The following is a 72089-nucleotide window of genomic DNA, read 5'->3' as shown; positions in this document are numbered from 1 at the left end:
CCGGATTAGAGCGTTTTTCGTGTACGTCTTCCATCGGTAATATAAACGGAAAATCAGGAACATTTTAGTTAATTCTAATGAAAACACATTGATTTTTATCATTTTTATTGGAAACAACATTGCCATATGTCTTTTCTTGGATCTAAATAATACAAATTCTCGCTCTATGATTTGAAGTTTAAATCCACATATATGATAAAATAGTGACTTTTTTCACATTTTTCATCTAGTGTGAATTTACGTAAATATATTCGTTTTTACCAATATTTCGATACTATTTCTTGTAGTATCACGATATGTGATTTTGCCTTCAATTCTCAGAATTTCGCATAATATTGCATTTTAAGCAAGTTTTCTTGCATTTTGTTTCGTACGAAAAATCATCGAATTTAGCACTATTTTCACGCTCATCATCCCCTTTTCCTTTATGTGATTTAAACAAAATATCATCGAATTAGGCAATATTTTGCCGTTTTCCCACGTATTTGTGAATTTTCTGTTTATTGTTATTAATTCATTATATATACGATAAAAATGATGCAAAAACATTATTGATTATATAATAACCTAAATACTTCATTTTCAATCATCTATTTGTTTCTCGTTAAAATACTGAGTAAGATATTGAAAATTGGAGAAGTTCGGTTTTTATTGCATATATCGACGTTTCAGCCGGATTAGAGCGGTTTTACGTGTACATCTTCCATCGGTTATATAAACGGAAAATCAAGAACATTTTAGTTAATTCTAATGAAAACACATTGATTTTTATCATTTTTATTGGAAACAACATTGTCATATGTCTTTTCTTGGATCTAAATAATACAAAACCTCACTCTATGATTTGAAGATTAAATCCTCATATATGGTAAAATAGTGACTTTTTTCACGTTTTTCATGTAGTTTGATATTACGTAAATATATTCATTTTTACCAATATTTCAAAACTATTTCATGTAGTATCACGCTATGTGATTTGGCCTTCAAATCTCAGAATTCCGTATAATATTGCATTTTTAGGAATGTTTTTGTAAATTTTCAGTTTATTGGTATTAATTCATAATATATACGATAAAAATGATGCAAACGCATAATTGATTAATAATAACCTTAAATACTTCATTATCAATCAACTATTTGTTTCTCGTTAAAATACTGAGTAAGATATTGAAAAGGGCAGAAGTTCGGTTTTTATTGCATATATGGACGTTTCAGCCGAAATTGAGCGGTTTTCGTGTACATCTTCCATCGGTAATATAAACGGAAAATCAGGAACATTTTAGTTAATTCTAATGAAAACACATTGATTTTTATCATTTGTATTGGAAACAACATTGTCATATGTCTTTTCTTGGATCTAAATAATACAAACCTCGCTCTATAATTTTAAGTTAAAATCCTCAAATATGGTAAAATAGTGACTTTTTCACGTTAATCATGTAGTTTGATATTACATAAATATATTCATTTTTACCAATATTTCGATACTATTTCATGTAGTATCACGATGTGATTTGGCCTTCAAATCTCAGAATGTCGCATAATATAGCATTTTAAGCAAGTTTTCTTGCATTTTGTTTCGTACGAAAAATCATCGAATTTAGCAATATTTTGACGTTTATCATCTCCTTTTCCTCTATGTGATTTAAGCAAAATATCATCGAATTATACAATATTTTGCCGTTTTTCCACGTTTTTATGAATTTTCAGTTTATGGGTATTAATTCATTATATATACGATAAAAATGATGCAAACACATAATTGATTAGATAATAACCTTAAATACTTCATTTTCAATCAACTATTTGTTTCTCGTTAAAATACTGAGTAAGATATTGAAAATTGGAGAAGTTCGGTTTTTATTGCATATATCGACGTTTCAGCCGGATTAGAGCGGTTTTACGTGTACATCTTCCATCGGTTATATAAACGGAAAATCAAGAACATTTTAGTTAATTCTAATGAAAACACATTGTTTCTTATAATTTGTATTGGAAACACCATTCTCATATGTCTTTTCTTGGATCTAAATAATACGAAACCTCGCTCTATGATTTGAAGTTAAAATCCTCAAATATGGTAAAATAGTGACTTTTTCACGTTAATCATTTAGTTTGATATTACGTAAATATATTCATTTTTACCAATATTTCGATACTATTTCATGTAGTATCACAATATGTGATTTGGCCTTCAAATCTCAGAATGTCGCATAATATTCCATTTTAAGCAAGTTTTCTTGCATTTTGTTTCGTACGAAAAATCATCGAATTTAGCAATATTTTGCCGTTTTTCCACGTTTTTGTGAATTTTCAGTTTATTGTTAATAATTCATTAAATATATGATATAAATGATGCAAACACATAAATAATTAGATAATAACCTTAAATACTTCATTTTCAATCATCTATTTGTTTCTCGTTAAAATACTGAGTAAGATATTGAAAATTGGAGAAGTTCTGTTTTTATTGCATATATCGACGTTTCAGCCGGATTAGAGCGGTTTTACGTGTACATCTTCTATCGGTAATATAAACGGAAAATCAGGAACATTTTAGTTAATTCTAATGAAAACACATTGATTTTTATCATTTTTATTGGAAACAACATTGTCATATGTCTTTTCTTGGATCTAAATAATACAAAACCTCACTCTATGATTTGAAGATTAAATCCTCATATATGGTAAAATAGTGACTTTTTTCACGTTTTTCATGTAGTGATTTTACGTAAATATATTCGTTTCTACCAATATTTCGATACTATTTCTTGTAGTATCACGATATGTGATTTTGCCTTCAATTCTCAGAATTTCGCATAATATTGCATTTTAAGCAAGTTTTCTTGCATTTTGTTTCGTACGAAAAATCATCGAATTTAGCAATATTTTCACGTTCATCATCCCCTTTTCCTTTATGTGATTTAAACAAAATATCATCGAATTAGGCAATATTTTGCCGTTTTTCCACGTTTTTGTGAATTTTCAGTTTATTGGTATTAATTCATTAAATATACGATAAAAATGATGCAAACACATAATTGATTAGAAACTAACCTTAAATACTTTATTTTTTTATTTTCCAATAACCATTTGTTTCTCGTTAAAATACTGAGTAGGATATTGAAAGGGGGAGAAGTTCGGTTTTTATTGCATATATCGACGTTTCAGCCGGATTAGAGCGGTTTTACGTGAACATCTTCCATCGTTAATATAAACGGAAAATCAGGAACATTTTAGTTAATTCTAATGAAAACACATTGGTTTTTATCATTTGTATTGGAAACCACATTGTCATATGTCTTTTCTTGGATCAAAATAATACGGAACCTCGCTCTATGATTTGAAGTTAAATCCTCAAATATGGTTAAATAGTGACTTTTTTCACGTTTTTCATGTAGTTTGATATTACGTAAATATATTCATTTTTACCAATATTTCAAAACTATTTCATGTAGTATCACGCTATGTGATTTGGCCTTCAAATCTCAGAATTCCGTATAATATTGCATTTTTAGGAATGTTTTTGTAAATTTTCAGTTTATTGGTATTAATTCATAATATATACGATAAAAATGATGCAAACGCATAATTGATTAATAATAACCTTAAATACTTCATTATCAATCAACTATTTGTTTCTCGTTAAAATACTGAGTAAGATATTGAAAAGGGAAGGAGTTCGGTTTTTATTGCATATATGGACGTTTCAGCCGAAATTGAGCGGTTTTCGTGTACATCTTCCATCGGTAATATAAACGGAAAATCAGGAACATTTTAGTTAATTCTAATGAAAACACATTGATTTTTATCATTTGTATTGGAAACAACATTGTCATATGTCTTTTCTTGGATCTAAATAATACAAACCTCGCTCTATAATTTTAAGTTAAAATCCTCAAATATGGTAAAATAGTGACTTTTTCACGTTAATCATGTAGTTTGATATTACGTAAATATATTCATTTTTACCAATATTTCGATACTATTTCATGTAGTATCACGATGTGATTTGGCCTTCAAATCTCAGAATGTCGCATAATATAGCATTTTAAGCAAGTTTTCTTGCATTTTGTTTCGTACGAAAAATCATCGAATTTAGCAATATTTTGACGTTTATCATCTCCTTTTCCTCTATGTGATTTAAGCAAAATATCATCGAATTATACAATATTTTGCCGTTTTTCCACGTTTTTATGAATTTTCAGTTTATGGGTATTAATTCATTATATATACGATAAAAATGATGCAAACACATAATTGATTAGATAATAACCTTAAATACTTCATTTTCAATCAACTATTTGTTTCTCGTTAAAATACTGAGTAAGATATTGGAAAGGGGAGAAGTTCTGTTTTTTCTGCATATATCGACGTTTAAGCCGGATTAGAGCGTTTTTCGTGTACATCTTCCATCGGTAATATAAACGGAAAATCAGGAACATTTTAGTTAATTCTAATGAAAACACATTGGTTTTTATCATTTGTATTGGAAACCACATTGTCATATGTCTTTTCTTGGATCAAACTAATACGAAACCTCGCTCTGTGATTTGAAGTTAAAATCCTCAAATAGGGTAAAATAGTGACTTTTTTCACGTTTTTCATGTAGTTTGATATTACGTAAATATATTCATTTTTACCAATATTTCGATACTATTTCTTGTAGTATCACAATATGTGATTTGGCCTTCAAATCTCAGAATGTCGCATAATATTGCATTTTAAGCAAGTTTTCTTGCATTTTGTTTCGTACGAAAAATCATCGAATTTAGCAATATTTTGACGTTTATCATCTCCTCTCCCTTTATGTGATTTAAACAAAATATCAACGAATTAGGCAATATTTTGCCGTTTTTCAACGTTTTTGTGAATTTTCAGTTTATTGTTATTAATTCATTAAATATACGATAAAAATGATGCAAACACATAATTTATTAGAAATTAACCTTAAATACTTTATTTTCAATCAACCATTTGCTTCTCGTTAAAATACTGAGTAGGATATTGAAAAGGGGAGAAGTTCGGTTTTTATTGCATATATCGACGTTTCAGCCGGATTAGAGCGGTTTTACGTGTACATCTTCCATCGGTAATATAAACGGAAAATCAGGAACATTTTAGTTAATTCTAATGAAATCACTCTGGTTTTTATCATTTGTATTGGAAACAATATTGTCATATATCTTTTCTTGGATCTACACCACCACCTAGGTGGTGGTGGTGTATGTGAACACCACCTAGGGTAGTGAAGACCACGCCAAGGGTAGTGAACACCACGCCAAGGGTAGTAAACACCACGCTAAGGGTAGTGAACACCATGCCAAGGGTAGTGAACACCATGCCAATGGTAGTGAACACCAAGCCAAGAGTAGTGACCACCAAGCCAAGGGTAGTGAACACCACGCAAATTGTAGTCAACGTGACGGTAAGGGTAGTGAACACCACGGCTGGGGTCGTGAACACCACCCCAAGGGTAGTGAACACCATGCCAAGGGTAGTGAACACCTTGTCAATGTTAGTGAACACCACGCCAAGGGAAGTGAAGACCACGCCAAGGGTAGTGACCACCGCGCCAAGGGTAGTGAACACCACGCTAAGGGTAGTGAACACCATGCCATGGGTAGTGAATACCATGCTAATGGTAGTGAACACCAAACCAAGGGTAGTGAACACCAAGCCAAGGGTAGTGAACACCATGCCATGGGTAGTGAATACCATGCTAATGGTAGTGAACACCAAACCAAGGGTAGTGAACACCAAGCCAAGGGTAGTGAACACCACGCTAAGGGTAGTCAACATGACGCCTAGGGTAGTGAACACCACGCCAAGGGTAGTGAACACCAGGCTATTGGTAGTGAACACCATGCAATGGGAAGTGAACACCACGCCAAGGGTAGTGAACATGATGTCAAGGGTAGTGAACACCACGTTAAGGGTAGTGAACACCACGTCAGGGGTAGTGAACATCACGCCAAGGGTAGTGAACACCATACCAAGGGTAGTGAACACCATGTGAATGGTGGTGAACACCAAGCCAAAGGTAGTGAACACCACGCCAATGGTGGTGAACACCACGCCAGAGGTAGTGAACACCACGACAAGGGTAGTGAAGACCACGCCAAGGGTAGTGACCATCACGACAAGGGTACTGAATATCAAGCCAATTGTATTGAACACCAAGCCAAAGGTACTTAACACCACGTCAAGTGTAGTGAACATAACGCCAAGGATAGTCAACACCACGCCAATTGTAGTGAACACCACGCCTTGGGTAGAGAACACAATACTATTGGTAGTGAACACCACGCCAAGGGTAGTGAACACCACGTCAAGGTTAGTGAAAACCGTCCTAAGGGTAGCGAACACCAAGCCAAGCGATGTGAACATTATGCCAAGGGTAGTGAACACCATACTATTGGTAGTGAACACTACGCCAAGGGTAGTGAACACAACGCCAAGGGTAGTGATCACCACGCTAAGGGTAGTTAACACTACGCCAGAGTAGTGAACACCACACTAAGGGTAGTGAACACAACGTTAGGGGTAGTGAACACCACGCCAAGGGTAGTGAACAACACACGAAGGGTAGTGAACACAACGCTAAGAGTAGTGAACACCACACAAAGGGAAGTGAACACCACGCCAAGAGTAGTGAACATTACGTAAAGGGTAGTGAACACCTCGCAAAGGGCAGTGAGCGCCACACCAAGGGTAGTGAGAACCATGTCAAGGTTAGTGAACACCACGCCTAGTTCAGTGAACACCAAACCACGTTCAGTGAATACCACGCCAAAGGTAGTGAACACCACGCCAAGGGTAGTGAACACCACGCCCAGGGTAGTAAACATCACGTCAAGAGTAGTGAACACCATGCCAAGGGTAGTGAACACCTTGCCAATGTATGTGAACACCACCTAGGGTAGTGAAGACCACGCCAAGGGTAGTGAACACCACGCCAAGGGTAGTAAACACCACGCTAAGGGTAGTGAACACCATGCCAAGGGCAGTGAACACCATGCCAATGGTAGTGAACACCAAGCCAAGGGTAGTGACCACCAAGCCAAGGGTAGTGAACACCACGCCAATTGTAGTCAGCATGACGGTAAGGGTATTGAACACCACGCCAAGGGTAGTGAACACCAGGCCACTGGTAGTGAACACAATGCCATGCTAAGTGAACACCACGCCAAGGGTAGTGAACATGACGTCAAGGGTAGTGAACACCACGTTAAGGATAGTTAACACCACACCAAGGGTAGTGAAGACCACGCCAGGGGTAGTGAACATCACGCCAAGGGTAGTGAATATCAAGACAATTGTATTGAACACCAAGCCAAAGGTAGTGAATACCACGCCAAGGGTAGTGAACATAACGCCATGGATAGTGAACACCACGCCAAGGGTAGTGAACACCACGCTATGAGTAGTGAACACCATACCATTGGTAATGTACACCATGCCAAGAGTGGTGAACACCACGCCAGAGGTAGTGAACACCACGACAAGGGTAGTGAAGATCACGCCAAGGGTAGTAACCATCACGACAAGGGTATTGAATATCAAGCCAATTGTATTGAACACCAAGCCAAAGGTACTTAACACCACGCCTTGGGTAGTGAACACCATACTATTGGTAGTGAACACCACGCAAAGGGTAGTGAACACCACGTCAAGGTTAGTGAAAACCGTGCTAAGGGTAGCGAACACCAAGCCAAGGGATGTGAACATTATGCCAAGGGTATTGAACACCATACTATTGGTAGTGAACACTACGCCAAGGGTAGTGAACACAACGCCAAGGGTAGTGATCACCACGCTAAGGGTAGTTAACACTACGCCAGAGTAGTGAACACCACACTAAGGGTAGTGAACACAACGTTAGGGGTAGTGAACACCACGCCAACGGTAGTGAACAACACACGAAGGGTAGTGAACACAACGCTAAGAGTAGTGAACACCACACAAAGGGAAGTGAACACCACGCCAAGAGTAGTGAACATTACGTAAAGGGTAGTGAACACCTCGCAAAGGGCAGTGAGCGCCACACCAAGGGTAGTGAGAACCATGTCAAGGTTAGTGAACACCAAGCCAAGGGTAGTGACCACCAAGCCAAGGGTAGTGAACACCACGCCAAGGGTAGTAAACACCACGCTAAGGGTAGTGAACACCATGCCAAGGGTAGTGAACACCATGCCAATGGTAGTGAACACCAAGCCAAGGGTAGTGACCACCAAGCTAAGGGTAGTGAACACCACGCCAATTGTAGTCAACGTGACGGTAAGGGTAGTGAACACCACGCCAAGGGTAGTGAACACCAGGCCATTGGTAGTGAACACAATGCCATGCTAAGTGAACACCACGCCAAGGGTAGTGAACATAACGTCAAGGTTAGTGAACACCACGCCAAGGGTAGTGAACACCTCGCTATGAGTAGTGAACACCATACCATTGGTAGTGAACACCACGTCAAGGGTAGTGTACACCACGTCAAGGTTAGTGAAAACAAAGCTAAGGGTAGTGAACACCATGCCAAGGGATGTGAACACTATGCCAAGGGTAGTGAACACAATGCCAAGGGTAGTGAACACCTCGCCAGGGGTAGTGAACACCACGCCAAAGGTAGTGAACACGAAATGAAGGGTAGTGAACACCATGCCAAGGGTAGTGAACACCACGACAAGGTTAGTAAATTCCAAGCCAAGGGTAGTGAACACCATGCAAAGGGAAGTGAACACCATGTCAAGGGTAGTGAACACCACGCCAAGGGTAATGAACCCCATGCCAAGGGTAGTGAACACCACGTCAAGGTTAGTGAACACCATGCCAAGGGTAGTGAACACCAAGCCAAGGGATGTGAACATTATGCCAAGGGTATTGAACACCATACTATTGGTAGTGAACACTACGCCAAGGGTAGTGAACACAACGCCAAGGGTAGTGATCACCACGCTAAGGGTAGTTAACACTACGCCAGAGTAGTGAACACCACACTAAGGGTAGTGAACACAACGTTAGGGGTAGTGAACACCACGCCAACGGTAGTGAACAACACACGAAGGGTAGTGAACACAACGCTAAGAGTAGTGAACACCACACAAAGGGAAGTGAACACCACGCCAAGAGTAGTGAACATTACGTAAAGGGTAGTGAACACCTCGCAAAGGGCAGTGAGCGCCACACCAAGGGTAGTGAGAACCATGTCAAGGTTAGTGAACACCAAGCCAAGGGTAGTGACCACCAAGCCAAGGGTAGTGAACACCACGCCAAGGGTAGTAAACACCACGCTAAGGGTAGTGAACACCATGCCAAGGGTAGTGAACACCATGCCAATGGTAGTGAACACCAAGCCAAGGGTAGTGACCACCAAGCTAAGGGTAGTGAACACCACGCCAATTGTAGTCAACGTGACGGTAAGGGTAGTGAACACCACGCCAAGGGTAGTGAACACCAGGCCATTGGTAGTGAACACAATGCCATGCTAAGTGAACACCACGCCAAGGGTAGTGAACATAACGTCAAGGTTAGTGAACACCACGCCAAGGGTAGTGAACACCTCGCTATGAGTAGTGAACACCATACCATTGGTAGTGAACACCACGTCAAGGGTAGTGTACACCACGTCAAGGTTAGTGAAAACAAAGCTAAGGGTAGTGAACACCATGCCAAGGGATGTGAACACTATGCCAAGGGTAGTGAACACAATGCCAAGGGTAGTGAACACCTCGCCAGGGGTAGTGAACACCACGCCAAAGGTAGTGAACACGAAATGAAGGGTAGTGAACACCATGCCAAGGGTAGTGAACACCACGACAAGGTTAGTAAATTCCAAGCCAAGGGTAGTGAACACCATGCAAAGGGAAGTGAACACCATGTCAAGGGTAGTGAACACCACGCCAAGGGTAATGAACCCCATGCCAAGGGTAGTGAACACCACGTCAAGGTTAGTGAACACCATGCCAAGGGTAGTGAACACCAAGCCATTGGTAGTGAACACCAAGTCAAGGGTAGTGAACACCACGCCAAGGGTAGTGAGCATGACGCTAAGGGTAGTGAACACCACGCAAAGGGTAGTAAGCAGCACGCCATTGGTAGTGTACACCATGTAATGGGAAGTGATCACCACGCCAAGGGTAGTGAACTCCACGCCAAGGGTGGTGAACACCACGCCAAGGTTAGTGAATTCCATGCCATGGGTAGTGAACACCACGCCAAGGGTAATGAACATGACGTCGAGGGTAGTGAACACCACGTTAAGGGTAGTGAACACCACGCCAAGGGTAGTGAACACCACGCCAAGGGTAGTGAACACCATGCGAATGGTAGCGAACACCAAGCCAAAGGTAGTGAACACCACGCCAAGCGTGGTGAACACCACACCAGGGGTAGTGAACACCACGCAAAAGGTAGTGAAGACCACGCCAAGGGTAGTAAACATCACTCCAAAGGTAGTGAACATCAAGCCATTGGTATTGAACACCAAGCTAAAGATTGTGAACACCACGCCAAAGGTAATGAAAATAACGCCAAGGGTAGTAAACACCACGCCAAGGGTAGTGAACGTGACGCCATGGGTAGTGAACACAATGCCATGGGTAGTGAACACCACGCCAAGGGTAGTGAACACTATGCCATAGGTAGTGAAGACTATGCCAACGGTAGTGAACACCTCGTCGGGGGTAGTGAACACCACGCCAAGGGTAGTGAACACCATGCCAAGGGTAGTGAACACCATGCGATGGTAGTGAACACCAAGCCAAAGGTAGTGAACATCCCGCCAAGGGTGGTGAACACCACGCCAGGGGTAGTGAACACCACGCCTAGGGTAGTGAAGACCACGCCAAGGGTAGTGAACATCACGCCAAGGGTAGTGAATATCAAGCCAATTGTATTGAACACCAAGCCAAAGGTAGTGAATACCACGCCAAGGGTAGTGAACATAACGCCAAGGATAGTGAACACCACGCTAAGGGTAGTTAACACCACGCCAAGGGTTGTGAACACCACGCCAAGGTTAGTGAATTCCATGCCATGGGTAGTGAACACCACGCCAAGGGTAGTGAACATGACGTTAAGGGTAGTGAACATGACGTCAAGGGTAGTGAACACCACGCCAAGGGTAATGAACTTAACGCCAAGGGTAGTGAACACCACGCCAAGGGTAGAGAACGTGACGCCATGGGTAGTGAACACCATGCCATAGGTAGTAAACACCATGCCAAGGGTAGTGAACAATAAGTCAATGTTAGTGAAAACCATGCTAAGGGTAGTGAACACCATGCCAAGGGAAGTGAACACTATGACAAAGGTAGTGAACACTATGCCAAGGGTAGTGAACACCTCGCAGGGGGTAGTGTCACCACTCCAAGGGTAGTGAACACCATGCCAAGGGTAGTGAACACCATGCGATGGTAGTGAACACCAAACGAAAGGTAGTGAACACCACGCCAAGGGTGGTGAATACCACGCCAGGGGTAGTGATCACCACGTCTAGGGTAGTGAAGAATACGCCAAGGGTAGTGAACACCATGCCAAGGGTAGTGAACATTACTCCAAAGGTAGTGAACATAACGCCAAGGATAGTGAACACCACGCCAAGGGTAGTGAACACCACGCTATGAGTAGTGAACACCATACCATTGGTAGTGAACACCACGCCAAGGGTAGTGTACACCACGTCAACGTTAGTGAAAACAATGCTAAGGGTAGTGAACACCATGCCAAGGGATGTGAACACGACACCAAGGGTAGTGAATACCACGTCAAGGGTAGTGAACACCACGCCAAGGGAAGTGAACATGATGCCATGGGAAGTGAACACCATGCCATGGGTATTGAACACCACGCCAAGGGTAGTGAACACCACGTCAAGGTTAGTGAAAACCATGCTATGAGTAGTGAACACCATGCCAAGGGAAGTGAACACTATGTCAAAGGTAGTGAACACTATGCCAAGGGTAGTGAACACCTCGCCGGGGTTTGTGAACACCACGCCAAGGGTAGTGAACACCATGCCAAGGGTAATGAACACCACGCCAATGTTAGTAAATTCCAAGCCAAGGGTAGTGAACACCATGCAAAGGGTAGTGGACACCACCCCAAGGGTAGTTAACACAACGCCAAGGGTAGTGATCACCACGCTAAGGGTAGTGAACACCACGCTAAGGGTAGTAAGCACCACACTAAGGGTAGTAACCACCACGCTAGGGGTAGTGAACACCACGCCAAGGGAAATGAACACCACACAAAGGGTAGTGAACACCACACCAAGGGAAGTGAACACCATGCCAAGAGTAGCGAACAACACGCCAAGGGTAGTGAACACAACGCCAAGGTTAGTGATCAGCACGCTAAGGGTAGTGAACATCACGCCAAGCGTAGTGAACACCACACTAAGGGTAGTGAACACCACGACAAGAGTAGTGAACACCACGTGAAGGGTAGTGAACACCACGCCATATATAATGAACACTATGCCAAGGGTAGTGCACCCCACGCCTGGGGTAGTGAAAACCACGCAGAGGGTAGTGAAAATCACGCCAAGGGTAGTGAACACCACGTTAAGGGTAGTGAACACCACGCCAAGGGTAGTGAACACCACACCAAGGGTAGTGAACACCACGTCAAGAGTACTGAACACCACGTCATGAGTAGTAACACCACGTCAAGGGTATTGAGTACCACACCAAGGGTAGTGAAAAACATGCTAAGGGTAGTGAACACCACGCTAAGGATAGTGAACACCACGTTAAGGATAGTGAACACCACGCCAAGTTCAGTGAACACCAAACCATTGGTAGTGAACCCAACGCCAAGGGCAGTGAACACCACGCCAAGTTCAGTGAACACCACGCAACATTCAGTGAATACCACGCCAAGGGTAGTGAACACCACAATAAGGGTAGTGAACGCCACGCCAAGGGCAGTGAACACCACGCCTAGGGTAGTGAACACCACGCTAAGGGTAGGGAACACCACGCCAAGGGTAGTGAACACCACGCCAAGGGTAGTGAACACCACGCTAAGGGTAGTGAACACTATGCCAAGGGTAGTGAACACCATGATAAGGGTACTGAACACCACGCCCAGGGTAGTGAAAACCACGTGAAGGGTAGTGAACACCACTCCAAGGGTAGTGAACACCACGCCAATGGTAGTGAACACAACGCCTAGGTTAGTGATAACCACGCAAAGGGTAGTGAACACCACGCCAAGGGTAGTGAACACCACACTAAGGGTAGTGAACACCACGCCAAGAGTAGTGAACACCACGTCAAGGGTAGTGAACACCACGCCATGGGTAGTGAACACTATGCCAAGGGTAGTGAACACCCCGCCAGGGGTAGTGAACATGACGCCATGGGAAGTGAACACCATGCCATGGGTATTGAACACCACGCCAAGGGTAGTGAACACCACGTCAAGGTTAGTGAAAACCATGCTATGGGTAGTGAACACCATGCCAAGGGAAATGAACACTATGCCAAAGGTAGTGAACACTATGCCAAGGGTAGTGAACACCTCGCCGGGGTTAGTGAACACCACGCCAAGGGTAGTGAACACCAAATGAAGGGTAGTGAACACCATGCCAAGGGTAATGAACACCACGCCAAGGTTAGTAAATACCAAGCGAAGGGTAGTGAAAACCATGCAAAAGGAAGTGAACACCACACCAAGGGTAATGATCCCCACGACAAGGGTAGTGAACACCACGCCAAGGGTAGTGAACACTACGCCATGGGTAGTCAACACCATGCTAAGGGTAGGGAACACTACGCCAAGGGTAGTGAACACCACGTCAAGGTTAGTGAAAACCATGCTAAGTGTAGTGAACACCATGCCAAAAGAAGTGAACACTATGCCAAAGGTAGTGGGAACTATGCTAAGGGTAGTGAACACCTCGCCGGGGGTAGTGAACACCACGCCAAGGGTTGTGAACACCATGCCAAGGGTAATGAACACCACGCCAATGTTAGTAAATTCCAAGCCAAGGGTAGTGAACACCATGCAAAGGTTAGTGGACACCACCCCAAGGGTAGTTAACACAACGCCAAGGGTAGTGATCACCACGCTAAGGGTAGTGAACACCACGCTAAGGGTAGTGAGCACCACACTAAGGGTAGTAACCACCACGTTAGGGGTAGTGAACACCACGTCAAGGGAAATGAACACTACACGAAGGGTAGTGAACACCACACCAAGGGAAGTGAACACCATGCCAAGAGTGGCGAACAACACGCCAAGGGTAGTGAACACAACGCCAAGGTTAGTGATCACCACGCTAAGGGTAGTGAACACCACGCCATGGATAATGAACACTATGCCAAGGGTAGTGAACACCACGCCTGGGGTAGTGAAAACCACGCAGAGGGTAGTGAAAACCACGCCAAGGGTAGTGAACACCACGTTAACGGTAGTGAACACCACGCCAAAGGTAGTGAACACCACTCCAAGGGTAGTGAACACCACGTCAAGAGTAGTGAACACCACGTCATGAGTAGTAACACCACGTCAAGGGTATTGAGTACCACACCAAGGGTAGTGAAAAACATGCTAAGGGTAGTGAACACCACGCTAAGGATAGTGAACACCACGTTAAGGATAGTGAACACCACGCCAAGTTCAGTGAACACCAAACCATTGGTAGTGAACCCAACGCCAAGGGCAGTGAACACCACACCAAGTTCAGTGAACACCACGCAACGTTCAGTGAATACCACGCCAAGGGTAGTGAACACCACAATTAGGGTAGTGAACACCACGCCAAGTGCAGTGAACACCACGCCTAGGGTAGTGAACACCACGCTAAGGGTAGGGAACACCACGCCAAGGGTAGTGAACACCACGCCAAGGGTAGTGAACACCACGCTAAGGGTAGTGAACACTATGCCAAGGGTAGTGAACACCATGATAAGGGTACTGAACACCACGCCCAGGGTAGTGAAAACCACGTGAAGGGTAGTGAACACCACTCCAGGGGTAGTGAACACCACGCCAAGGTAGTGAACACCACGTCAAGATTAGTGAACACCACGTCAAGGGTAGTGAACACCACGCCAAGGGTAGTGAACACCACGCTAAAGGTAGTGAACACCATGCCAAGTGTGGTGAACACCACGCCAAGGTTAGTGAACTCCACGCCAAGGGTAGTGAACTCCACGCCAAGGGCGGTGAACATGACGTCATGGGTAGTGAACAGCACGTTAAGGGTAGTGAACACCACCCCAAGGGTAGTGAACAACACGTTAAGGGTAGTGAACACCACGCCAAGGGTAGTAAACATGACGGCAAAGGTAGTGAACACCACATCAAGGGTATTGAAGAACATGCCAAGGGCAGTGATCACCACGCCAAGGGTTGTGAACACCACGCGAAGGGTAGTGAACACCACGGCAAGGGTTGTGAACACCACGCCAAGTTCAGTGAACACCACTCCAAGTTCAGTGAACACCACGCCAAGTTCAGTGATCACCACGCAAAGGATAGTGAACACCACGCTAATGATAGTGAACACCACGCTAGGGGAAGTGAACACCACTCCAAGGAGAGTGAACACCTCGCCATGTATAGTAAACACCACACCAAGGATAGTGAACACCACGCTAAGGATAGTGAACAATACGCCTAGTTCAGTGAACACCACGCCAAGGATAGTGAACACCACGTCAAGGTTAGTGAAAACCATGCTATGAGTAGTGAACACCATGCCAAGGGAAGTGAACACTATGTCAAAGGTAGTGAACACTATGCCAAGGGTAGTGAACACCTCGCCGGGGTTAGTGAACACCACGCCAAGGGTAGTGAACACCATGCCAAGGGTAATGAACACCACGCCAATGTTAGTAAATTCCAAGCCAAGGGTAGTGAACACCATGCAAAGGGTAGTGGACACCACCCCAAGGGTAGTTAACACAACGCCAAGGGTAGTGATCACCACGCTAAGGGTAGTGAACACCACGCTAAGGGTAGTAAGCACCACACTAAGGGTAGTAACCACCACGCTAGGGGTAGTGAACACCACGCCAAGGGAAATGAACACCACACAAAGGGTAGTGAACACCACACCAAGGGAAGTGAACACCATGCCAAGAGTAGCGAACAACACGCCAAGGGTAGTGAACACAACGCCAAGGTTAGTGATCAGCACGCAAAGGGTAGTGAACATCACGCCAAGCGTAGTGAACACCACACTAAGGGTAGTGAACACCACGACAAGAGTAGTGAACACCACGTGAAGGGTAGTGAACACCACGCCATATATAATGAACACTATGCCAAGGGTAGTGCACCCCACGCCTGGGGTAGTGAAAACCACGCAGAGGGTAGTGAAAATCACGCCAAGGGTAGTGAACACCACGTTAAGGGTAGTGAACACCACGCCAAGGGTAGTGAACACCACACCAAGGGTAGTGAACACCACGTCAAGAGTACTGAACACCACGTCATGAGTAGTAACACCACGTCAAGGGTATTGAGTACCACACCAAGGGTAGTGAAAAACATGCTAAGGGTAGTGAACACCACGCTAAGGATAGTGAACACCACGTTAAGGATAGTGAACACCACGCCAAGTTCAGTGAACACCAAACCATTGGTAGTGAACCCAACGCCAAGGGCAGTGAACACCACGCCAAGTTCAGTGAACACCACGCAACATTCAGTGAATACCACGCCAAGGGTAGTGAACACCACAATAAGGGTAGTGAACGCCACGCCAAGGGCAGTGAACACCACGCCTAGGGTAGTGAACACCACGCTAAGGGTAGGGAACACCACGCCAAGGGTAGTGAACACCACGCCAAGGGTAGTGAACACCACGCTAAGGGTAGTGAACACTATGCCAAGGGTAGTGAACACCATGATAAGGGTACTGAACACCACGCCCAGGGTAGTGAAAACCACGTGAAGGGTAGTGAACACCACTCCAAGGGTAGTGAACACCACGCCAATGGTAGTGAACACAACGCCTAGGTTAGTGATAACCACGCAAAGGGTAGTGAACACCACGCCAAGGGTAGTGAACACCACACTAAGGGTAGTGAACACCACGCCAAGAGTAGTGAACACCACGTCAAGGGTAGTGAACACCACGCCATGGGTAGTGAACACTATGCCAAGGGTAGTGAACACCCCGCCAGGGGTAGTGAACATGACGCCATGGGAAGTGAACACCATGCCATGGGTATTGAACACCACGCCAAGGGTAGTGAACACCACGTCAAGGTTAGTGAAAACCATGCTATGGGTAGTGAACACCATGCCAAGGGAAATGAACACTATGCCAAAGGTAGTGAACACTATGCCAAGGGTAGTGAACACCTCGCCGGGGTTAGTGAACACCACGCCAAGGGTAGTGAACACCAAATGAAGGGTAGTGAACACCATGCCAAGGGTAATGAACACCACGCCAAGGTTAGTAAATACCAAGCGAAGGGTAGTGAAAACCATGCAAAAGGAAGTGAACACCACACCAAGGGTAATGATCCCCACGACAAGGGTAGTGAACACCACGCCAAGGGTAGTGAACACTACGCCATGGGTAGTCAACACCATGCTAAGGGTAGGGAACACTACGCCAAGGGTAGTGAACACCACGTCAAGGTTAGTGAAAACCATGCTAAGTGTAGTGAACACCATGCCAAAAGAAGTGAACACTATGCCAAAGGTAGTGGGAACTATGCTAAGGGTAGTGAACACCTCGCCGGGGGTAGTGAACACCACGCCAAGGGTTGTGAACACCATGCCAAGGGTAATGAACACCACGCCAATGTTAGTAAATTCCAAGCCAAGGGTAGTGAACACCATGCAAAGGTTAGTGGACACCACCCCAAGGGTAGTTAACACAACGCCAAGGGTAGTGATCACCACGCTAAGGGTAGTGAACACCACGCTAAGGGTAGTGAGCACCACACTAAGGGTAGTAACCACCACGTTAGGGGTAGTGAACACCACGTCAAGGGAAATGAACACTACACGAAGGGTAGTGAACACCAAACCAAGGGAAGTGAACACCATGCCAAGAGTGGCGAACAACACGCCAAGGGTAGTGAACACAACGCCAAGGTTAGTGATCACCACGCTAAGGGTAGTGAACACCACGCCATGGATAATGAACACTATGCCAAGGGTAGTGAACACCACGCCTGGGGTAGTGAAAACCACGCAGAGGGTAGTGAAAACCACGCCAAGGGTAGTGAACACCACGTTAAGGGTAGTGAACACCACGCCAAAGGTAGTGAACACCACTCCAAGGGTAGTGAACACCACGTCAAGAGTAGTGAACACCACGTCATGAGTAGTAACACCACGTCAAGGGTATTGAGTACCACACCAAGGGTAGTGAAAAACATGCTAAGGGTAGTGAACACCACGCTAAGGATAGTGAACACCACGTTAAGGATAGTGAACACCACGCCAAGTTCAGTGAACACCAAACCATTGGTAGTGAACCCAACGCCAAGGGCAGTGAACACCACACCAAGTTCAGTGAACACCACGCAACGTTCAGTGAATACCAAGCCAAGGGTAGTGAACACCACAATTAGGGTAGTGAACACCACGCCAAGTGCAGTGAACACCACGCCTAGGGTAGTGAACACCACGCTAAGGGTAGGGAACACCACGCCAAGGGTAGTGAACACCACGCCAAGGGTAGTGAACACCACGCTAAGGGTAGTGAACACTATGCCAAGGGTAGTGAACACCATGATAAGGGTACTGAACACCACGCCCAGGGTAGTGAAAACCACGTGAAGGGTAGTGAACACCACTCCAGGGGTAGTGAACACCACGCCAAGGTAGTGAACACCACGTCAAGATTAGTGAACACCACGTCAAGGGTAGTGAACACCACGCCAAGGGTAGTGAACACCACGCTAAAGGTAGTGAACACCATGCCAAGTGTGGTGAACACCACGCCAAGGTTAGTGAACTCCACGCCAAGGGTAGTGAACTCCACGCCAAGGGCGGTGAACATGACGTCATGGGTAGTGAACAGCACGTTAAGGGTAGTGAACACCACGCCAAGGGTAGTGAACAACACGTTAAGGGTAGTGAACACCACGCCAAGGGTAGTAAACATGACGGCAAAGGTAGTGAACACCACATCAAGGGTATTGAAGAACATGCCAAGGGCAGTGATCACCACGCCAAGGGTTGTGAACACCACGCGAAGGGTAGTGAACACCACGGCAAGGGTTGTGAACACCACGCCAAGTTCAGTGAACACCACTCCAAGTTCAGTGAACACCACGCCAAGTTCAGTGATCACCACGCAAAGGATAGTGAACACCACGCTAATGATAGTGAACACCACGCTAGGGGAAGTGAACACCACTCCAAGGAGAGTGAACACCTCGCCATGTATAGTAAACACCACACCAAGGATAGTGAACACCACGCTAAGGATAGTGAACCATACACCATTCATATGCCAATATTGGTACCATACAAATGCCTTTATAAGTAGCATACATATGCCCATATACGCATCATGCATAGTAGTCTCTAAATACATGAGGAATATTGATATAATGTTATTTTCATTATCCATTTATTATTTAGCTCATTTTGAGTATTATTACATTTTTTAAAACTCATTTTCCTTAGTAATTTGTTGAGAAAACACGATGATAGGTTTGATATTTGAGGTGGCTGTATCTCAGTAAATATGGCTGTATAGGGGTAATATTTAAAATTAGTAAAGAAAGACTTTATAGAAAAAAAGGTAAATTGCTGTGGTAAACACAATGGTACCATTTTCAAAACGATTCTATGGCTTGAACCATAGAATAAAAGTTGAATAAAAACTTGACCAGCGGACGAAGACAAAGATGGGGTACATACAGCCCACCGCCTGCAAAGAATCCGAGCCCTGGCGAAATCGTTATTTTTCACAACACTCAAAATCAAAACCAGCCATAGAATCGTTTTGAAAATGGTACCATTATGTTTACCACAGCAATTTACCTTTCTTTTTATAAAGTCTTTCTTTGCTAATTTTAAATATTAACGCCTATACAGCCATATTTACTGAGATACAGCCACCTCAAATATCAAACCTATCATCGTGTTTTCTCAACAAATTACTAAGGAAAATGAGTTTTAAAAAATGTAATAATAATCAAAATGAGCTAAATAATAAATGGATAATCAAAATAACATTATATCATTATTCCTCATGTATTTAGAGACTACTATGCATGGTGCGTATATGGGCATATGTATGCTACTTATAAAGGCATTTGTATGGTACCAATATTGGCATATGAATGGTACTTATATGGGCATTTATGGTACTTATAAGGGCATATGTATGGTAGTTATAAGGGTATATGTATGATACTTATAAGAACATATGTATTGTTCTTATAAGGGCATAAGTTTGGTACCTTTTTGGGCATATGTATGTTTCTTATAAGAGCTTTTGTATGGTACCTCAATGGGCATATGTATTGTTCTTATATGGGCATATATATGTATGACACTTATATGGGATTGAATTTAGTACCTTTATGGGTATGTGTTTGGTACTTATGTACTTACGTACCTCTATGGTACTTACGTACCTTTTACCTTACACAGACAGTCATCCGTATTTTATAGATATAGAAGATAGACAATGATTAAATCAAGTAATAAAACTTGACCAGCGGACGAAGACAAAGATGGGGTACATACAGCCCGCCGCCTGCAAAGAATCCGAGCCCTGGCGAAATTGTCATTTTTCACAAAACTCAAAATCAAAACCAGCCATAGAATCGTTTTGAAAATGGTACCATTGTGTTTATCACAGCAATTTACCTTTCTTTCTGTAAAGCCTTTCTTTGCTAATTTTAAATATTAACGCCTATACAGCCATATTTACTGAGATACAGCCACCTCAAATATCAAACCTATCATCGTGTTTTCTCAACAAATTACTAAGGAAAATGAGTTTTAAAAAATGTAATAATAATCAAAATGAGCTAAATAATAAATGGATAATCAAAATAACATTATATCAATATTCCTCATGTATTTAGAAACTACTATGCATGGTGCGTATATGGGCATATGTATGCTACTTATAAAGGCATTTGTATGGTACCTATATTGGCATATGAATGGTACTTATATGGGCATTTATGGTACTTATAAGGGCATATGTATGGTAGTTATAAGGGTATATGTATGATACTTATAAGAACATATGTATTGTTCTTATAAGGGCATAAGTTTGGTACCTTTTTGGGCATATGTATGTTACTTATAAGAGCTTTTGTATGGTACCTCAATGGGCATATGTATTGTTCTTATATGGGCATATATATGTATGACACTTATATGGGATTGAATTTAGTACCTTTATGGGTATGTGTTTGGTACTTATGTACTTACGTACCTCTATGGTACTTACGTACCTTTTACCTTACACAGACAGTCATCCGTATTTTATAGATATAGAAGATAGACAATGATTAAATCAAGTAATAAAACTTGACCAGCGGACGAAGACAAAGATGGGGTACATACAGCCCGCCGCCTGCAAAGAATCCGAGCCCTGGCGAAATTGTCATTTTTCACAAAACTCAAAATCAAAACCAGCCATAGAATCGTTTTGAAAATGGTACCATTGTGTTTATCACAGCAATTTACCTTTCTTTCTGTAAAGTCTTTCTTTGCTAATTTTAAATATTAACGTCTATACAGCCATATTTACTGAGATACAGCCACCTCAAATATCAAACCTATCATCGTGTTTTCTCAACAAATTACTAAGGAAAATGAGTTTTAAAAAATGTAATAATAATCAAAATGAGCTAAATAATAAATGGATAATCAAAATAACATTATATCAATATTCCTCATGTATTTAGAAACTACTATGCATGGTGCGTATATGGGCATATGTATGCTACTTATAAAGGCATTTGTATGGTACCTATATTGGCATATGAATGGTACTTATATGGGCATTTATGGTACTTATAAGGGCATATGTATGGTAGTTATAAGGGTATATGTATGATACTTATAAGAACATATGTATTGTTCTTATAAGGGCATAAGTATGGTACCTTTTTGGGCATATGTATGTTACTTATAAGAGCTTTTGTATGGTTTCTCATTGGGCATATGTATTGTTCTTATATGGGCATATATATGTATGACACTTATATGGGATTGAATTTGGTACCTTTATGGGTATGTGTTTGGTACTTATGTACTTACGTACCTCTATGGTACTTACGTACCTTTTACCTTACACAGACAGTCATCCGTATTTTATAGATATAGAAGATAGACACTGATTAAATCAAGTAATAAAAACTTGACCAGCGGACGAAGACAAAGATGGGGTACATACAGCCCGCCGCCTGCAAAGAATCCGAGCCCTGGCGAAATCGTCATTTTTCACAAAACTCAAAATCAAAACCAGCCATAGAATCGTTTTGAAAATGGTACCATTGTGTTTACCACAGCAATTTACCTTTCTTCCTGTAAAGTCTTTCTTTGCTAATTTTAAATATTAACGTCTATACTGCCATATTTACTGAGATACAGCCACCTCAAATATCAAACCTATCATCGTGTTTTCTCAACAAATTACTAAGGAAAATGAGTTTTAAAAAATGTAATAATAATCAAAATGAGCTAAATAATAAATGGATAATCAAAATAACATTATATCAATATTCCTCATGTATTTAGAGACTACTATGCATGGTGCGTATATGGGCCTATGTATGCTACTTATAAAGGCATTTGTATGGTACCTATATTGGCATATGAATGGTACTTATATGGGCATTTATGGTACTTATAAGGGCATGTGTATGGTAGTTATAAGGGTATATGTATGATACTTATAAGAACATATGTATTGTTCTTATAAGGGCATAAGTATGGTACCTTTTTGGGCATATGTATGTTACTTATAAGAGCTTTTGTATGGTACCTCAATGGGCATATGTATTGTTCTTATATGGGCATATATATGTATGACACTTATATGGGATTGAATTTGGTACCTTTATGGGTATGTGTTTGGTACTTATGTTCTTACGTACCTCTATGGTACTTACGTACCTTTTACCTTACACAGACAGTCATCCGTATTTTATAGATATAGAAGATAGACAATGATTAAATCAAGTAATAAAAACTTGACCAGCGGACGAAGACAAAGATGGGGTACATACAGCCCGCCGCCTGCAAAGAATCCAAGCCGAAGGAAGGTCAGGAAGAAGGATTGGGGGGAGAAGGAACAGGAGACATGGCGGCCAGGGTAAGAAGTGGGGATGAACTCCCGAAGGAGAATCAGGAGGGAGACCTTCTGAGACAGAACGCAAAGGAACAGGGAAGGAGGTGGTAGACGTGTCTGGGTCCAAGGCCTGGAAACGATTGTGGGACTGAGGAAGGTGGGAAGGACGTGGATAGGTAGAACGCAACACGCGAGCATAAGATACACCGGTGAAAGGGTGGAGACACAGACTTCGCAGTCTGGCTTCAGGAAAAGTCAGACAATTCCAGTGTTTCAAGTTCAGGACTGCTTCCTCAAGTTTGTAATGGATACACGTGCGGGAGAATGTAGGGTGGGCCTCACCACAATTGAGGCAGTGAGCCTGAGGAGATGAGCAATCTGTCTTAGAGTGGTTATCGTCCACACACATGGGGAATAAAGAAACAAGACTTGTGCATTTGAAGGCACCGTGCCCGAACTTCCAGCACTTATTACAATGTCTAGAAGAGGGGGATGTACCTACTATCAAAGGTGATTTACACAACTCAAAGGGATTAATGGCGGCGACCATGAGGGGGTCGAGTGAACGTGTCCACCTGGAGGACACGATAGCCTTGGGCTTTGAGGACATGTTTAATATCCTCATGGCAGTCTTTTAGGTCCCTAACTCCAGTTGCAACATGGTGGGGAGGAGAACAGTGCCAACACTGGCATTTAACCGAGGGTTTTTGGAGACCCGAATAGGGGTCTCCCCAATGTAGGACAATGCGGCTAAGCTGAATCCGGTGAAGGAACAGCGACGATATGTGTATCTAAACGGGTGGGGTTAAAAATAACAGAGGCATCCACCGAATCAACAAGGTGTTTATGGAGTGAGAAATCATCAGGAGGTGTAGAATCCAGATCGAGGAGATCAAAAGTATTTAGCCCATGAAGCAGGACCAAACAAGGCTTGGTACTTATTAGTATGGGAAGGGATTGTGCGAGTGCGGCCGTGGCAGGGACGGCAATGAGAACCCCCAAGAGAGAGAGGGGTTAAAAGGTGCAGTAGTCACAATGAGAGACTGAACTGCACCAGGGGACGAGGTGGTCACCACTGGCGGCGTATGGCTCGACCCATCCACAAAGGAGGGAGGGGAGCCGGGGGAAGTAGTCAGGAGCGTGAAAGGAGCAGCTTGGTCTGGGCCCAATGTAGCGGGGCCTACAGAGTCCGGTCTTCCAACACAGTCCGACTCGGGGGCTTGGTCGCCCACCCTACGAGCCTGAGAAGTCATAAGAGGAACAGTATTCAGAGACATGAAAACGAGAGGTAATACTTTCATTCACGAATGCGACCCCGTACCCACCACGGAGCCACAATTAGAGGATATAACACCCAACAAGAGACATGTTGCCAGTCTTGCCGGGGCCCCCAGGGGTGCGTCGTGAGTATACGCCCCACAAACGCCACATTAAGAACCCTCAGTCCGTCAAGATCGGATTCAGCGACAGAAGGAGGATTGAAATTAAAAGGGTCCCCTCGCTCGAGATGTTGGGTACTACAGTTCTACGGGTCAGAGAGTATGCCTCCCCAAACACCCGGGCATCAAAACAGAAGTAGTCTGAAATAATAATCAAGACTGGCAAAAGGTCAGCAGGAAATGACAATTAGAAAGGGGAAGAGGGGGGGAAGAAAAATGAAATACAAGGAAAAGGAAAGAGTTCTGACAAAATTGTTAAAGACAGCAGCAGGAGCATAAGGCTTCGAAAGGACAGAGGACTGACCCATGGAGCATCACACTCTGGCAGCTGCTTACCAAGCCCCCTCACGATGCCAACGGGCCAGAAAGGGAGGGGGTATCTGGAGTGAACTTACCCAGTATCTTGCGGATTTTCTTCCAGATCTGAGGGGCCCCTGGAATGAAATTAAACAACTCGGAATTTCTTCTAAATATAGTTAACAATTGACAAGGTCTCTAGTGTTAAATGATATCCCTTCCTAGAATGGCTGGTACTTCTGAATAAAATGGGGCACATTAAATCCTCTCCAGACAATTGGAGCATTGGGACAATTGCTCTCAAGTGTCTGGTGCAGTGTAATGGTTAAATCAATGTAACACAAATGTTTAAATCTTTATTCCAAGCAAATGTCTATCAATATTCACTAGTCATCACCCCCCCCCCCCATCCCTCCCCAAATTACTCCAGGTAAAGGTCTCAGTATCGTAATCAATAAAATAAATTAATTTCAAAAAGATACCAAATATGAACTTGTCCAAGTCAAAGAACATTTATCTTCATATGGCACAATAGTGTGGATTTTGCAAATAGTGACCTGGATTTTTGTATTTGTTTTCTATAAAAACATGTGTGTTCTTTAGTCTAAGGAGAAAACGTGTTAAATAGTGTAATGATACAAATGAATTGTAGGAAATATTAATTATTATGATATACGTGTATCATATTTCATTGTGTACAATTATCCTTTGATGACTGCTATTGGTCGGAGTTTGATGCATTTCTTGCTGATTCCCGCTGCATGACAAGTATCAACGACATCAGTAACATTTTTATAAGACTCTGGAGCTTCTTCCATGACAAGTTTTGGAGATGCCACTCTAATGCTTATGCCTTGTTCTTGAAGCTTCATTAGGACATCAGTGTAATCTAAGTTTCTGCGTGACTTTGCACGAGACAGAGCACGGCCCTGTAAAAAAGGAAAAGCACTCAGCACAGTACAGTGCGCTAAAGCAACTAAAGTACACTCTCTAAATCCAGTCTATCACCACATTTGTTCAGGGGCCATATAATGCAATTTTAACATTGTTTAATGTCAAACTTTTTTTTTACTAGTTGTATATAAAAAGGGCTGCAACTGTTCTACGTTTCAGTATCGCACCCTAAATAGAAAGGGAGGGATTTTTTTTGTTTCAACGAATTTTACACATTTTCAGTAACACACTACAACCACAAGTTTCAAATGAAATCATTTCTATGACACTCATCTATAACATTAGCATATAATAAAGGATTTGTATAAAAAGGATTATCCAAAATAAATTTAGTTTTACTAATAAAAGTACAATTGCAAAGTACAGTCAAAGTTCCCGAAAAATATATGCTAATATTTCATGTTTGCAAATATTTATAAAATCATTAAATGAACTTAGGAATAAAGTGTTTTATACAGGTTGTAGAGATGTAAACTCTACATACAAGGTGCAAATTTCAAGTAAATTGAAAAAGAAATGAAAGAGGAGAGTTAATTTTATGTTACTTGACAATAAATAACATCAAAGATTCTGCCACCTGTGGTTAAGTTGACTTTAACCAATTTCCTCCAAAATTTGCACCTTTACAAGATAGGCTTACATTCTGTAAGGTGTATAAATCTCATGCAAATCGGCTCTAAACAAAAATCTAAACTTTTTTTTTTTTTTTTTTTTTTGCATAAAACTATATATATATTAAAATACTTTTATTATATGCTATTGTGATAGCCTAGAGTCATAGACATGATTTCAGTTGACACTTGTGTTTGATGTTAATTTTTGACCATTTTGGAAAATTTTTGACAATTCAATATTTTTTTTCCTCCCTTCCTATTTATACAAACGATGCTGAGACTTGGACCAGTTGAATCCAATTTTATACAACTAGTCAAAAAAGTTTGATTGAAATCGAATCAGTTTTCATTTATTACATATTATCATAATATGCCCCCCCTTAAACATGCACAAACCACCTTGCAAGTTATGAACAATTATCCACATCTTTCCATAACATTTTCATTCCTCATAACTAAGTTGGTCCATTTCTACAGGTCTAATTCTTATTTTTTTTTTTTATGTTCATTTATTACACCATTGTCATCCATCAATATATCGGGTAGACATTACCACTCCCCTCCATGCAGCCCTCTTCTTTTCCTATATGTTTTTGTATAATAAGGGTTAAATAATAATGTGTTATTATTTAACACTTTTATATACAAAAATTCTCTTTTTCCTCTATTATAACATTATTTTTCCATATTCACTTTTCAATCAAACACACTGAACAAATTTTAAACTTTAAATAAATCTCTTTCATACTGTTGAAAAGAACTACACATCAATATTTTACCTCATATAAACTGCTCACTGATCACACCATAAATTCTTACATGCTGCTTCTTACATAAAGACTAGATTGCATTGAACAGAAGTCCATACATGGTCATCACTATCCACAGGTATAAACTTTCCTAGACATTAGATTCCAAAAATGCCTTGCAATCCTCATGCCTTTTCTCATGCCTTTCTCCACAAGCTGTGTCAGTACAACCATCAGATCCACACAACCTCTTCTATCAAGAGGTAGAAGAGGGTGTGTGGATCTACCACTACCACTTCTACCATGGCATTGTTATTATGTCACCTACATAATAAGCGAACAAACCCTTGCTCAGATCATTGCTTTACAGGAAGCTGGCCACCAAATTAAGGAAATAAATTAATTGTTGGATGTGGCCAAGTTAACATGAAGTACCAAGAGCATTTCCGAGGGAGAAACAGTGATGATATGCCATCGCAGAAACATCGGTCTGGTCATCCAAAAAAAAAAAACTTCAAGGGCCACTCTTGCAGTAACATGAACAGTACTCACCACTGAACGTTTTAAAATGTTCACAGACCTTGGAAACATCTTCCTGGGATGACCAGACCGATACTTCTGAGATGGCACGTCTTCACTGTTACCCCTCGGAAATGCTCACAATACTTCATGTCGACTTGGCTACACAACAATTAACACTATCGCCCGCGCCACGAGAGCGCCTCAGACTTTGACGTCATGGGGCTAATGGTGCGGGCGAGCGTGCGGCGATGCCTAAATGTGTATACTCGTTTCAGTTTTCTCACCTTAATTCTCGTGCTACGTCGTTCGTTTTGGTATCATTGTGTTCGCAATTAAATTCCCTGCAGATGTATATGCATATAATGTCCAAAAGCCTGGCGAGACTCCCCGCAGCAAAGCCTAAATTTACCCGTGAACGAGCACCAATTTGCACACCAAAACCTAATGTGTATACTCGTTCAGTTTGACAACATCAATTTTCATGTTACATTGCTCATTTTGGCATCAAATTGTTCGCAATATAAAGGCGCTCATTTTAAAACTAGTCCCATAATAATAGCACAAATAAAATTTTAACAAATATTTAAAAATTTAAAATTTAGACCCAAAAACGTATTTATAATCTTTCAAGTGTTCTGACAACAAGTTTCGTGTTACATCTTTCATTTTGGTATCAAATTGTGCGCAGTCTAAAGGCACTTATTTTGAAACTATCCCGAGGTCAATCCGATAAAAAAAGAATTTTATACAAATATTTTTGTAGTGGATGCGAGTCCTGTCGACGGCTAGGACTCAAGAGAAAAAAAATGGACATGATCGGTGTCCAAAGAGAGATACTGTTAATTTATTTCCTTGCTTTGGTAGCCTGCTTCCTTTAAAGCAATGATCTGAGCAATGGTTTGTTTGCTTAGTTCCTTGGTAGGTGACATAATAACAATACCACCAACACCACTGTTAACTCCGATAACACATGACAAGATGCCAGAGCGAGACACGCAACACTATGAATGCTTGAGGGACAATTAAGCCTCCCAGTTGTGTGGGTCCAGGGAGCTAAGGCACACTGATGTCATTTACCCAGCACATACTTCTGTCTACAATCTTTTTGCCTTTCATTCTTTTCAGTTTTTATTGCCATAAAAATGTGCCACCTCGAGCAGGGTGGCGCATACCTTTGACTAGTACTGTATATATATATTTTGTACATCAAACGTGAAAAATTTGGTACTTTCAGCACCATGACATGTAGACCCAAAAGTTTCCATCATGCCCTGCTCAGTTCCTGTTAATACATAAGAACAAGTGCCCATTGTTCCACCAATCAGCACAGGTTGTCCTGTCAACTGATAATCAACAGGAATAAGGGGATGGTGTGGTGGGAAGGCCCGAGTTGAACCCTGTTCACAGAAAACAAGTATTGTAGTTTGTTTCAATATAAAATAATGCCTTCCTATTACATGACTTATTAATAACTTGTCTAATGTACTAATAGGTCAAATAGTGACCTGTAGCCCAACAAAACCTAAAACAAAAAACCAGCATTGAATGTAATGAAATGCCATTTGCAGGGAGAGTCCCGGAGGCTCCTTGGAGCTATCCATGGCTGATACGGATACCCTAACTATTTTGCATCAGTCAATGTGGGTGGAGTTCTAGGCCTACACGGGACCATGAGCCAGACAGAACCTGGCTTCCTTACAGAGGCACAAAGAGCAATGGCCCAAAGAAATGCACATGTGATTTGGAGTATTCTATATCTACCATCGACTGGAACAGGCACCCAGAAAGGTAAGCGCTATAAACGAAACGCCTATTCTGGTTAAAACGAAAATAGTCAAGCAAGTGGACAGAACTCTCCAAAAGAAAAACGAGCAAACAAGCATGACGTCACACGATCCGCGCCGCATGTCTGCGCAGTTCCCCCCTTCCCTGGGAGGGGAGAAGGGGGAGCCCCAGACCCTCGTGCTAGCGATCCACACCCCAGTTCCGAGGCTGAATATAAAAAAAACGCGAAAAACCACCGACAGGAGGGAGGGGAGGGTTGCCGGGGAGCCTCCGGGACTCACTCAGAAAATAGAGTTTCATTACATTCAACGCTGGTTTTCTAGGAGGAGCCCCTATGGCTCCCTGGAGCTACTTCACCAAAGACGAAAACAGAGGGACGCATCCGGGAGGCGGTTGGTGCTCACACCACAACACAAAGTCGAGACAACAAGCTGCAACAGATGACCCAAGGCGACAGGCCCAACTAGGCCCAGGAACAGACACGAGGGAGCGCGCAGCCAGGACCCAGCGCGACCACCAAAACAACCTTGTGCCCGAACGTCAGCCCATGACATGCCGCCCAAGAAATGCCACCAAAGATGGCAGCAAGCGCAGCAAACTTATGAATGTCAAGGGCACGGGGAGAGACCATAGGCTGGCTAGACAGAAGGACCCAGCGGACAACCAGAGACCCGAACCCAAGAACAGGGAAGGGAAACTGGATCAACCCAAAGCGCAGCCTGGCCAGAGGCTGTGGTGTGCAAAGAACGGCGGAAAGCCGCAACCGGACACAAGAAGCACCCCAGCCAACCAACTAAGCAGCAACAACCTCAGGGACCCCTCTGGAACCTTAGGGGCCACAACAAACCAAAAGGAATAGAGAAAAGAGCATCTTGCCCCAGAGCAGGAGGGCTCAGGTGGTGCATGAGCAGGCCAGAGGTGATCAATGCCCAAGACAACCTGTGAATGGTGCAGAAGGAACAACAAAACCGGAGCAATCCGAAGCAGCTTCGCCAGCGCCGCACGAGACAGGGCGACGGTATGCGGCCAGAAAACGGCCCCTAAACCACCACGAGAGAAGGACAAGACCATGACAACAAAGAGCGCAGTACACCTACAAAGAGACAAAGAAAACAAGGACCGCCAGAAAACCCCATACCACCACCGAGACAAAGCAAGCAGGTAGGACACATTCAAAACGCCACCTAATCACCAAACAGATGGTGAGAGACTCGAGTCAAAAGTACCAGACTCAGGAGAAGACCGGTCCTGCCACGGACCGGACCGACCATGTAAAAAGAGGCAGAGCCACGGGAAAACTCCTGGGTGCGGACACCGAGCAAGCTGCGCCGGAACCAAGGCAATCAAAGAACCAAAAGGAACGCCCGACAGGGAACCAGTAACCCAAACCTGGCGAGCTGGAAAAGAACCAACCCGGCAAAACAGACACGCCCCGTCCAGGAGGCCCCCCCTCCCAGGACCCCTGAAGGAACAATGAGCCCAATAACAGACAAGCTGCTGCTGCTTGCAGAAACTGCCAACCACAAATAGCAAGAGCAAAAAGGGCAGCGAAAAACCTAAGAGTCAAGGCCCAGGCATAGGCCCACAAGGAACCGAGCACCACGATCCGAAACCATAGATGCGAAGCGAAAAACACACCACAACCCACAGGAGCGGCACTACCACCTCCAGCAGGGAAGAACGAAGCATGCTACTGCACTAAAACAAAAACGTACTGTCCGGAAAGGAACACAAAGAAAAGCCGCAGCCAGGACCAGAAGCCAAGCCCCCCCACCCCCCCGTGCCCCAATGAAAAGGAACTGTGCCCCAATGAAAAGGAACTGTAGGGGCAGGAGCGGGTGATCGGAAAGCGATATACACCAGCAGACATCGCAACACAGACGCTGGAAGTGTCAGACAAGGAGAAGAGGAAGAACTCAAGAGCTATACCGGACCACTGGGCCTGTTCTACAACAGGAAACTGAACAAGAACAGAGCCCAACCGAGCATGAGCATGAGAATAGCCAAGACGTACAAATGCAATGAAAATACCCGAAAGACAGTCCAAGCACCGAAAGCCAGGGACAAGAGTAAAAGCAACCGGCAACAGAGGGTACATAAACCATATACACAGACCAGGAGCAAGCGAAAAACAAGACGCTCGCCCAAACTCAAGTGCTACTTAGAGAAGCAAACCCCACACGAACACCAAAACCCAGACCCCAAGAACAGGAAACATGGCTTCCAGCCCATAAGAGGAAGGGGAGGGGTACAGAAGGTGTATATACATGCCGTACAAATATAAAACATAGGTACGTATGTGTATATGTAACGTACATGTGGTCGAATCCTATGTCAAAACCCGACCAGAATGTCAACTGATGCAATCCATGATCTGCACGCCCACAACCGTCGCCCAAGGCAAAATCAGGGAATGCCCCAAGAATACTGTAGAAAACACCTTGAGAACTCATGAAACCAAAAAGCCAAAGTCTGGAATTGTTAGGTTAGGCTAGGCTAGGGCAGTATTGTACTACTGCGCCATGAGGACATCAATTCAAAAAGGAAATGTTGAACGTGAGCACTGAACAATGGGCAATGAAGAAGTGTCCCGTGTCCCTGCTGACAAAGGCACCAGACAGTATAATCTCACCTGTAGAGCAGAGGCACTATCGGATCACGACATAGCGTAGCCGTGTAATGGTCTGGGAGCATTGCTAGCAGAGCATGTCCAGAGATGCTAGTGTAGGAGAGCAGGTGCAGTGGAGAGGTGGAGGTGCCACCACACCTAGCCACCCCCCCCCCCCCCCACCACCCATAAGCAGAGAAATAACTATAAGTGTTCCCAACATATAACCCAAAATGACCCCAATAACCAGGGAGCGATGACTGGAGAGATAAGATGAGCGAGAGCAGTGTATAACCCAGGAGAAAGTGTGCTGAACACCGACACATGTCTACACCGACCAAAACAAAAAAATCACCCATGACGCAAGCGCAGGACACATGAGGTCTGGGTTGCACCACCCGGGAGGGTGCCAACAATGAAAATGGAACCATAATTAGTAATGTCGAGACAAATTATGGAACGAGGCAACTATTAAAATCGTTAACAGCATCAAAAGATTAGAAAAAGGACAAGAGTACCAACTAGTCCTAGAATGGACTGGAGGTAAGCTCCACCGGAAGGCAACAGAAGTTCCAATAATTCAAAAGCATTGAAGACCCACTCGAACCTTCGAGAACCAAGACCAACAAGCACAAAATCATGGAGGCACAGACGCACCCAATAGCATCTGTGACCAATGGACATGCAGGACCAGAGACAACAGAAAATGATTGCAGCATGATGCAGAACACAGGTCCCAGAGAAGGTGGGAAAGTGAAAAAAACGCCCAACAGAAGGACAGAGACGACGGACTGGAAGGTACATGGAACCGAATCATGGGAGGGGCTGACGTCCAAAGGAAACTCGTACTCAGAGGGAGGAAGGGAAAACCCCATTCCTTGTAACAGTAAGCCCTGCTCAGAAAGTCGGAAAACCCAGGCGGGTTCCAACGGGGCCCAAAGCCCCAAGTCCGCACTTACCAACCCTGGGAACCACCATGTCAGGTTCCGGGGCCAATTCGTCCTTCAAAGCCCCGGACTCACAAGAAAACGTCGGAGCGACCGAAATAGTAGGAAGAGAGTGGGACCACTGGTCAGACCCCGGAGCTACGGCTGGAGGAACAGACTCGAACACCTCTGACAACCCTGGAAGGGCCAACCCCCGAAACTACCCGAGTCTTAAACCTCGATACCCTGCCCCGACCCCGAAGCCCTCAGATGCCTAGAAGTCGGAAGCAGGGGGGACCGAATAAACCACAGCAGGGGAAGAACGAGGGGGCGCGGACGGAACCAAGGCCGACACGACCAACACCCCCAAGTCCGGGTTCTGAGAAGCAAAACAGGGCAGCCTCGGGGAATTTGGGGAAGCAACCAAACTAGCGCGTTGCAACAACCTACCCGGCAGCGCTAGAGCCGCCTGCACCCGAAGAATCTCATCAACATATTGGGTGATTGGAGCCACAAACAAGCAACAAAGCTTGCAGAACTCAGGGTTGAATGTGTTACCAACCCAATAGGCAGCATGATGGAGGCAAAAACAATGAGTGTCACCCTGAGACAAGGGGACAGAATAACCCTCAAACTTGCACAAAGTGAGAGGGGATGCAGGGGTCTCCTCCATCAGACCCGAGTGCCCCCGCAGGGTTTTCCAGGGCCCCTAGACTGGGTATGCTAAGGGTTATTCCAGGCAGGGTACTACTAACCGGCGCCCCAAACTAACAAGCAAACTGCTAAAAGCTGAACTCGCGGGACTTGTCCGCTCACGAGGGCGAAGCAGAGGGTGCCACCACACAAACGAGCCTAACATAAGGGGGAAGGGAGAACACAAGGCAGACCCCTCCACCATGCAAAATGAAAGGAAAAACCTCGCAAGAGGACAATGTACCTGAAGAGAACAGAGCCGGCACCTGTTAAAGGTGAAAACTAGCTACTCAATACCCTGTGCCCTATCAGTGCAATAACTGCCACTTACCCCAAGGCAAACAAGGGTGGAAACCCCCACACACTTGGGGCGGCCCAATGCCAAGCAGCGAAAGGTCAACAGAGGTAGACCCAAGGTGACTTGTGGAAGGAAACCCCCAAGCCCCAAGGGTGGTATATACAGGGCACTCAGGGAAGGTGACCCTAAGCACATGCAGCCAGAGTACCTGAGAATACTACCACCAGCTCGTACGACCACCGTAAGAGCAACACTGAAAACAATTAACAGCACTGAGAGAAGACTGAAGCTGGAGCCACACGACTAAGCACAATCCCATCAGCCAAGGAACTGGGGTGTGGATCACCGGCACGAGGGTCTGGCGCTCCGCCTTCCCCCTTCCGGGGAGGGGGTAAGCTGCGCAGACATGCGGTGTGGCTCGTGTGATGTCAAGCGTGTTTGCTTGTTTTTCTTTTGGAGAGTTCTGTCCACTCATTTGACGATTTTCGTTGTTAACCAGAACAGAGGTTTGTTTTGTGGCAGTTACCTTCTGGGTGCCTGTCCCAGTCAATGGCAGATATAGAATTCTCCAAATCACATGTGCATTTCCATTCCATTGGGCCATTGCTCCTCGCGCCTTTGTGAGGCTGGCCAGGTTCTGGCTTGTGGTCCCCGGTAGGCCTAGAACTCCACCCACATCGACTTATGCAAAATAGTTAGGGTATCCATATCAGCCATGGATAGCTCCGGAAAGCCATAGGGGGGTCACCACAGAAAAGTACTGTATATAACATTTATGGCATTATAACCCCCCCCACCCTTGAGGTATCCAATTAGTACAATTACAACTCCACCCCACTTTAAAAAATGACAAATGCTATAAAACAAATTAGGAATGAAATAATATTTTCATTATTTTCCCCATCTATTTTGCCAAACAATTGTTACTGAAAATAAAAATTAAATTATTATAACTTGTGAGATATAATTTAGATGCAGCAATTGTTTGTCCAATTTTAATTAAGTTAAAGTTCATGACAAGTAAAACTTCACAAAATAAAGTACAATATGAAATTTCACAATATGAGCGTCACATCTTTAAATAATCTGAAGTTACACAAGTAAAAATTTACCACTATGCAGTACATACATCATTAATCCCATTCCCACTTTTATTGTGTGGGTGAACCTCAACCCAAAGACGTATAAAAAAATTTAAGCAGTGAATGTAATGAAATGTCTTTTCTGGGGTAGCCCTGGTAGCTATTTCGTAGAGATTGCTCCACACGACAAGGCCCATGAGCCGCGGAATTCCGTTTGGCCTACCAAGAACCAGAGCCAGAACCTGGTCCCCCTATCACATGAGGTGCAGAGACCACATACTCTCTATTTACAGCATTTACTGACAAAGAAATCACATTAATGTGATATATCAATAAGAAAATCATTGGGAGCCATGAGCCGACTCAAACCAGCACTCAGGGTGCTTCCAGCCACCCACCTTACTCCTGTACTATGGGGCCCCAGCGCTGATGTCCCAGCTGGCAACGTCCTGCCCTGGGCCGGAGGGTTGCGGGCCCACGTGGCCCCTTCAGCAACACGCGGAGCCCTGGTTCTGGCCCCCCCCCCTAGACGCGGGACACAGCTGGTGGACCAGCAGCTACCGGGCCAGCCGTTGGCGTCCAGGAGTGGATGTCCCAGCGGCGTTGTCCCTTCTGGCGGTGGGCCAGCTGCTGAAGTACCAGCTAAGGGGGCAAGCTGACGATTCAGCAGCCGACGCCGAGGACGGCGGGGGATGCTAGGGGGGCTCCCCATAGCTGGGCTCGGCGACGTGGGAGTGGACGAGTTGTGGACGCTTGGAGCTCCTCCCTACGTCATCGCTCCGTCCCTAGGGGCGCAAGTGGCACTCGCTCTGCGCTGGAGGAGGGGACGTTCGTTAGTGCCTTCCCTGCGTCCGCCTCTGAAGGAAGTATCGTGTATTTCGTTGCCCTGGGGTCCACTTTCGCTAACTCTTCTGGTGTTGAGTTTTTTCATAATTTTTTCCTTCTTTATTTTCCCCTTCTATTCTCTTTTTTCTTTTTAATTCCTGTGTCATTATTCTGTTTGTCTGCTACTCAATTATTCTTTTTTTTTCGTTATTTATTACTTTATTTCTGTTATTACTTTTGTCCTTTTCTGTTTGTACTGAGTCACATTAATTCGTTTTAATTTATATTTTGTTCGTTATTTATTTAGTTTAGTTATTATTCTGACCTTTTCCTGGTTATCCTGTTCCACTCCTTTCGTGCATTTTATATTTACGTTTTGCTCGGTATTTATTTTACTTTAATAATTTACGTTTGCCATTATTCTGTGTGTACTGCTACTCATTTATTCGTTATTTTCTTTCCGTTTATTTTACTATTTAAGTTATTGCTTATGCTTTATCTTTATACTGCTACACTTTCATTAGTTTTTAATTCTCCGTGTATTCGTTATTTATTTACTTTATTTTCTGTTACTCTTGTCCTTATTCTGGTGGTACTGTTCACTTTTTTCGCTTATTACCAACGTTATTGTTCTAGTAATGTTTCCGGTTCTCTGCTCCACTTTTGTTTGTTTATTTATATTTCCGTTTATCCGTTATTTATTTTACTTTCTTTATTTTGCTTTATTTATTATTTGTTATTATTATACGTTATATGCTATATGTTATTATTATATGTTATGCTATTATTATTTATTTTATTTGCTTTATTACTTTATATATTAATTTTATTATTTAATTTACTATTTATGTTATTACTTATGTCCTTCCTTATGTATTCTGCTACACTTTCATTCGTTCTTAATTCTCTGTGTATTCGTTATTTATTTACTTTATTTTCTGTTATTACTCTTGTCCTTATTCTGGTGACACTGTTCACTTTTTTCGCTTATTCCAACGTTATTGTTCTAGTAATGTTTCCGGTTCTCTGCTCCACTTCTGTTTGTTTATTTATATTTCTGTTTATCCGTTATTTATTTTACCTTATTTATTTTGCTTTATCTATTATCTATTATTTGTTATTATTATAATATGTTATATGCTATATGTTTGGTGTTAAACAAACCAAAAAACGACAAAACGAGAGTAACGCCTGTCCACAAATGTGGTGATCTCACAGATGTTAACAACTACAGACCTATATCAATCCTGCCAAACTTGTCAAAAAATTTTGAAAAACTAATCTATAAGCAGCTTTACTCGTATCTAGCCAAACACAATATACTTAGCCCTTGCCAATACGGCTTCAGACCCAAAAAAAGCACTAACGATGCACTTATTAGTATGCTTAACTCGGTTCATACAGCTCTTGATAAAAATGAGTTCCCTGTTGGGTTATTTGTGGACCTGCGTAAAGCTTTTGACACTGTCAACCACCAAAACCTTCTTCTTAAATTACATCATTATGGAGTCAGAGGACACTCCCTGCAATACCTCAAATCCTACCTTACTGACAGGCTCCAGTATATTTCTGTGAATAATACAATTTCTCCCACCCTACCCATCAACATTGGTGTTCCTCAGGGCTGCATACTTGGCCCTCTCCTCTTTCTCATCTACATTAATGACCTTCCAAATGCCTCCCAACACCTCAAACCAATTCTATTTGCTGACGACACAACCTTCATTAACTCCAGTCGTGACCCCCTTGCTCTAAATGCCACAGTAAATACTGAGCTAAATAAAGTCTATCTTTGGCTAACTGCCAACAAACTCACCCTTAACATTGACAAAACCTTCTATATTCTGTTTGGCAATAAATACTCTAATCAAATAAATCTCAAAATAAACAATACCCAAATTTGTAACAAATTAGATGGCAAATTCCTTGGCGTTTTCATTGACCACAAGCTGAATTTCCAGGGACACATTCTAAATATATCAAATAAAGTTTAAAAAACTGTGGGCATTCTTTCTAAGATCAGATATGGCCACTGCTTCGCAAGCTTTCTGATGGGGGAGAAAGAAACATTTGCGCAGTGCGTCCCGCGGCATTGCGCGGGCAGTCTGGGGCGGTATAAATACGGGGGCACAGAGGGGCTCTGCCCTCACTCCGCCTGCCCTCGCCGCTGCCCTCGCAACCACTCCCCGGCCGCCCGACTTCGCACGAGATGGACATCACGCCAGCCGCCTCGGTACCTGACCTCTCTCTCATGGACATCATGGGGCCCTCGACACCCCAGACCGATCCGGCAGGGGCCTCCTGCCCTACACTTTTAACCCCAAGGTGAGGTTTTTCTGTTCAATTCTAGTCAGGACCTCCCCAGTGCGGCGTGTGCCAAGCGCCATCCCCTCGCGGTACGTGTGTGCCGCCTTAGTTAGTCCTTTGGGTTCTCTGCTGTTAGTTCCCGGGAGAGCTGGGGCGCCCTTCTTGGGCCCGTGTCGGGCGCTCCCGTACCGTGCAGGTCATGTGGCTGGCTTAGGGTCGGCGTGCGCCGGGCCGCGTCCCTAGTGGCCTGCGTTCGGTCTCCTCTCAGGTGGGGCACCGTCCAGCCGTACCCGTGCGTGTCCAGGGGGCCCCGCAGCGTGGCATGCCCAGGCGCGCGCCCTGCCAGGGGCCCCGTCGGCGGCCAGGCGTGCCCTTGCCGGCGTCGCCATGTGGCCAGGCGTGGTGGGCCCTACGCCCTTCGTGCTCTGCCTTGGGGCCCATGCCTCGCCGCCATCGACCACGTGTCTGGTCGTCTGGGCGTGCTTCGGCGTCCTTCTGCCGGCCAGCCAGTTCCCCTGGGCTGTCCCAGGGGGCCAGGTTTCTCCTTGTCCGAGGACATGTGTCGCCGTCGGCGACGGCTTGTGGCCAGGTTCGGTCCTACGCCCGGGGCACATGTTCTTGGCGGCGGCGACATGTGGCCAGGCGTGGGCGGCCCTATGGCGGGCCCCGCCTTGGGGCCCATGCCTTGCCGGGTCGACATGTGCCTGGCCGGCAGGGCATGCTTCTGCGACTTTCCTGTTTTTCCCTCGGGTGTTCCCTGTTGCCGGTCTGCCGGGTTCCCTGGGCTGTCCCCAGGGGTCAGGTCTCCCTGTGCAGACATGCGTCGCCGCCGGCGACGACTTGTGGCCAGGTTCCGGCCCTTCGCCCGGGCCTGCTCCGGGGCACAAGCCTGGTCGTGCTGCCACGTGGCACGGCGCTCCGTGGAGCACACGGCTGGGCTGTGTTCTGCCCTTCCTGTTCCCTTATTTGGGTGCTAATCCACGTGGCTTTGCGCCACGGCTTCCCCACGTTCGGGGCTCGGGCTGCCTCGCGCCCGTACGGGCGCGCCTGTGTGCGGCCCACCACCCCCCCTCCCTTTCGTACTAGGCCCTGAGCATGCCTTGTGGCAGCGCTTGGCTGGTAGGCCACGGGGTCCTTGGCGTGTGTGGTGTGTTCTCAGCTAGGCACGTCGCCCTCGGACGTCTCGCCCGGCCGTGTTGCCCGGGGAGTTAGTCCCAGGCCCTTTGGAGTCCCGGAGTCCCCATGTACGTCTTCCCCGGAGTTGTCGCCGAACAAGTTGTCCCCAGACGTCCGTCTGCCCGGTGTAAGACCGGCATGTTGTACCCAGACGTTCGTCTGGCCGGTGTAGCCCAGTGTGTTATTTAAAGCTTTCCGTCGTCCAGGCCCTCAGGCACGTGTCCTGCTTGCCCGGGGGGTAGCCAGGACCGTTACTCCATGTCCTCCGTCTGGCCGGTGTTGACCGGCAGGTTGGTTCCCAGGCGTTCCCGCCTGGCCGGTGTAGCCCGGTGCGTTTGCCTTAAGCGCCCTGCCCGTCCGTTGTAGCAGGGATTCCTCCTACGTTGCAAGTTCAGCGTTCGTCCGCCTGCCCGTCCGCCTTGTGTCGTCTGTTGTTCTTCAACGTCGGAGGGAGACGCTGGCGTTGTAGCACGGACCCGAGATCAGCACGACGACGTCTACAGGTACGTCTAACGGTACGCACCACAGGCCCTGGGTTCGGCGTTGCCGCCGGCAATCCAGGATGACTCGTCTCCCTCGGTGTTCGTTAAGTCCTCGGCGTCCAGTTCCAGGGGCAGTGCCCTGGACAGGGGGGTGGCCCCCATGTTGCCTGGGGCACGGTATCCTCCAGCAGATGGCGGCGTCGAAGCGTCGTCGGGAACGTCGTATATTTAATGATATCCCTTTCTTTGCCTTTCTAAGACAATGTAAATTAAGATTTTTCTCACACTTTATATGGAAGGTTTCTTATTTTGTACTTGCAGACATCTCGCGACATGCCTTGCCCTTATTCATAATTATGTTCTACATTTCAGCACTGACATGCCTCTGCTTTCAGATCACCACGGATTCCTTTTGCCAACAGCCTAACTTAATTTACTCCTTCATTCGATGCCTTGCGCATGTCACATGTTCAATTTTTGCGTTCGCTGTGTTACAGTATGTTTGTTCACTTTTCTTTGTCTTACGTCATTAAGTAAAGTCAGCCAGGATGTCCTATTTGCAGAGTTATAAGTAATTTATTAAGTAAAGTCAGCCAGGAGGTGCTATTTGCAGAATTCGCGGGCCCTTATTTTGCTTTACGTTCCCTGGCCCTGCATTTTGCCTAGTTTCCTCAGTAGTTACAGTATTTTACGCTTGGCTCTTGCAGTTTATTCACGTTACTTATTTGGTTATATTTATGTTATGCATCACCTCCGTTCTCTTAATGTAAAAATGGTTATATATGCACGCCGATTGTATACCCTTATTTTGTATTTGCAGATATCACGTGCGATGCCTTGCCCCTATTCATAATTATGTTCTACATTTCAGCACTAACATGCCTCCTGCTTTTAGATTACCACGGATTCTTTTTCCCAAACAGCCTACCTTAATTTACTCCAACAGTTGATGCTTTGCTCATGTCGCATGTTTAATTTTGCGTTGCTGTGTTCAGTATGTTTGCTCACTTTTACCTTGCCTTACGTCATTAAGTAAAGTCAGCCAGGATGTGCTATTTGCAGAGTTACTAAGTAAATTATTAGGTAAAGTCAGCCAGGATGTGCTATTTGCAGAGTTACTAAGTAAATTATTAAGTAAAGTCAGCCAGGATGTGCTATTTGCAGAGTTCCTAAGTAAATTATTAAGTAAAGTCAGCCAGGCTGGGCTATTTGCAGTATTCGCGGGCCCTTTTTAGCTTCACGTTTCCTGGCCCTGCACTTTTGCCTAGTTTCCTCGGTAGTTACAGTAGTTTATGCTTAGCTCTTGCAGTTTATTCACGTTACTTATATGGTTATATTTATGTTATGCTTCTCCTCCGTTTTCTTAATGTAAAAATGGTTTTATTTATTCTAGGGCGAAATGTTCCATTTAGCCTACCACAATTCAATACATCTTACTTATTTGGTAACATTTGTGCTGTGCATCATTTTATGTTTGTCATTAAATTTGTTATATATTTATTATAGGGCGAAATGTCCCATTCGCCTACCACTATTTAATCCCTGTTACTTAATTGGTTACATTTGTGTCGTGCATCCTTTATGTTTGTTATAAAAACATTTTTTACTATAGGGCGAAATGTTACATTTAGCTTACGTTATCTTTGTCTCTGCCATCTTTTGTTTATTTCCTTGGCAGTGTCTACAGTTAGTAGTCCCCTTTCCTTCGCCGTTGTTTTTCAAGGCAGCCAGGATGCGCGAGGTGCAGTTGTGGGCCCTCGCCTCTTGATTTATGCTTCTGGCCCTGCAGTTGTTGGGTTCCTTTCATTTATTCTCGTTTACGCCTAGCTCTCGCGTAATGTTAGTTATGTTCTTCCCCCGGTTCCTCTGTCGTTCAACTACGCTTGTTGCTACTACGTCTGTAAGGTCTGCTAGCTTGCCTTGCTATCGGTGTTGCGGGCCTCTTGCTTCTTGCTTGTTTATTCAGGCTACTTTTTCCCCCCCTTCTCTGGGTTTTTTTCATTGGGTTGGTTAACTTTCTTTCTGTTGCTTAGATATTTTCTTGGTCTCCTTCGGGTGTTTCTAGAGCTTTGCCTTTATGATTTGGGTAAATTCAGACGCGTCGGGCTCGTTGCTGTGTTACGGGCCTCTTGCCCTTGCTTTAGTTTGTCAACCTATTGTATTTGTGCTGCTTTTTCAGTCATGTTCCCCCTTTTTTTTTATCTTTATTTGTATTTGTTCTCAACACTTTTTATTCTTTATGCTCAATTAGTATTAAGTTCTAGATATTAATGTTTTTCTTGCCCGAAACGCATTGCGTAATAGTGGTTTTAGGCATTGTATGTACTAGCTCTATCTATATATCAATCCATTAATGTAACATCACTTGTATGTATATGCCTTACCTGAATAAACATCTGAGTTATTCAGGCTGAGAGCCAAGACAAAGGTTCGGCTGAGGTGTCTGCGCGACTTCCTCTTTGCCGACGACGCAGCAGTCACTGCCCACTCAGCTGAAGACCTCCAACGGCTCATAACCCGCTTCAGCGAGGCCTCTCAGGCTTTCGGACTCACCATCAGTCTGAAGAAAACACAAGTCATGGGACAAGGAGAGGACTCTCCACCTGACATCGGCATCTCTGATTCCAAACTGGAAGTTGTTCACGACTTCGTGTACCTGGGCTCCACAATCTCTGACTCCCTCTCTCTTGATACGGAGCTAACCAAACGCATCGGTAAGGCATCTACTACCATGTCCAAACTGACAAAGAGAGTGTGGGCCAACAATAGGCTAACTGAGTATACTAAGATTCAGGTTTACAGATCCTGTGTCCTGAGCACTCTCCTTTATGGCAGTGAGTCTTGGACACTCCGCGCCCGTCAGGAAAGACGGCTGAATGCCTACCACATGCGCTGCCTTCGACACATCTTGGACATCACCTGGCAGGACAAGGTGACAAACAACAACGTCTTGGGGAGAGCAAGAATCACCAGCATGTACACAATGCTGAAACAGAGACGAATGCGCTGGCTCGGGCACGTTGTGCGAATGGGCGATGGCAGGATCCCCAAGGATCTCCTGTATGGAGAGCTGAGGCAGGGAAAGCGTCCAGTAGGCAAGCCCCAGCTACGGTACAAAGACGTATGCAAAAGGGACCTGAAAGCCATGGACGTCGATCTTGCTATATGGGAGACACTGGCTACAGACCGTTCAGCCTGGAGGCAGTCTGTTCAACGAGGTCTCTCCAAGTTCGAGGAGTCACTTGCCAAGGAATCGGAGGCAAAGAGACAGAGAAGGAAAGCCGGTAACCAGGAAGACAGACCAGAATCGGACTTCGTTTGTGCTCGGTGTGGGATGGACTGCCACTCTCGGATTGGCCTCATCAGTCACACCAGACGCTGCACCAGGATTGACAACTAGGGCGCAACTCCATAGTCTCCCGAGACTGAAGGATGCCTACTACTATTTGGGCCTGTTCGTCAGCCTTCCCCAGCTCATTCGCCTCCTGCAGGCTATGCTTTGACAGCTGCTTGTCTCTTTTGCTGGGTTACTTTTATGCTTCTCCCCTTCCTGTCTAAGTATGTTTAGGTATGGCCAGCGGTGCGCGAGCCGAGGCTTATCGGTTGCCACCCCCCCCCCCTGGTTCCCTGTTTACTCGGTCTCGCCCTCTTACTTCCGCATTCTTCCATCCCATTCTACGTTATCGCCTCTCGCTTTTGGGCCTTTCTCAGACCGGGTTGTGTGCCGTCCAGCGCGCCTCGGCGATGTTATCTTCTCTTCGGCCCACTGTTATTTCCGCCCCCCCCCAGCCGTGCGGGCACGCCTGTGTGAAACGTCTCCTTGGTTCCTCCTACGTCTGCTTATCTTACCCCCCCCCCCCCACCCCTCCTTCGTGCCTGTGGGATTCTGTTTCTATCCCCGGCAACGTGTCTTAATTACTGTTAGTTGGGGCGGCGTATGTTATGCTAGCAGGCGCGGCAGCCGGGTTTTTCCCCCCCCTGCCTGTCGCCAGGTCAGTCAGGCTGTCACTAACGTTCCCTCTTTCCGCAGTGGCGAGAAGCCGGACCACCCAACATCTGCAACACGGAAGAGGGCACGGACGGCGTCAACGCGAGGACAGCAACGTAGTGGAGCACGGACACAGCCGGCCAGGGCGCGGACCAAGCCCGCACGCTTTGCCTCCCCCTCTACAGAGCCCTCCTCGGCTGGCTCGGACACGGACACCGGGCGCACACCTCAGCTGGACAATTTAGACAAAGCAACGGGTGGCACAGTGACACAACTCCCACCCCTTTCAGCAGACGATTGGACGACGCTGCAGGCCCTCATTGCGCAAGCACGTGGGCCCTCCTCGGGCTCAGGTCACCGCGACGGAGCAGGTGCCCCTGCCGCCCCAGCCCCCTCGCCCTACTCATCCGAGCGTCGCCCTCGATACAGGGCCAGGGGGCATACGTCGAGGCGCTGTGCCAGCTCCTCCAGCCCGTCCTCTTATGGTGAGTCTCCCAGGGTGAGCGCTTCTTCCCCACCTCCTAGCCCTTGGCTGGGACACCTTCGGGCACCTCAGGCTTCCACCATCCCACTCCTGGGCGTACAAGTACCACAGGCTCTCCGGGAAAAGATCTGGGCTAAAAAGTATGTTGACCTCAGGGAGTTGCTCACTCATGAGCGAGAAGCAGGACCCTACGAGACACGCCCCGCGCCCTCCACTGACCCCCAGGCGTCTGGTAAGAAGCAGCCGCCCCTGACGCCAGACCAGTGGGCGCACTGCTTTGACATCTATGCTACGATCTACATCGAGAAGCACCCGGCCGAGGCTCAGGCCCTGCTCACCTACACCCGCTACGTCAAGACCATGAAGGTGACCCTTAAAAACGACTGGATGTGGTACGACAAGGCCTTCAGATGGGACAAGGAGAGGTCGGACTGTTCTTGACTTGATTACAGGCTGGACCTGGAATTCCGCTCGGTACAGCGCGTCGCACACGTCGCTGTTCAGACAGGCAGACAGGAGGCAGGTCGGCCGGCAGCCCTTACCCTCTCTAGCGCCCGGGCCGCAGGGCTCCCCCCGGGCTACTGCTTTGCCTACCACTCGAGAGGACCCGGCTGCAGTTTTACTTCATGTTCCTTCCTGCACTACTGCCCGCGCTGCCGAAGGAGGCACCCGGCCTACACCACGTGCCCCCCAGCTCACATACGCGACGGACCCACCCATGACCAGCGCCCACGAAGACAACCATAGGACAAGGCCAAGAAGAACGCCGGCAGTAACAACGCCGGTGGACGCCGACGCCCTTGATGCTTTGCTGGTGGGATATCCCCTGCGAGACTACGTCGTGGGGGGCTTCAGAGGGGGGTTCCTACTTGGCTTTGAAGGAGTGCGAACCCCCCTCACTTCACGCAACCCCCAGGCTACGACGGACCTCCCGCACATCGTCGGGCCCATGCTCGACAAGGAGTTGAGTCTAGGACGCATCGCGGGCCCCTTCGAAGCCCCCCCTTTCAAGAATTTCAAGTGTTCGCCCATAGCACTGAGGGAGAAGTCTACGCCGGGCAAGTACCGCCTCCTGCACACCCTTAGCTACCCTTACTCCCCTGACAGTGTGAACGCCAACATCCCCCGGGAATCGACGTCCGTCACCTACCAGTCTATCCATGATGCGGTGACAATGGTTGTCAGCCGGTCCCCGGGGGCTCACCTGGCAAAGTGCGACATCGCAGAAGCTTTCAGGATCGTCCCAGTACACCCGAGCGACTACCATCTCCTGGGGTTTTCTTACGGGGGCAAGTACTACTACGAGAAGATGCTCAGCATGGGAGCCGCCCCCTCCTGCCGGATCTTCGAGACCTTCTCCAGTGCCCTGCAATGGATCCTCGCCGAGAAGTTTGGGGTGCGCGACGTTGTGAAGGTATTGGACGACTTCCTCTTCGTCAGTTTCACTTTCGACGAGTGCCAGCGAAGCCTGAGGGTGTTCACTGCCCTCTGCGAGCGATTGGGGGTCCCCTTGGCACCTCACAAAACACAGGGCCCGTGCTCCTGCCTCACGTTCCTGGGGCTGGAGATTGACGCTCACAGGATGGAAACAAGACTACCAGAGGACAAGAGAACGAAGTACACGGCAGCAGTGGAAGTCGCGCTGAGTCTGGAGCGCATCCCCCTCCGGGACCTGCAGGCGATCATTGGGAAGTTGCAATTCGCCACCGCGGTAATCCCGGGAGGCCGGGCCTTCTTGCGTCGTCTGCATCCGCTTGCGCGAGGCCCACAGCGCCCCTCGCGCCTATGCCATTTGGACGCCGAGGCTAAGCTCGATCTCGTCGCCTGGCGCTCCTTCCTCACTGACTTCAATAGAGTAACAGTCTTTCCCCCAGATGGCGGATGGGGAAATGCTCCATCACTTTCAATGTGTGCAGATGCTTCTTCCAAGGGGTATGGCCTAACGCTAGGGGCAGCCTGGTTCAGGGGAACGTGGCCGCAGGTCTGGGGTCGGCTCAACATTGCTTTGCTCGGCTCTACCCTTTCTTCATGGGTATAGCACTTTTCGCCCCGGTATTGGCCAATAAGAGGCTGGTGTGCAAATCGGACAACAGTGCAGTGGTAAGCGTGCTCAACACACTCTCTGCTAGGTGCCCCCTACTAATGCAAATTGTCAGGCCCTTGGCAGTGCTCTTACTTATCCATAACATTACACTCCTACCCTACTTTCTCCCCACTGCATGTGGGAAGGGGGGTGCAGCGCCGGTCCCCAAGTGTCCCGCTGTCCGCAGCTAATACTTTGCCCAGTCTAGGTGCTAGTAAGCCCTACTTGTAGTCACCCCCCTTCTCCTTATTCATTAGGTCTTTACGGCCTCTTGGTCGGGTACATTATGTGTTATGTGGTCTCTCACTTATTAGTTACTCTTTGTGTCCTGCCTGTTATATCCTAGTGTTATATAATTACTACACATTTGCACTCGGCCTTAATTCTAGTACCAGTTAAGGTTTAGGTTTCTGCAGAATTAGTTTACATGTCACTATAGGCTAAGGTCTCATACTTACTACGGGTGTACCTTTTAAGTTAACTCTAGTCCTCGGACTTGGAATTGTTACTGTTAATTCTTACTTTATATATTTACATGTTCTGCAGAATTTAATCTTCAATAAACTTTAAAGCCCCATACTGCCAGTATCTTTCCCCCCCTGATCAGAAAATTATGTACCCCGCCCTGCTCTGGTGACTCTATTACTCCCTCATCTATCCATATCTCAACTATGGTATTTGTGCTTGGGGTTCTACTACCCAAAATCATTTACGTCCTCTAATTACTCAACACAAAGCTGCTATTAGGACAATATCCAACTCTGGCCCCAGACATCACTCGGTACCCCTACTCAAATCTCTGAATATGTTAGATATTAAGTCACTGCACATTCTCTCATGTGTATTATACATATATAAAACGCTGAACTGTAATGCCAATCCTGACCTCAAAAGCTTCATAGAAGGTTGTAGCAGAACCCATGAGCACCACACCAGACATAAATGCAGTATTGATATTCCAAGAGTACGATTGAATCAATCTAGAAATGCTCTACAAATCAAGGGACCCAGAATGTGGAATGACCTTCCCAACCATGTTAAAGACAGTACCTCTCTCAACCAGTTTAAGATAAAAACGAAGCTATACCTAATAAATTCCCTGTAACCTACCTTACCCCTCTATTGTCAACCCATGTCTGTTTTTTTTTTAAACAAATGGCCACTGCCTTTTGAACGAAAGGCGGTGGAGTTTCTGATGGGGAAGGAAGAGATAATTGCGCATCGCGTTCCGCAAGGCGCGGTGCGGCCAGCCTGGGTGGCATAAAAAGCGCGGGAAGTCAGGTCTCGCTCTCACTCCCTCTCCCGACCCGGTCCACGATCCACGAAGCAGCTCCACGCTCAGCACCACGCCTCATCGACACGTGGGCCAGTACCCTTACCGCTTCTCCATTCTGCTTTACTGTGTACACGAGATTTCTCAAGCAAATGGACCCCATCCCCTCTACTATGGTCCCAGATCTGACGTTCTCTGATCCTTTGGGGCCTTCGACATCCCAGGCCGGTACCGCAGGGGCCCCCTGCCCTACCCAGCAAACCTTAAGGTAAGAGAGTTTCCTGTTCAAGTTAGTCAGGACTACCCCCAGTGCTGGCGTGTGTTTGCGCCGTCCCTCATGGCCCGTTCGTGCCGCTTTAGCTAGTTCCCTAGGGCCTTCCACCTGCTTGCCTCCCTGGGGTTGCAGGCGCGCCTCCAGGTCGGGACTGGTGTGCTGGTTATCTGCGGCGACTTCATGTGGCCAGGTTTCGGGGGTCCTGTGCCCTGGGGTCCGGCCCTATTGCATGCTCGGTGGACCATTCGTCCCAGGTGTGCCCTCCCCGGTTTGCTGTGCCCCTAGGCTTGCCCTAGGGGCCATGTTTCGCCCGCGCCTGGCCGTGCGTGCACGGCCAGGCTCCTTACTGTGGTCTGGCATCGCCCTCTGTGGCGACGCAACGTGGCTGGTTTCCGGGGTTCTGAGCCCTGGGGCCCATGCCCGGTAGGCGGCGCCCACGTGGCTTGGAGCTCGGTGGAGCACTCGCCCCAGGGATGCCCCTCGTTTCCTTTCCCGTTCCAGGCGTTTTTCCCTGGAACCCGGTTTGTTGCGCCTTCTAGGCTTGGCCCTAGGGGCCAGGTGTAACGGGGGGGTGGGGGAAATAACTCTATCTTGTCCATTATTCCACCCCCCAGTTAACTAACGAGGCCGGGGGAAACAGCTCTCTCTAGTCCGTTATCCCGTCCCCAGTTAGCTAACTATTCTAGAGCACTCCCAGAGTTCCTAAGGCAACCTCTCTCGTTCAACACCTTGTAACCTAGGTATTTGACTACCTAGGTGCTAAGACTACAAGGCGCCGTAACTCGATCAGCTACCCGAAACTCTAGAGAGAACTCTAGAATACAGAATCATTGCCACAAACGTATAAGAGAAAACGAAAGGAAAGAAATGAATAGTGAAGTAATTAGTGAGGGTTTGGGGTGAGAGGTAGGGAGGTGAAAGGAGCGAGGAGGGTCATTAGTTGAAAGTGAGAGTTTAGAGAGGGGTGGAGGGAGAGGAATAGATAGGTAGAAGTTGAAGAGTAGATAGTAGAAGTAGAAGAGTAGATAGTAGAAGACGAAATGCTGCCACCATCCATTCTAGATCATCACATACAAGACAAGGAATGGAACTTGTCTGTATCACAAATATTCACAAAAGATGTTATTACCATGTATCAACTCCAAACATAGGGGACACAGTTAAAGGCCATTTAAATAATAAATTCAATTATATTTCACATATTAAGTATCATACTTTAAGGCATGTTCAAGATATATATATGTAAAGTGAGTCATCCTCCAAGAATCTGAGAACACTACAACTGACTGCCCCTGATCATCACACAACACTTGTAAAACACGACCAAGTCACCTTACTGCTCAACTCACCAAGTGTCTCTGCCTTTAGGTGGATAGAGGGGGGGGTCTGTAGCTTGACAGAGACTGTCTCGCCCTGCCGCCCGACAGCCTCCCTGCTAGGGACGTCTTCTCTGCTCTGCTGGCTCGTCTGCTGTTCTTCTCTTAATGCTTAATCCTCTCGAATCGATAGTTTTCCGAGTATATATTGGGGACCCTAGTAACTAACTCCGCCCACAAGTAGATAGCCTCCGGCACTCTACCAAGCCACTCCTTAAACGTCGGCATGTTTGAAGGCTACCAGGCTCCAATTATGAGATTAGCAGAAGCAAGGTGAAATTCACATGATCTGACCTCAGGTCACTTGGGGTCATTAACTCTTTAGAGGTGTGAGATCTCCGGCCGACAACTGGCGCCTTCCCAAATCCCTGTCTCTGACTCATATTCTATATATATTTTAAATAAACTAAACCAAACACCTTACAGTGTTACACAGGGTTCGTCATGCGCTTGGCCGTGCGTGACCGTGATTATTATCTGCTCTGCTGGCTCGTCTGCTGTTCTTCTCTTAATGCTCAATCCTCTCGAATCGATAGTTCTCCGAGTATATATTGGGGACCCTAGTAACTAACTCCGCCCACAAGTAGATAGCCTCCGGCACTCTACCAAGCCACTCCTTAAACGTCGGCATGTTTGAAGGCTACCAGGCTCCAATTATGAGATTAGCAGAAGCAAGGTGAAATTCACATGATCTGACCTCAGGTCACTTGGGGTCATTAACTCTTTAGAGGTGTGAGATCTCCGGCCGACAACTGGCGCCTTCCCAAATCCCTGTCTCTGACTCATATTCTATATATATTTTAAATAAACTAAACCAAACACCTTACAGTGTTACACAGGGTTCGTCATGCTCTTGGCCGTGCGTGACCGGCCAGGCTCCCAGCGAGCGCCCTGGCGTCACCCTGGTGGCGACGCCTCTTGGCCGGGTTTTTCTAGTTGTCTTTGTCCCTAGGGCCCGACCGTAGGGGCCCATGCCAAGGTCGGCATCACCCACGTGGCATGGCGCTCCGAGGAGCGCTTGCCTTGGGCTGTGTTACGCTTCCTTCCTGTCCTTCTCCCTCTCGCCCTCGGGCAGGAGACGCCCTTGTGGCGGCGGTGCCCCGATGGGTAGGCCCAAAACTTTCTTGTTAATGGCTGCCTTGCGTCAGCCGGTGTCGTCCGGCTTGTTCTTCTTCAGACGTTTGTCTGGACGGTGAAGCCCAGCTTGTTCGTCCCAGTTGTTTGTCCGTCCGGTGTTGCTCGTTTTGTCCGTAACTAGGCGTTTTGTCTGGCTGGTGTAGACCAGCCTGTTCGTACCTAGACGTTTGTCTAGCTGGTGTATCCCAGCCTGTTTGTACCTAGTAGTTTGTCTGGCTGGTGTAGCCCAGCCTGTTCGTCCTAGACGTTTGTCTGGCTGGTGTAGCCCAGCCTGTTCGTCCTAGACGTTCGTCTGGCTGGTGTAGCCCAGCCTGTCCGTCCTAGACGTTTGTCTGGCTGGTGTAGCCCAGCCTGTCCGTCCTAGACGTTTGTCTTGCTGGTGTAGCCCAGCCTGTTTGTCCTAGACGTTTGTCTGGCTGGTGTTGCCCAGCCTGTTCGTCCCTAGACGTTTGTCTGGCTGGTGTTGCCCAGCCTGTTCGTCCCTAGACGTTTGTCTGGCTGGTGTAGCACAGCCTGTTCGTACCTAGACGTTTGTCTGGCTGGTGTAACCCAGCCTGTTCGTCCCTAGACGTTTGGCTGTTTGGTGTAGCCCAGCTTGTTCGTCCCAGTTGTTGTCTGGCCGGTGTAGGCCAGCTTGTTCGCCCCAGACGTTTGTCTGGCTGGTGTAGCCCAGCTCGTTCGCCCCAGACGTTTGTCTGGCTGGTGTAGCTCAGCTCGTTCGCCCCAGACGTTCGTCTGGCTGGTGTAGCCCAGCTCGTTCGTCCCAGACGTTTGTCTGGTTGGTGTAGCCCAGCTTGTTCGCCCCAGACGTTTGTCTGGCTGGAGTAGCCCAGCTCGTTCGTCCCAGACGTTTGTCTGGCTGGTGTCGCCCAGCTCGTTCGTCCCAGACGTTTGTATGGCTGGGTGTTTTTTCTTTAAAGAGCGCTGTTTGTCGACATAATTGTATTTGTGCTGCTATTTCATCTATGTTTTCATTTCTTGTTTTCATTCTACTCATTATGCTCAATTAGTATTAAGCTTGTCATTTAAGTTTATCATGCCCGAAACGCTTTGCGTAATAGTGGCTTTAGGCATTGTATGTACTAGCTCTACCTATAAGTCAACCAATCCTTGTATAAATTTATTGTATGTATGTACCTTACCTAAATAAAATTGTATTGTATTGTATTGTATTGTATAGCCTAGCTTGTTCGTCCCAGTCGCTTGTCTGGCTGTTGAAGCCCAGTTTGTTCGTCCCAGTTGTTTGTCTGGCTGATGAAGCCCAGCGTGTTCGTCCCAGTTAAATAAATAAATAAATAAATATGTTTATTTAGGTAAGGTACATACATACAAGTGATGTTACATTAATGGATCGATATATAGATAGAGCTAGTACATACAATGCCTAAAGCCACTATTACGCAATGCGTTTCGGGCAAGAAAAACATTAATATCTAGAACTTAATACTAATTGAGCATAAAGAATAAAAATTGTTGAGAACAAATACAAATAAAGATTAAAAAAAAAGGGGGAACATGACTGAAAAAGCAGCACAAATACAATAGGTTGACAGTGTTGATTAAAAAAAAAAAATAACAGACATGGGTTGACAATAGAGGAGTGAGGTAGGTTACAGGGAATTTATTAGGTAGTGTTTAGTTTTTACCTTAAACTGGTTGAGAGAGGTACAGTCTTTAACATGGTTGGGAAGGTCATTCCACATTCTGGGTCCCTTGATTTGTAGAGCATTTCTAGTTTGATTAAGTCGTATTCTAGGAATATCAAAACTGTATTTATTTCTGGTGTGGTGCTCATGGGTTCTGTTACAACCTTCAATAAAGCTTTTGAGGTCAGGATTGGCATTACAGTTCAGCGTTTTATATATGTATAATACACAAGAGAGAATGTGCAGTGACTTAATATCTAACATATTCAGAGATTTGAGTAAGGGTACCGAGTGATGTCGGGGCCAGAGTTGGATATTGTCCTAATAGCAGCTTTGTGTTGGGCAATTAGAGGACGTAAATGATTTTGGGTAGTAGAACCCCCAAGCACAAATACCATAGTTGAGGTATGGATAGATGAGGGAGTAATAGAGAATAACCAGGGCAGGGCAGGGTACATAATATCTGATCTTAGAAAGAATGCCAACAGTTTTTGAAACTTTTTTTGATATATTTAGAATGTGTCCCTGGAAATTCAGCTTGTGGTCGATGAGAACGCCAAGGAATTTGCCATCTAATTTGTTACAAATTTGGGTATTGTTTATTTTGAGATTTATTTGATTAGAGGATTTATTGCCAAACAGAATATAAAACGTTTTGTCAATGTTAAGGGCGAGTTTGTTGGCAGTTAGCTAAAGATGGACTTTCTCTAGCTCAGTATTTACTGTGGCATTTAGAGCAAGGGGGTCAGGACTGGAGTAAATGAAGGTTGTGTCGTCAGCAAATATAATTGGTTTGAGGTGTTGGGAGGCATTTGGAAGGTCATTAATGTAGATGAGAAAGAGGAGAGGGCCAAGTATGCTGCCCTGAGGAACACCAATGTTGATGGGTAGGGTGGGAGAAATTGTATTATTCACAGAAACATACTGGAGCCTGTCAGTAAGATAAGATTTGAGGTATTGCAGGGAGTGTCCTCTGACTCCATAATGATGTAATTTAAGAAGAAGGTTTTGGTGGTTGACAGTGTCAAAAGCGTTACGCAGGTCCACAAATAACCCAACAGGGAACTCCTTTTTATCAAGAGCTGCGTGAATTAAGTTAATCATACTAATAAGTGCATCGTTAGTGCTTTTTTTGGGTCTGAAGCCATATTGACAAGAGCTAAGTATATTGTGTTTGGCTAGAAAAGAGTAAAGCTGCTTGTAGATTAGTTTTTCGAATATTTTTGACAAGTTAGGCAGGATTGATATAGGTCTGTAGTTGTTAACATCTGTGAGATCACCACATTTGTGGACAGGGGTTACTCTTGCTTTTTTTAGAATGTCTGGAAAGGTTTGGAGTTCAAGTGACTTGTTGAAGAGCAATGCAATAGCAGGGGCTAAAGATCTGGAGGCTTTTTTGTAAATTAAAGTTGGTATCTCCTCGAGGGCACTAGACTTGGTTTTAAGGGAAAGGATTATCTCATTGGCATCAGTGGAACTAGTAGGCTTTAGGTACAGAGACTGTGGATAGTTACCTGTAAGATAGTCCTTAACATCAGTACTGGAAGATGGAATATCATTTGCAAGGGATGACCCAATGGAAGAGAAGAACCTATTGAACTCAATAGCAGAATCAGGCTGAAAGCTGACCAACGTTATTGGAAAGGAGTGTTGGTTTGTTATTTAAAATCTTCTTTGATCCCAATATTTGTGAAATTGTGCTCCAAGTTTTTTTAATGTTGCTTTTTTTTGGGGTAAATTTATCTTCATAGTATTTAGTTTTGGCTCGTCTAATTATTTTAGATAGCAATAACGAGTAATTCTTTGAGAATTCTTTGGAGACTGTCCCTAGCCTATACTTCTTCTCAAGGTCGTGTTTCTTGTTAATGGATTTAAGTATTCCCTTTGTAAGCCAAGGATTGTTAAGCCTTTTGCTTGTGACTTGTTTTGTAAGCATAGGACAGTGGGTGTTATAAAGGCTTAGAGTTGTTTGTAGAAAAGATTGCACTGCTAGGTTGATGTCCCCTATGTTACCTAACTCGGACTCCCAGTTGACATTATCAGCAGCAGTTATAAAATTGTTTATAGCAGTTTCATTGTGCAGCCTAAAGCTTAACTCCCTTGACTCAAGAGGTGGTTTGATAATGTTAGTTAAGAGAAATGTGGGGTAATGGTCTGTAGTGCTATCGGTGATTATACCTGAAGTAGCCCAGCTTGTTCGTCTCAGCTGTTTGTCTGGCTGGCGAAGCCCTGCTTGTTCGTCACAGACGTTTCGTCTGGCCGGTGGAGCCCGGCTTGTTCGTACACAGACGTTTAGTCTGGCCGGTGTAGCCCGTTCTGTTCGTACCCAGTCGTCTGGGATGGCCGGTGTATCCCGGCTTGTTCGTACCCAGTCGTTTGGGCTGGCCGGTGTATCCCGGTTTGTTCGTCCCCAGATGTTTGCTGGCCCGGTGTCCCACGTTATGTTCGCCCAGCAGTTTGGCCTGACCGGCGTAGACCGGCCTGTTTGTTCCATGACGTCTCGTCCACTCGGTGTAGCCGCCTGTTGTTCCCGCATGTACACGTTCCCTCCTGTTTCCCTGTCCTGTCCTATTCCAGCGCAGGCGCATGCCGTCGAGCGGTCTGTCCGCTTGGGTGGGCTATGTTATGTTATTATCTTTTATTTAAGTTTTTCTAAACTAATTTATTGCATCGTTCAGCTTACAGTTATGCCTTGTATTTACTTACTATTCCTCTTGCAGCGTTAATGCAGTGTCCATTGCTGTTGGATACTCAACTAATTTTGTTTCACTTTTGAGAATATTATTGCTTTAGGCTAGCCATTCTCCCTTGATTAGTACTGTTTTAATAACCATTCCATCCCTTGAACATTACAGTTTTACGCTATCCAAACCATACCATGCACATTACTGTTTAACCTACCATCCTATCCCTTGATTAATCCCGCTTTAAGCTACCAAATCTTTCCATGATTACCACTGTTGCTTTTATTTGTTCAGCTTATATGCAAGTACATTATATTACGGTCTTATTCTATTATTAGAATATAATATTCCCCTCCCGTTCTCACTGTTCTGTTCTACTCCTCCAGGGTAGGCGCATGCCGTAGAGCGGTCTGTCGGCTTGGGTGAGCTACGCCATGTTATCATTTATTTAAGTTTCCCTAAATTAATTTATTACTTTGTTCAGCTTTCAGTTATGCCTTGTATTTACTTACTAATCCTGTTGCAGCGTTAAAGCCGTGTCCATTGCTGTGGGATACACAAATAATTTTGTTTTCACTTTTGAGACTATTATTGTTTTAATCTAGACCAACTATTCCATGAATAAGTACTGTTTAATTAACCAATCTATCCCATGAACATTACAGTTTTAATCTATCCAAACTATACCATGCATATATTACTGTTTAACCTAACCATCCTATACCTTGTATAGTCCTGCTTTAATCTACCCAAATTATCCATGATTATCACTGTTTACTCTTTTATTTGTTCAGCTTAAACACAAGTATATTATATATTTTATTTGTTCAGCTTAAATACAAGTATATTATAATGCGGTCTTAAGCTATTTACTTGTTCAGTTTCAGTTTGTCTTGTATTTACTCTGCTATTTATTCTCTGTTTTCTAGCACTGCTTAAGCATCATGCCTCTCTTGCTGTTTTGGCCTCGCTATGTTATTTATATTATTTATTTAAGTTTTCTAAAATTAATTTGTTACATAGTCCAGCTTCAGTTATGCCGGTATTTATTTATTAACACTGTTGCAGTGTTAAAGCAGTGTCCATTTCTAGTGGGATACGCAAATAATTTTGCTTTCACTTTTGAGATTATTATTGTTTGAATTCTTCCAAACTATACCACGAATAATACTGTCTTAATATAAACAAACTATACAATGAATAATACGGTCTTATTATAACCAAACTATACCATGAATAATACTATTCAAACTATACAAGAATATTACTCTCTTAATCTATTTTAACTGCTCAGCTTTTATTACGATAGCATTGGCTATGTCCGGAATTCTCATTCACTATGGACACTTAACTTTACCTTTGCTTTTGTCTACTTGTGTATGTGACGGTTGCCGGTGCGGCAGCTGGGTCTCCCTGCCTGTTTTTTTTCCCGTTAGACCTGCCGATGCTTACTTTTTCATTTTCCGCAGTGGCGAGAAGCCGGATCACGCAGCAACTACAACACGGAAGAGGGCTCGGGCGGCGTCGTGCGAGGACAACAGCGCAGTGTGTGAGGACGCAGCCGGCCTGGGCCAGGACGAAACCCGCCCGCTTTGCCTCCCCCTCCTCGGGGCCTCCTCGGGCGGCTCTGATGTGGACGGTGACCACACTTCCCAGAGGCCCCCTGCCGGCAAAGCGGCGGGTGGCACAGCGTCGCAGCCTCCACCCCTTTCGGCCGACGATTGGACGACGCTGCAGGCGCCCATCGCGCAGGTTCGGGGGCCCTCTCATGTCAAGCCTTCTGGGCATGGGAACCACCGAGGTCGACCCTGCCGCGGCTGCTACAGCCGCCCTGCCCCCCACCTTCACCGACCGTCGCCCACGGGCCAGGGCCAGGGGGCATAAGTCGAGGCGACGTGCGAGCTCCTCCAGTCTGTCCTCCTTCCTTCCTAGTTCGGTAGCGTAGTTGCTCTGCCACCCTGAGGTTTCCCTTGCAGCCAGCGGGCACTCGCCCTTGGGGGGGGGGGTCCGGCCAGCTGGCCTGCGGGGTGGGGGTGCAGCGCCCGTCCCCAAGGGTTCCGCTGTCCGCAGCTACTACTTTGACTTTACAGCCTTTCTACTAGTAAGCCCTACCGTATGTCAGGTAATTCCTTCTTCCTTGGCGGCTCGGCCTCTGGCCTGGGGTTATTTTCTTCTCCAAATACATATCAGGCTTTCCCAGTCACTATGTATTTTTCCACCGCCTGATTATTCTCCAGCTAGGGTTTCCCTAGCCTCGTAGCCTGGTGGATAGTGCGCAGGACTCGTAATTCTGTGGCGCGGGTTCGATTCCCGCACGAGGCAGAAACAAATGGGCAAAGTATCTTTCACCCTGAATGCTCCTGTTACCTAGCAGTAAATAGGTACCTGGGAGTTAGTCAGCTGTCACGGGCTGCTTCCTGAGGGTGGAGGCCTGGTCGAGGACCGGGCCGCGGGGACACTAAAGCCCCGAAATCATCTCAAGATAACCTCCCTTATGTTATGTTGTTCACTTTGGTGTCCTGTTATACTTAGAATTAGATTTGTTACATTCGCCTCACTGCTAATTCTAGACAATAGGACATTAGGTTTCTGCAGAGTTTGTTACTAGGCTATAAGATTACGTTATTTTACTACGGGTGTACAATTTAAGATGTTTCATATACTTTGAGTTAGCCACGGCTATGTTATACATTTGTTAAGACCTACTTAGAAGCCTGTTTTACTTCTGCAGAATTATTTATCCTGTAATAAATTTACGCCCCCATGTGTTGGTGTCTTCCTTCCCCTGATCAGAAAATGGCCACTGCTTTTTGAACGAAAGGCGGTGGAGTTTCTGATGGGGAAGGAAGAGACAATTGCACATCGCGTTCCGCAAGGCGCGGTGCGGCCAGCCTGGGTGGCATAAAAAGCGCGGGAAGTCAGGTCTCACTCTCACTCCCTCTCCCGACCCGGTCCACGATCCACGAAGCGCCCACCCTCCTCCCCCTTTCTGCTGGCTGCCAGTTTTCCCGGTTCTGACTACGTCAGTCGTTGTTCCTCACGTCTTTCCTCCCGTTTCACTGGGGATTATGCAGCGCCCGTCCCCAAGTGTTCCGCTGTCCGCAGCTACTACTTTGACTTTACAGCCATTCTACTAGTAAGCCCTACCTTATGTCAGGTAATTTCTTCTTCCTTGGCGGCTCGGCCTCTGGCCTGGGGTTATTTTCTTCTCCAAATACATATCAGGCTTTCCCAGTCACTATGTATTTTTCCGCCGCGTGATTATTCTCCAGCTAGGGTTTCCCTTATGTTATGTTGTTCACTTTGGTGTCCTGTTATACTTAGAATTAGATTTGTTACATTCGCCTCACTGCTAATTCTAGACAATAGGACATTAGGTTTCTGCAGAGTTTATTACTAGGCTGTAAGATTACGTTATTTTACTACGGGTGTACAATTTAAGATGTTTCGTGTACTTTGAGTTAGCCACGGCTATGTTATACATTTGTTAAGACCTACTTAGAAGCCTGTTTTACCTCTGCAGAATTATTTATCCTGTAATAAATTTACGCCCCCATGTGTTGGTGTCTTCCTTCCCCTGATCAGAAATGCTGTTTGTCGACCTAATTGTTTTTGTGCTGCTTTTTCAGCCATGTTCCCCCCCCCCCCTATTTATCTCTTTTTTTTTTTTTAATTGTTCTCAACACATATTATTCTTTATGCTCAATTAGTATTAAGCTTTAGTCATTTAAGTTTTTCATGCCCGAAACGCTTTGCGTAATAGTGGCTTTAAGCATTGTATGTACTAGCCCTATCTAGAAATCCATCATTCTTTCTAAAATCTCTTGTATGTACCCTACCTAAATAAAAATTTATTTATTTATTTTATTTATTATTTATTTATTTATTATTATATGTTATGCTATTATTATTTTCTTTATTACTTTATATATTTATTTTATTATTTAATTTACTATTTATGTTATTACTTATGTCCTTCCTTATGTATTCTGCTACACTTTCATTCGTTATTTAATTTTCCGTTTTATTCGTTAGTTAATTACTTTATTTCTGTTATTACTTTGTCCTTATTCTGTTTGTACCGAGTCACATTTATTCGTTTTATTTTACGTTTGTTCGTCTCTTTTTTTTCTTTCTAGTTTAGTTAATCTTTTGTCCTATTCTGGTTGTTGCTACACTTCTATTCGTTTATCCTATATTTCCGTTTTGTTTGTTTTTAATTTTCTTTGTTAATTTACTTATGTCCTTTTCCTGCTATACTGCTACCATTATTCGTCTTTTTTTTTCTCCATTTTCCTCATTATTTATTTTAATATTTAAGTTATTCGTATGCATTATTATGTTTATCAGCTACACTTTCTTTCGTTTATATTTCTACGTTATTTGTTATTTATTTACTTCATTTCTGTTACTACTCTTGTCCTTATACTGGTTGTACTGCTCACTTTTATTTGCTTATTACCAACGTTATTGTTCTAGTATTGTTTTCCGGTTCTCTGCTCCACTCCGGTTTGTTTACTTATTTCCGTTTATCCGTTATTTATTTACTTTATTTATTTTGCTTTATTTATTATTATTATACGTTATATGCTATATGTTTTATTATGTTATGTTATTATTATTTATTATTATTTGTTTTACTTTATTATTTTATTTTAATTTACTATTTATGTTATTACTTTGTCTTTTCTGTTTACTAGTCAGGCTTTCGTTTTATTTCTTTTCCGTTTATTCGTTAGTTATTTACTTTATTTCAGTTATTCTTTTATCCTTATCCTGTGTGTATTGCTCACATCTATTCGCTTATTTATTTTATACACTTTATTCATTATTCATTTACTTTAATTTAGTTTACTTATGTTTTGTACGTCATGTCCTAAGTTTCCTTAAGCTCTTTTAAGTCCTTCCTAGGCGTTATTTTAGGCGTTTCTTCCGGACTACTCTTGTTCAGTCTTTCCCTTACGCCTTATCTGTCTACTTGTCCCTTCTCTTGTAGCTTATTCCTGGGGGTTTACAAGTAAGTAAGTAAGTAATTATCAAAAGAAGGCACCAAACCGGGAAGGCTATGTAGCACCATCAAATATGCAAAATAATCAGAGGGCGCTAAATATCACCAAGGATGCCAATACGAGAACAAAAACGCATAAGGCGAACGATATCAAAAGTATCCGAGTCACCAAGAATTCTATCGAGGGACAGGTGACCGCGAGGGGCGGCCGGAAAGCAAGACACACGCTCGTCCTGGAAGTCAGGACATTCAAGAAGGACATGCACGACCGTAAGCGGGACAATGCAACTAGGACAATAAGGAGCAGGGCGGCGCTCCATCAAGTGACCATGGGTTAAGCGAGTATGGCCAAAACGCAACCTCGCCAGAGCTGTTTCCCACCGCCGGTTACGGTGGAAGGAGGACGGCCACGAGGAAACACAACATTTAAGAGTACGTAGCTTGTTACCCGTAACAGACAACCAAGAAGCCTGCCAACGGGTAAGGACTGAGGAATGGATAACCGGGTAAAAGTCGGAATATGGAATGCCTTTATGAGAGACAAGAGCGGACAGCTTCCTTAGCGGCAGCATCCGCACGCTCATTTAAAGACACACCAATATGGCTGGGAACCCAACAAAACTCAACCGACTTAAATTTACTGTGAACGAGAAACAGCCAATGCTGGATCTCGACAACTACTGGATGAACCGGATTAAAGGACCCGAGAGCCATGAGGGCACTACGAGAGTCAACAACAACCACAAAGGAAGACTGACAACGAGAAAGCAGGAGACGAAGAGCATAGAGAATAGCATAAAGTTCCGCTGTAAAGATGCTAGTCTCCGGAGGCAAGCGACACATAAGTGCGATCAGGAAAAACAACAGAGTAGCCAACACCGTCCGCTGACTTAGACCCATCGGTGAAGACAGAAACGGAGCGGGAGTGAGAAGAAAAGTGCTCGAGGAAAAGGCGTTTTAGAACCGTAGGAGGGGTAAAAGCTTTAGTGATATGGGTCAAGGAAGTACAAAACCACGGAAGAGGGACCCTCCACGGGGGCAAAGAAGGAACAACACGAGGAGAAACGTCAGAAATACGAACGGAGAGAGAATCCTGTAGGCGAGATAACCGGACAGAAAGAGGGAGGTGGTGAAGAGGAACAGGAACCGCAGGAGGGGTAAAAGTTAAAGCACGACAGAGGCGAGAGGAAGGATGTTGCAAGGACCACGCAAGATAGCGAAGACAGTAGCGATCACGACGTGCTCGGAGGGAGATGGCGAAGCATCTCATAATGAATACCATCGGAGCCCGCCGCCGTAGAACCGCAGAGGGCCAGGGCAGAACGAAGTTCAGAGAGAGAGAAGGGATCATTATAGGGAAGCTGAAGATGAGTGCAGAAATCTAAAGGACGAGACTCAAGGACAGGTTTACGAAGAAGGAAAGATTGGAGAAGATGAAGACCAGAGCTAACAGAAGAAAAGTGGGAACCCAGTTCGGAAGCGACCTGCAACGGGTCCGCCACAAGAGTATCATGGAGGTGAAGGACCGGTGAAACATCGGGAACGAACTTACCCGCTATCTTGCGGATACGCTTCCAGATCTGGGACAGAGGGGTCTCGGACGTAATTGTTGAGACATAAGATGCCCAACATTCACGTTTAGCCGTACGGATAGCCCTACGGGCCACCGCACTCGCTTTCCGAAAGAAAAGAAAAGAATCGGTCGTCTGCCTACGGCGGTGCCTCTTCCAGGCTGCACGCTTATAGCAGACAGCCCGAGTACAGTCCGCATTCCACCAGGGAACGCACTTCCGTGGACCCCGAGAGGAAGAGCGAGGAATAGAGCGGAGGGCAGCGTTGAAGACAGTGTCATGAAAAAGGAGGAGAGCGCGAGAGAGAGGCAGAAGGGAGAGGTCAGGGAGAGCAGCACTGAGGGTAAATAGGGTCCAGTCTGCCTTAGCAAACTGCCACCTAGGGAAAGAGAGGGAAGGGCGAAAAGAGAAAAAGGAAACAAGGATGGGGAAATGATCACTTCCATGGAGGTCATCAAGAACCTGCCACGTGAAATCTAAGTAAAGAGAAGAAGAGCAGAGAGAAAGATCAAGACAAGAAAGGGTGCGAGTCCGAGAGTCCAAATGAGTGGGCTCACCAGAATTCAGAAGAGACAGGGAAGAAGAGAGGAGAAACGGCTCAAGGAGGCGACCCCGGGTATTCGTCAGAACGTCACCCCAAAGAGAATGACGACAATTGAAGTCACCCAGCAGGAGCACAGGCTCCGGCAAGGAGTCCAGGAGGTGTTTCAAATCAGGAAGAGAGAGCGGGACACTCGGGGGGAGATAAATGGAACAAACTGTGTACCATTTACCCACAAAGATACGAGCAGCAGAACAATGGAGAGGCGAAGGAAAAAGTAAAGGAACAAAGGGAACATCAGCCCGAATCAAGAGAGCAGAAGAATTAGAAGCCCCAGCAATGGCTGGGGGGGGGGAGAGAAAGGAATAGCCACGAAAACGACCAGGACGAGCACCAAGCATTGGCTCCTGGAGACAGACACAAAGGGGCGAAAACCGCGAAATCAGAAGTTGGAGTTCGAGGAAATTGGCGTAATAACCTCGAACGTTCCATTGAAGAATGGACAACGACGGGAAGAGAAAGGACAAAAACAGAGAACAAGGAAGAAACAAAGGCGAAAGAGCAACAGAGCACGTTAAAGAATATCAGGGTCGGGATCAGGGTCAGCAAAGTCAGGGTTAGGGGGCATGGGTAAACTGAGCAAAGACGGAGGGAAGGAAACGGGAGAACAGATCAGAGGTGGGCGGGCAGGGTCCGGAGGAGGAGGAGGAGGAGGAGGAGGAGGAGGAGGAGGAGGAGGAAGAGGAGGAGACAACGGAGAGGAGCCGTCAAGGACAGCAGCAGGAGGAGGGGGAGTAGAGAGAGGGGAGCGCACCCCAGCAAGAGCAGCAACCAAAAGGGAAGCAGGGGCCAAAGAAACCTCCATAGCAGGAACAGGGGGCGCAAGCACTGAAACGGGAGGGGAAGGAGCAACAGAGCCAGAAGGAGGAGCTGAGGAAGAAAGCGAAGCCTTCTTACCCGCCGGGGAAGAGGAAGGAGAGGAGCCAGGCTTACGCTTCTGACTTAAAGAGACCGGTGTCCCAGCAACTACGTACCGGGCAACGGATTCCAGTGTCTCAACAGGAGAAGCCGAACGAGAGCACACACGACGGCCGTTAGGAGAGCGATGGACATCCGCCCGCACCGACAGGCGGTGGGGAGAGCCGATAGATGGAGGAAGAGGATGGGAATGAGGATCGGAGGGGGACGAGGAAGAAGACACAGAAGACACGACAGACCGGGTAGAAGGAAGGGGAACCCCAGACAGAGGACCAGGAGGAGGATCCTTCGGGAGAGAACCCAAAGGAACAGAGGAGGGGGCAGTGGGCGCATCAGGGTCCAAGGCCCGGAAACGGTTGTGAGTCTGAGGAAGGCGGGAAGGACGAGGAGAGGAAGAGCGCAACACGCGAGCATAAGAGATATTAGCATAAGGCGGGAGCCGGCGAACCTGGCGCCTCGCCTCAGGAAAAGATAAACGCTCTCGGTGCTTCAGGTTGAGGACGGCTGCCTCAAGCTTGTAATGGACACACGCACGGGAGAAGGTAGGATGGGCCTCACCGCAGTTGAAGCAACGAGCCTGGGGAGAAGTGCACTCCGACTTAGAGTGAGCTTCGCCACCACACAAAGGACAGAGAGAGACAGTCCCGGAGCAGCGGAGGGCACCATGCCCAAACCTCCAGCACTTGTTGCAGAGCCGAGGAGAAGGAAACTAATGAAAACACATTGTTTTTTATCATTTGTATTGGAAACAACATTGTCATATATCTTTTATTGGATCTAAATAATACGAAACCTCGCTCTATGATTTGAAGTTAAAATCCTCAAATTTGGTAAAATTGTGACTTTTTCACGTTAATCATGTAGTTTGATATTACGTAAATATATTCATTTTTACCAATATTTCGATACTATTTCATGTAGTATCACGATATGTGATTTGGCCTTCAAATCTCAGAATTTCGCAAAATATTGCATTTTAAGCAAGTTTTCTTGCATTTTGTTTCGTACAAGAAATCATCGAATTTAGCAATATTTTGACGTTTATCATCCCCTTTTCCTTTATGTTATTTAAAGAAAATATCATCGAATTAGGCAATATTTTGCCGTTTTTCCACGTTTTTGTGAATTTTCAGTTTCTTGTTATTAATTCATTATATATACGATAAAAATAATGCAAACACATCATTGATTAGATAATAACCTTAAATACTTCATTTTCAATCAACTATTTGTTCATCGTTAAAATACTAAGTAAGATATTGAAAAGGGGAGAAGTTCTGCTTTTATTGCATATATCGACGTTTCAGCCGGAATTGAGCGGTTTTCGTGTACATCTTCCATCGGTAATATAAACGAAAAATCAGGCACATTTTAGTTAATTCTAATGAAAACACATTGTTTTTTATCATTTGTATTGGAAACACCATTTTCATATGTCTTTTCTTGGATCTAAATAATACGAAACCTCGCTCTATGATTTGAAGTTAAAATCCTCAAATATGGTAAAATAGTGACTTCTTCACGTTAATCATGTAGTTTGATATTACGTAAATATATTCATTTTTACCAATATTTCGATACTATTTCATGTAGTATCACAATATGTGATTTGGCCTTCAAATCTCAGAATGTCGTATAATATTGCATTTTAAGCAAGTTTTCTTGCATTTTGTTTCGTACGAAAAATCATTGAATTTAGCAATATTTTGACGTTTATTTTCCCCTTTTCCTCTATGAGATTTAAACAAAATATCATCGAATTAGGCAATATTTTGCCGTTTTTCCACGTTTTTGTGATTTTTCAGTTTATGGGTAATAATTCATTATATATACGATAAAAATGATGCAAAAACATAATTGATTAGATAATAACCTTATATACTTCATTTTCAATCAACTATTTGTTCATCGTTAAAATACTGAGTAAGATATTGAAAAGGGGAGAAATTCTGTTTTTATTATATATATTGACGTTTCAGCCGGAATAGAGATGTTTTCGTGTACATCTTCCATCGGTAATATAAACGGAAATTCAGGAACATTTTAGTTAATTCTAATGATTTTTTGATTTTTATCATTGATAAAAATCATTGATTTTACATTGATTTTTATCATTTGTATTGGAAACAACATTGTCATATGTCTTTTCTTGGATCTAAATAATACGAAACCTCGCTCTATGATTTGAAGTTAAAAGCCTCAAATATGGTTAAAAAGTGACTTTTTCACGTTTTTCACGTAGTTTGATATTACGTAAATATATTCATTTTTACCAATATTTCGATACTATTTCATGTAGTATCACGATATGTGATTTGGCCTTCAAATCTCAGAATTTCGCAAAATATTGCATTTTAAGCAAGTTTTCTTGCATTTTGTTTCGTACGAAAAATCATCGAATTTAGCAATATTTTGACGTTTATCATCCCCTTTTCCTTTATGTGAATTAAACAAATTATCATCGAATTAGGCAATATTTTGCCGTTTTTCCACGTTTTTGTGAATTTTCATTTTATTGTTATTAATTCATTATATATACGATAAAAATAATGCGAACACATAATTGATTAGATAATAACCTTAAATACTTCATTTTCAATCATCTATTTGTTTATAACACTTGTCTAAATAAGTGATTTAGTTTAGTCTGCCGTTTAAAGAAAAAAAGAGCATATCAATGTTATATCACAGAAAACGAATTTATCATAAACTCATGTATTTGTCTTACAGTCTATGGTGCCAATGTCTGAATTGTCAAAATGATGTACTTTGCATGCATCAGATCTTTAGTGGATTATGCTGCACCTCTGCTTGTTTTGATGCCTGAAAGAAAGTTTGGAGGGCTTGAAAAATTGCAGAACGAAGCCTTGAGGATAATCCTTGGGTGCCGTCGTACCACAATGATACTTAATATGAGAAAGGAACTTAATATTCTGAGCGTTGTTGATCGTGTTACTGAAATTAACTGTCAAATTGGTATAAAAATGCTTAGGCTAACTCATCCTAATCCTTGCACAGAAGCCCTCCAGAATTTCTTTATTGAAGATCAGCATTGTTCCAAATGGATAACAAAAACTGGAACTCAACTCAAAATGTATGCGGTTCATGATTTGTACCAAGAGAAACAACAACGGCACTTTCCTGCACCGTGGGAGGTTACACCCTTTACAGTTTTAATCCCTCCCTTTCCACCCAAGAAGCAAATTAGAGATCAGCCCAAGCTTCGACATGAGGCAAAGCTCAACGCCTTAAGCCATATTGATGCTCTGTCCACAGAGCATTCTCTCTCTCAAATTATATACACTGATGGTTCCCTACACCGCACCACGGGTGCAGCTGGAAGTGCAGTTGTCTTGACACTGGGCGATGGCCTAAACAAAATATCATCGAATTAGGCAATATTTTGCCGTTTTTCCACAATTTTGTGAATTTTCAGTTTATTGTTATTAATTCATTATATATACGATAAAAATGATGCAAACACATAATTGATTAGAAATTCACCTTAAATACTTTATTTTCAATCAACAATTTGTTTCTCGTTAAAATACTGAGTAGGATATTGAAAAGGGGAGATGTTCGGTTTTTATTGCATATATCGACGTTTCAGCCGGATTAGAGCGGTTTTACGTGTACATCTTCCATCGGTAATATAAACGGAAAATCAGGAACATTTTAGTTAATTCCATTGGTTTTTATCATTTGTATTGGAAACAACATTGTCATATGTCTTTTCTTGGATCTAAATAATATGAAACCTCGCTCTATGATTTGAAGTTAAAATCCTCAAATATGGGTAAATAGTGATTTTTTCACGTTTTTCATGTAGTTTGATATTACGAAAATACATTCATTTTTACCAATATTTCGATACTATTTCATGTAGTATCACGATATGTGATTTGACCTTCAAATCTCAGAATTTCGCATAATATTGCATTTTAAGCAATATTCTTGCATTTTGTTTCGTACGAAAAATCATCGAATTTAGCAATATTTTGACGTTTATCATCCCCTTTTCCTTTATGTGAATTAAACAAAATATCATCGAATTAGGCAATATTATGCTGTTTTTCCACGTTTTTGTGAATTTTCAGTTTATGGGTATTAATTCATTATATATACGATAAAATAGATGCAAACACATAATTGATTAGATAATAACATTAAATACTTCATTTTCAATCAACTATTTGTTTCTCGTTAAAATACTGAGTAAGATATTGAAAAGGGGAGAAGTTCTGTTTTTATTGCATATATCGACGTTTCAGCCGGAATAGAGATGTTTTCGTGTACATCTTCCATCGGTAATATAAACGGAAAATCAGGAACATTTTAGTTAATTCTAATGAAAACACATTGATTTTTATTGGAAACAACATTGTCATATGTTTTTTCTTGGATCTAAATAATACGAAACCTCGCTCTATGATTTGAAGTTAAAATCCTCAAATATGGTTATATAGTGACTTTTTTCACATTTTTCATGTAGTTTGATATTACGTATATATATTCATTTTTACCAATGTTTCGACACTATTTCATGTAGTATCACGATATGTGATTTGGCCCACAAATCTCAGAATTTCGCATAATAATGCATTTTAAGCAAGTTTTCTTGCATTTTGTTTCGTACGAAAAATCATTGAATTTAGCAATATTTTGACGTTTATCATCCCCTTTTCCTTTATGTTATTTAAACAAAATATCATCGAATTAGGCAATATTTTGCCGTTTTTCCACGTTTTTATGAATTTTCAGTCTATGGGTATTAATTCATTATATATACGATAAAAATGATGCAAATACATTATTGATTAGATAATAACCTTAAATACTTCATTTTCAATCATCTGTTTGTTTCTCTTTAAAATACTGAGTAAGATATTGAAAAGGGGAGAAGTTCGGTTTTTATTGCATATATCGACTTTTCATGCGGATTAGAGCGGTTTTACGTGTACATCTTCCATCGGTAATATAAACGGAAAATCAAGAACATTTTAGTTAATTCTAATATAAACTCATTGTTTTTTATCATTTGTATTGGAAACAACATTGTCATATGTCTTTTCTTGGATCTAAATAATACGAAACCTCCCTCTATGATTTGAAGCTAAAATCCTCAAATATGGTAAAATTGTGATTTTTTTCACGTTTTTCATGTAGTTTAATATTACGTAAATATATTCATTTTTACCAATATTTCGATACTATTTCATGTAGTATCACAATATGTGATTTGGCCTTCAAATCTCAGAATGTCGCATAATATTGCATTTTAAGCAAGTTTTCTTGCATTTTGTTTCGTACGAAAAATCATCGAATTTAGCAATATTTTGACGTTTATCATCCCCTTTTCCTTTAAGTGATTTAAACAAAATATCATCGAATTAGGCAATATTTTGCCGTTTTTCCACTTTTTGTGAATTTTCAGTGTATTGGTATTAATTCATTATATATACGATAAAAATAATGCAAACACATAATTGATTAGATAATAACCTTAAATACTTCATTTTCAATCATCTATTTGTTTCTCGTTAAAATACTCAGTAAGATATTGAAAAGGGGAGAAGTTCGGTTTTTATTGCATATATCGACGTTTTAGCCAGATTAGAGCGGTTTTACGTGTACATCTTCCATCGGTAATATAAACGGAAAATCAAGAACATTTTAGTTAATTCTAATGAAAACACATTGTTTTTTATCATTTGTATTGGAAACACCATTCTCATATGGCTTTTCTTGGATCTAAATAATACGAAACCTCGCTCTATGATTTGAAGTTAAAATCCTCAAATATGGTAAAATAGTGACTTTTTCACGTTAATCATTTAGTTTGATATTACGTAAATATCTTCATTTTTACCAATATTTCGATACTATTTCATGTAGTATCACAATGTGTGATTTGGCCTTCAAATCTCAGAATGTCGCATAATATTGCATTTTAAGCAAGTTTTCTTGCCTTTGGTTCGTACGAAAAATCATTGAATTTAGCAAAATTTTGACGTTTATCATCCCCTTTTCCTCTATGAGATTTAAACAAAATATCATCGAATTAGGCAATATTTTGCCGTTTTTCCACGTTTTTGTGAATTTTCAGTTTATTGGTATTAATTCATAATATATACGATAAAAATGATGCAAACACATAATTGATTAGATAATAACCTTATATACTTCATTTTCAATCAACTATTTGTTTCTCGTTAAAATACTGAGTAAGATAAGGGGAGGGGGGGTAAAGGGGAGAAATTCTGTTTTTATTGCATATATCGACGTTTCAGCCGGAATAGAGATGTTTTCATGTACATCTTCCATCGGTAATATAAACGGAAAATCAGGAACATTTTAGTTAATTCTAATGAAAACACATTGATTTTTATCATTTGTATTGGAAACAACATTGTCATATGTCTTTTCTTGGATCTAAATAATACGAAACCTCGCTCTATGATTTGAAGTTAAAATCCTCAAATATGGTTAAAAAGTGACTTTTTTCACGTTTTTCATGTAGTTTGATATTACGTAAATATATTCATTTTTACCAATATTTCGATACTATTTCATGTAGTATCATGATATGTGATTTGGACTTCAAATCTCAGAATTTCGCAAAATATTGCATTTTAAGCAAGTTTTCTTGCATTTTGTTTCGTACGAAAAATCATCGAATTTAGCAATATTTTGACGTTTATCATCCCCTTTTCCTTTATGTGATTTAAACAAATTATCATCGAATTAGGCAATATTTTGCCGTTTTTCCACGTTTCTGTGAATTTTCAGTTTATTGTTATTAATTCATTATATATACGATAAAAATAATGCAACACATAATTGATTAGATAATAACCTTAAATACTTCATTTTCAATCATCTATTTGTTTCTCGTTAAAATACTCAGTAAGATATTGAAAAGGGGAGAAGTTCGGTTTTTATTGCATATATCGACGTTTTAGCCGGATTAAAGCGGTTTTACGTGTACATCTTCCATCGGTAATATAAACGGAAAATCAAGAACATTTTAGTTAATTCTAATGAAAACACATTGTTTTTTATCATTTGTATTGGAAACAACATTGTCATATGTCTTTTATTGGATCTAAATAATACGAAACCTCGCTCTATGATTTGAAGTTAAAATCCTCAAATTTGGTAAAATTGTGACTTTTTCACGTTAATCATGTAGTTTGATATTACGTAAATATATTCATTTTTACCAATATTTCGATACTATTTCATGTAGTATCACGATGTGTGATTTGGCCTTCAAATCTCAGAATTTCGCATAATATTGCATTTTAAGCAAGTTTTCTTGCATTTTGTTTTGTACGAAAAATCATCGAATATAGCAATATTTTGACGTTTATCATCCCCTTTTCCTGTATGTGATTTAAACAAATTATCATCGAATTAGGCAATATTTTGCCGTTTTTCCACGTTTTTGTGAATTTTCAGTTTATTGTTATTAATTCATTATATATACGATAAAAATGATGCAAACACATAATTGATTAGAAATTAACCTTAAATACTTTATTTTCAATCAACCATTTGTTTCTCGTTAAAATACTGAGTAGGATATTGAAAAGGGGAGATGTTCGGTTTTTATTGCATATATCGACGTTACAGCCGGATTAGAGCGGTTTTACGTGTACATCTTCCATCGGTAATATAAACGGAAAATCAGGAACATTTTAGTTAATTCCATTGGTTTTTATCATTTGTATTGGAAACAACATTGTCACATGTCTTTTCTTGGATCTAAATAATATGAATCCTCGCTCTATGATTTGAAGTTAAAATTCCTCAAATATGGGTATATAGTGGTTTTTTCACGTTTTTCATGTAGTTTGATATTACGTAAATACATTCATTTTTACCAATATTTCGATACTATTTCATGTAGTATCACGATATGTGATTTGGCCTTCAAATCTCAGAATTTCGCATAATATTGCATTTTAAGCAATATTCTTGCATTTTGTTTCGTACGAAAAATCATCGAATTTAGCAATATTTTGACGTTTATCATCCACTTTTCCTTTATGTGAATTAAACAAAATATCATCGAATTAGGCAATATTTTGCTGTTTTTCCACGTTTTTGTGAATTTTCAGTTTATGGGTATTAATTCATTATATATACGATAAAAATGATGCAAACACATAATTGATTAGATAATAACATTAAATACTTCATTTTCAATCAACTATTTGTTTCTCGTTAAAATACTAAGTAAGATATTGAAAAGGGTGAGAAGTTCTGTTATTATTGCATATATCGACGTTTCAGCCGGAATAGAGATGTTTTCGTGTACATCTTCCATCGGTAATATAAACGGAAAATCAGGAACATTTTAGTTAATTCTAATGAAAACACATTGATTTTTATCATTTTTATTGGAAACAACATTGTCATATGTCTTTTCTTGGATCTAAATAATACGAAACCTCGCTCTGTGATTTGAAGTTAAAATCCTCAAATATTATTATATAGTGACTTTTTTCACGTTTTTCATGTAGTTTGATATTAAGTATATATATTCATTTTTACCAATATTTCGACACTATTTCATGTAGTATCACGATATGTGATTTCGCCTTCAAATCTCAGAATTTCGCATAATAATGCATTTTAAACAAGTTTTCTTGAATTTTGTTTCGTACGAAAAATCATCGAATTTAGCAATATTTTGACGTTCATCATCCCCTTTTCCTTTATGGTATTTAAGCAAAATATCATCGAATTAGGCAATATTTTGTAGTTTTTCCACGTTTTTGTGAATTTTCAGTTTATTGTTAATTATTCATTAAATATAGGATAAAAATGATGCAAACACATAATTGATTAGATAATAACCTTAAATACTTCATTTTCAATCAACCATTTGTTTCTTGTTAAAATACTGAGTAGGATATTGAAAAGGGGAGAAGTTCGGTTTTTATTGCATATATCGACGTTTCAGACAGAATTGAACGGTTTTCGTGTACATCTTCCATCGGTAATATAAACGGAAAATCAGGAACATTTTAGTTAAT

At 43.7% G+C, this 72089-nt stretch overlaps 2 protein-coding genes across 2 annotated transcripts; one reads left to right on the top strand and one right to left on the bottom strand.

The window, feature by feature from the left end:
* Positions 1–25682: 25682 nt before the first annotated feature.
* Positions 25683–29727, bottom strand: LOC138355961 (RNA-splicing ligase RtcB homolog). Its single transcript, XM_069311497.1, has 3 exons — positions 29698–29727; positions 29026–29217; positions 25683–25910 (listed from the first exon to the last, which is right to left on the bottom strand). Exons 1-3 carry the CDS (start codon positions 29725–29727, stop codon positions 25683–25685), a joined length of 450 nt encoding a protein of 149 aa, XP_069167598.1.
* A 15465-nt stretch (positions 29728–45192) lies between these two features.
* LOC138355960 (uncharacterized) lies at positions 45193–46512 on the top strand. The gene has a single exon (XM_069311495.1). The coding sequence runs from the start codon at positions 45193–45195 to the stop codon at positions 46510–46512; it is 1320 nt and encodes a 439-aa protein (XP_069167596.1).
* Positions 46513–72089: the final 25577 nt, after the last annotated feature.

This window comes from Procambarus clarkii, chromosome 70 (genome assembly GCF_040958095.1).
Source record: "Procambarus clarkii isolate CNS0578487 chromosome 70, FALCON_Pclarkii_2.0, whole genome shotgun sequence".
Lineage (NCBI taxonomy): Eukaryota > Metazoa > Arthropoda > Malacostraca > Decapoda > Cambaridae > Procambarus > Procambarus clarkii.
The sequence above is the reverse complement of the archived record's forward strand: the minus strand, read 5'-3'. Positions and strand labels throughout refer to the sequence as shown.

Bases quoted from the DNA above. Each gene is read 5' to 3' on its own strand.
- LOC138355961 (XM_069311497.1), bottom strand. From the start codon at position 29,727: ATGCGGCGCGGATCGTGTGACGTCATGCTT. The intron at 29,218-29,697 runs GTTTGCTCGTTT...TTCTGTGAACAG, and splicing joins GATCGTGTGACGTCATGCTT to GGTTCAACTCGGGCCTTCCC. The intron at 25,911-29,025 runs GTACAAAATATA...CCTTTTTTACAG, and splicing joins CCAAATTTTTCACGTTTGAT to GGCCGTGCTCTGTCTCGTGC.
- LOC138355960 (XM_069311495.1), top strand. From the start codon at position 45,193: ATGACCAGCGCCCACGAAGACAACCATAGGACAAGGCCAAGAAGAACG.